Source organism: Lethenteron reissneri, unplaced genomic scaffold, assembly GCF_015708825.2.
Source record: "Lethenteron reissneri isolate LAM-NWPU_2019-01 unplaced genomic scaffold, ASM1570882v1 scaffold_1604, whole genome shotgun sequence".
Classification (NCBI taxonomy): Eukaryota; Metazoa; Chordata; class Hyperoartia; order Petromyzontiformes; family Petromyzontidae; genus Lethenteron; species Lethenteron reissneri.
The window spans coordinates 813-65,000 of NW_026891338.1; the positions used below are offsets into that span (position 1 = coordinate 813).

The 64,188-nt window shown below is 52.9% G+C and overlaps 1 protein-coding gene and 2 pseudogenes across 1 annotated transcript; 1 reads left to right on the forward strand and 2 right to left on the reverse strand.

The window, feature by feature from the left end:
• Positions 1–3,692: 3,692 nt before the first annotated feature.
• Positions 3,693–19,913, reverse strand: LOC133362751 (carboxypeptidase inhibitor SmCI-like; annotated as a pseudogene).
• Positions 19,914–28,877: 8,964 nt separating this feature from the next.
• On the reverse strand, positions 28,878–42,585 carry LOC133362750 (eukaryotic translation initiation factor 4E-like). Its single transcript, XM_061581675.1, has 5 exons — positions 41,418–42,585; positions 33,000–33,063; positions 32,365–32,478; positions 31,301–31,440; positions 28,878–30,344 (listed from the first exon to the last, which is right to left on the reverse strand). Exons 1-5 carry the CDS (start codon positions 41,591–41,593, stop codon positions 30,185–30,187), a joined length of 654 nt encoding a protein of 217 aa, XP_061437659.1. The 5' UTR covers positions 41,594–42,585; the 3' UTR covers positions 28,878–30,184.
• Positions 42,586–45,385: 2,800 nt separating this feature from the next.
• LOC133362749 (protein Wnt-5b-like) lies at positions 45,386–52,898 on the forward strand (annotated as a pseudogene).
• Positions 52,899–64,188: the final 11,290 nt, after the last annotated feature.

A 64,188-nucleotide genomic window follows, 5' to 3' on the forward strand; every position in this document is an offset into this window, starting at 1 on the left:
TACAGCATCCCACGTCAGAGAATGAGGAGGTTTACCGCAGCCTTCGCTCGGAAGTTCGGAGAGCCGTAAGGCGCTGTAAGGATGGGTGGTGGTCGCGGGTTGCTGAGGAGATGGAGTCTGCCTCAGTGGCCCGTGATCACAAATCACTATTTAACTCCATCAAAAAAGTAACCTGCAGCGCCACACCTATTACCATCATTAGAGGAAAAAACGGTGATCCAATCTCCGACCCCCAGGAACAGGTTTGCAGATTTGCTGAGCATTTCTGTGAGGTCCTGGGGGAGGGAAATTCTCTCAGCCAGGAAAACATCATGGCACAAAGTGGTGATAACCCTGCTGAGGCTGCGGTGCCTCAAATATTGGAAGAGGTCATCCCCTGTGAGTGGCTGGCTGAGGTGCCAGCTGTTGAGGATGTACTGAGGGCGATCCGGAGTCTGAGACCAGGGAAGGCACCGGCAGAGATGATCTCCCAAGCGAAATGCTGAGGGAGGGTGGCGTTTGTACACAGACTGCCCTATATGACATCATAACAACAGTCTGGACCACTGGACGGGTTCCGCAGGACTGGAAGGATGCCCTGGTGGTCCCTCTTTTAAGAAGGGGGACCGTACCGATTGTAACAACTACAGGGGCTCTCACTCCTCAGTGTGCCGGGTAAGGTCCTGGCAAGTATTATTCAACATCGCCTTGCTAGGCACGCTGAGGAGAGGATTGCGGAGCCCCAATGCGGTTTCAGGAAAGGGCGGTCCTGCACAGATGCCATATTTTCTGTCCGTCTGCTACAGCAGAGGTGTAGGTACTTCCCAAAAGACCCTACATCTCTGCTTTATTGACCTGGTCAAGGCCTATGATACCATCAGTAAGGACTGGGCTCTGGGTTGTTCTTCGTGCTTTCGGAAGTCCCTGACCTCTGCTGCTCACGATCATTAAGGACCTTCATGATGGTGAGCGGGCCCAGGTAAAACTACGTGTCGGGAGTCGGAGCCTTTCCCTGTACACCTTGGGGTGCGACAGGGATGTCCTCTGGCTCCCACATTATTTAACTCTATTTTGACCGCGTAGTTCGTGAAGCCTTCAATAGCGTACCGGGGAATTTCCATTTGGTACAGATATAATGGGAGGCTGATCGATGCCCGGGGTTGCGATCAAGGGATGGCTCCCTATTGGTCAACCACGCTATGTATGCCGATGATTTGGTAATAGCTGCTCATTCAGAAGAGGAGTTGAGACGCTGCTGCTAAGACTGGAGCGTGCCACTAAGAGGTGGGGCCTTACCATCAGCCCCACCAAAACTAAGCACCTGCCTGGGTATTTTGTACCATCGGACACTCCACCCCCACAACTCCCAATTGGTGATGGGGCAGTTGTGGAGAGAGTGGATAGTTTCCCATACCTGGGCAGTGTGCTTATGACCGGCTCCAGTTTATCAGCAGAGGTCTCACTCCGAATCAGTCGAGCGGCAATATCTTTTCATCGGTTGCGTAACGCTGTGTGGAAGCTACCTGGTCTGTCGCTCCACACGAAGCTTCAGGTCTTCTCAGCCATGGTCATTCCCTCCCTTCTCTAAGCTTGCGAAACGTGGACCCCCCTAGTGGAGCATCTTCGCCGGTTGGAAACATTTAGGCTGGCCTGCCTACGATCCATCCTGGGTTTAACCAGGCTGGATTGTGTGAGGAGCTCACAAGTCCTTGCAAGATCTGGGCAAAGTCCCATCAGTGAGCTCCTCCGGCAGGCAAGGCTTCGTTGGCTGGGTCATGTAGCCCGCATGCCCAGCCACTGCATGCCTATACAGCTTTTGTTCGGCCGGATCGAGGGGGCTAAACGGGCGCGGCACAGGCTAGAGAAGAGATGGAGTGATGTGGTACAGGAGGACGTGGAGCTGAGTGGACTTGCCGAGGACTGGTACCAGCGGTGTCAAGATCGGCCTCAGTGGAGGAGGCTCGTGAAGGACGCTACTGGGCAGTTGGAGGCAGTCGCCCTCCAACAACAACGGATGGCGGAGGAGCGACGCTCACAACAAGAGCGGAGCGCCGGGTGGCTAAAGCACAGCAAGTTGGTACAGTAGGGGGCACAGGTGGCGCATCAGCCAGTCATCTCCGGTCATTCGACCCGTGGCACCTGGGTCTGCCTCGTGACCTCCTGCCCGCGGGCGTTCGACACTTCACGTGGCCTCAAGGTGCACATGGCCTGGCACAAGCGTCGTGGTGACGTCACCGCCACTTAGTGGCGAATGGCGGTTGTTGTTGTTGTCTGTGTGTCTGTGTCTCTCTCAGTGTGTCTCTCTGTGTGTCTCTCTCTCTGTGTCTCTCTCTGTGTGTCTATGTTGTGTCTCTCTCTGTGTATTGCAGTCGCAACTGTAGACTTGGTTCAACTTCAGCAGTAAATGTTCTCCCATCCGAGTCATCGAGTGAGTGGATGGGTGAGTGGATGGGTGAGTGAGTGGGTGAGTGGGTGAGTGAGTGGGTGAGTGAATGGGTGAGTGGATGGGTGAGTGAGTGGGTGGGTGAGTGGGTGGTGGTGAGGGTGGGTGAGTGGGTGAGTGGATGGGTGAGTGGGTGAGTGGGTGAGTGGGTAGAGTGGGTGGGTGAGTGGATGGGTGAGTGAGTGGGGAGTGGGTGGGGAGTGGATGGGTGAGTGGGTGAGTGGGTGAGTGGATGGGTGAGTGGATGGGTGAGTGGATGGGCGAATGGGTGAGTGGGGGGGTGATGGGGGTGAGTGGGTGGGTGAGTGGGTGGGTGGATGAGTGATGGGTGAGTGGATGGGTGAGTGGATGGGTGAAGTGAGTGGGGTGGGTCAGTGAGTGGGTGGGTCAGTGACGTGGGTGAGTGGGTGAGATGAGTGGGTTGGTGGACTGGGTGATGTGAGTGGGTGGAGTGGATGGGTGAGCTGAGTTGGGTGAGTGAGTGGGTGGGTGAGTGGGTGAGTTAGGAGGGGTGGGTGAGTGAATGAGTGGGTGGTTGAGTGGCTGGGTGGGTGATAGTGGGTGGGTGAGTTGGTGGGTGAGTGGGTTGGTTGAGGTGGGTGGGTGAGTGGGTGGTGATGAGTGAATGGGTGAGTGTATGGGTGAGTGGGTGGGTGGGTGAGTGGATGGGTGAGTGAGTGGGTGAGTGAGTGGTGAGTGGATGGGGAGTGACGTGGGTGAGTGGGCGGGTGAGGTGGGTGGGTGAGTGGATGGGTGAGCTGGTATAGTGGGTGAGTGGAGGGGGTGGATGGGTGAGTGGGTGGGTGAGTGGGTGGGTGAGTGGGTGGTGGGGTGAGTGGAGGGGGTGAGTGAGTGGGTGGGTCAGTGAGTGGGTGGGTGGGTGGGTGAGTGGATGAGTGGATGGGTGAGTGAGTGGGTGAGTGGATGGGTGAGTGGGTGAGTGAGTGGGTGGGTGAGTGGATGGTGAGTGGGTGAGTGAGTGGGTGGAGGGTGGGTGGTGAGTAGGTTGGTTAGGGGGTGGTCACGTGACCAGTGAGATCTACACAGGACCACAGGTGGGGGCTAGCGGGTGGTCACGTGACCGGTGAGATCTTAGGGGAAGTATCTAAATTCTAGAGGCTCCAGGAGGTCTCTGGGTGGTGGTGGTGGTGGCCAAGGGCGTGGGGCCAGACACACGAGCCGGCAGGCAGCAGACCAGCCGCGCTCCCCGCCAGGGTGCGGGGCTCCACGCTGCTGTTGCTGCTGCTGCTGCTGTTGCTGCTGCCATCACCAACTCGCGGTCTGAGACCTTCGTCCCAGAGAAGACGCCCCCAGCCAGGGCCGTGTCCTGCAGCTGCCCCGGTGACCGGCGCAGTCAGAGCCCGGCGGGCCGCCAGCAGCAGCAGCTGCAGTAGCAGCTGCAGCAGCTGCAGAGGTCACCTGGCGAAGGGGCAGCAGCCCCGCTGTGCTCACGTGGTGACGGTGTCATCGTGAACGCGTGTTGCCTCCGACACGCGCGTCCGCTACTCGGTTGAACCCGCGGCAGGTCCATCAGTCGGTTCACGATGGCCGTGTCAGAGGCAGCGACAGCCTGGGCTCAAGCCCTGGGTCTGGGTGTCGTGGGCTCCATGCCGACCCCCCGATGCCGCTCCTGCTGCTGCTGCTCCTGCTGCTGCTGCATGTTTAGAGTTTGTGTCTCTGTCCCCGTGGTCGCGCGGATTTTTTTCTGGGTCCTCCGTGATTTCCCCCAAACACATTTGAGTGAGTTTATTTATGTGAGCGGGCGAGTGAGAGTATTTGGCAGCTGCTATAAATGTCCACGTGGTGGTGAGGATGATGATGAAGCTAATTGGTAGAGCTCTCATTTGTCATGGCCAGGTCTGGGCCTTCTGAAAGAGCTACACAGCATCTCAATGGGTGGGGGGGGGGGGGGGGGGGGGGCTTACCCGGTGACAAGGACACGTGGTTGAGTTTCTAGTTCAAGTCTCGTGCACAACAACATCATCAACAACATCATCATCACGCCGCCCCTGTTAAGAGGAGTTCCAGCCCAGGTAAGTGTGAGCCTGGCACCTTTATAACCACCACCAGCACCACCAGCACCACCACCGAGCAACCCAGCCCCACCACCAGCACCAGCACCACCACCAGCACCACCACCAGCACCAGCACCACCAGCAGCACCACCACCACCAGCACCACCAGCACCGCCGCCACTGCCACCACCGCCAACCACCACCCACCGCCACCACCACCAGGCCACCACCACCAGCACCACCACCCCCGCCAGCACCACCACCAGCACCACCACCACCATCACTGCCGCCACCACCAACACCACCACCACGGCGGTGAAACACCACCACGCATTCAGACGCTGTCTCCCCGACAGACCTGGTCTTCACCTGAGGACGGCTGCTTGCGTTGTGGCCGAAACGTCGTGAGAATAATTTTATTATGTTTTATTTGTATTATTTTATTATTTCCCTTCTACGTGCCTTTACAGAAAGAACCAAGAAGATGAATCCCTGCAGTCACGAAAGCTTTAAATCGAAACATAAAAATGTATAATTTTTATTATTTTATTATTTCCCTTCTACGTGACTTTACCGAAAGAAGAACCAGAAGATCACTGCAAGTGAGCTTCTTCTCTTTCGGTGAACTAAAGTTTACGAACTGAAGAAGCTCCCAGCATGTTCAGCGAAACGTCGTACATCGTGCCAAGCAACAGGCGATTACAAGCCGAATACGCATCGGAGCTAAGCGCTTGAACCTGCAATTGTAAGTGCCCAAAGGAGACCGCTGACTGAGTGACGAGATGCCAAAGCCTGCCAGTTTCCCAAGTCTTAAGAATGTTCGCAGGAATGCACTTTATTGATAGAAGCAGCAGTTTCAGCGATGGACACAGCGATGCAATCTGACCCGGGTGCTGGTAGCACAATGACAAGCGTTTCTAAAATAATAAAAATGAAACGGTAAAGGTGCAAAGCCCTGGCAATTCTCTGCTCAGATCACTGCCGGCACTTGCGGGAAAACCCCAAGGGAGCCCCTTTAGAAGGTACTTGTTCAAGCCAGACGTCTTGGCAGAGTACCCACACTTTACCCCACCACACGTGATGATCACTGCCCTCAACACATTTCGGTGAACCCATTGATACTGCTGGTTGGGTAGAAGCGGTGGGGGGGGGGGGTTAAGAGAAAGTGCCCCTCTCTTTCAAATTGCCGCACCGGGAGATCAAAGCGAACCGGCGACCTCCAGGGATCGGCGACTCCAGTGCGCGGCTTGCCGTGCTCACCGCTGCGGCAAGTGTCGTCTTCAAAAGCCAAAAATCCATTCTTTTGTTGGGATCAGTTTCTAAAATCAATTATTTTAAAAAAACACACTTGACCAAACCGACGGCAGCTTCTCGGATGCACGCGGAGGCGGCGGGCAAGACGCAAAAACAATGGCGAGAGGACCTCTCGCGAATCCAGAAGAGGCATTCCCCAACCCCTCCCATCCCACCGCTCCCCCCAAGCATGTACCCACGGGGGGGGGGGGGGGCACGTTTCCACGAGAATATCGCGCCACGGCGTTCGCCTCCGGAGGGGTGGGGACGGAAAAAAAAACCCCCGCAAACAAGAGCCTCTATCAGCCAGAGGCAGACCACCCCCCCACCCCCCTCTTAGGGGCGTTTCCCCACTTGTCTATTTGAAGGGCATCTGGATGGAGGAGCAGCTTTTGTAATGGTTGGGGAACTTAACGCGGGTTAATTATACAAGTACGTCAACGATACGGTCGGTGCCCTCTCGCTACGGCACCCAAGCGACCTCGCGACTACAGACGGCGCTGCAATTGTCGACTCTTGTCAGACCTGCCCTCGGTGCTGCGTGCGGTCAGCTCGTTGCTTCATCCTCCACATGGCCGCTCCTCTCATCCGGCTGGCGAATGGTTTGCCTCTGGGTTGGATCATCGAAGTTGAGGCTCTCATGTCTTCGGGGGTGGGAAGGAAAGAAACAGAAAACATTGAGGTTAAATCAACAAATCACGCGCACCTGTGTACGTATGCGTTTGCGTGCGTGCGTGAGGAGCGGTAGTGTAGCGGTTAGCGCGCTGCGCTACAAACCTGGCGACACGGGTTCGATTCCCGCTCACGGCGAACACCAGTGACGATTATACGAACTGGTCCTGGGCCTACCATAGGTCGACTCAGCCTCAAATGAGTACCTGCTGCGGAGTGCAAACATCGCCACTGGGGAGACAAAGGCGGCTGGGCGTGGTGCTGGCCACCCACCCCCTCGTGTGCCGTGCCGGCCTTCATAGGTGCTCGCGAATGACACTTGCTCAAAGAGTCTGTTAGAGCTACACGGGGGATCGTTGTCGTAGTGTAGTGTGCATCTGCAAGTCATCTCGACCAGTCAACCCACGGCACCTGGGTCTGTCCCGCGACCTCCTGCTTGCGAGCCTTCCAACACTTCACGTGGCCTCAAGGTGCACCGCGCACTGGCACAAGCGACGTGGGGATGTCACCGCCACTTAGTGGGAATGTAGTCAGACGGGTCACTGGTTCGGTGCGTGCAGCGGACACAACCACGGTGCCAGCATCTTGCATCCGCCCCCCGCGCGCGACGCTGTCCACTCGGCAGCATCAGCAGCAGACAAGCCACAGTCGCGTTTGGCAGGTCGCGGGCGGTGGGGTCAAGTGTGGGTGCTCCCTCCTGTCCCAAGACATCTGGCGAGCGTGCAAGAGGAGGCCACAACACCCCCCTCCAGAGTGACTGTCTCGGGCTCCTTGCAGTGGCGGCCCTTCCACCAGCAGTGGTGTCAGCGAGCAGTTGCAGGGCTGCGCCTTTATTTAATTATCGTGCGCGCAGTGACTCGGCACGCCGATGAGAGCACCGCAAGCCAGGCGACGCGCGTGTCGATTAGTTTAGTTTGCGTTTCTGACAACGGGCCCCAGAAGATGAGATGACAGAACTATTTGTGAAATCGCTCCATTGAGCGCCTTCATGCACACTGGATCGCACAGGTCGTTCATTTTCTGTGCAAAGTTCCGCGTGTCAAACTGAGAACATCCCTGATCAGGGCTGGAATAAGCCCTAAGTAGAAACAAACTAACAAACGAATTTAATGTAACGGTGTTTTATGCAGTCAATATGGACTGAGCCGAGAGCATGCATTTGTATGCAGTGCTTAAAGAAAAGTGTTAACCTCGTTTCGTGTTTAACCGTGTGACATTTCAAGAGGGCAGAATAATAATAAAATAATAAAAATACAACGTAACAAAATGAAATTCTCACGACGTTTCGACCACAACACAAGCAGCCGTCCGCAGGTGAAGAACAGACGCTGTCTCCCGACAGCCCTGTTCTTCACCTGAAGACGGCTGCTTGCGTTGTGGCCGAAACGTCGTGAAAATTGTATTTTATTATGTTTAATTTTTATTATTTTACTATTTCCCTTCTACGTGACTTTACCGAAAGAACCAAGGATATGAATCCCTGCAGTCACGAAAGCATCAAATCGAAATTTAAGCCAGAATAAGTTCCATTTGCAAGCGTGACCTGGGACATTCATTTGTTGTGTGTGTTGAGGTCCCAACCGAGTCGTTTGCCGTTGCAATTGTCGACTTTGGCAAACTTGGACCCTGACGCCAGCACACACAATGGCCTACTCTTGCGAATGACGTCAAGAGATATTGTCACGGTTATTACACTCGCAGTGATAAATCAGGAACATTCAGTCAGTGCATCTGCTCTGCTAATGAACCAACGGGTCAGCGACACGGACAAGGACAATCAATGGGTTCATTCAGGAGCGGGTGAAACCGTGAAACGGATCTAGGATGTCGGCGGCGTTGACTCGGCACTCCGATTCCCAAGGACACCTCGCCATGTGGCACGAAGCCTTCTTGCCCAAGCATCCAGTAATTTAGCTCGACCTCGAGTTGATCATATAAAATATCTTCTTGGTTCTTTGGTAAAGTCATCACGTAGAATGAAATAATAAAATAATAAAAATAAACATTATTCTCACGACGTTTCGGCCACAACGCAAACAGCCGTCCTCAGGTTTTCTGACTTTACCGAAAGAACCAAGAAGATGAATCCTTGCAGTCACGAAAGCTTTACATCGAAATATAAAATATATTCGTTTCAACTTGTCATGCACCGCACAGAGTTGCACTCACTCTCGAAGACGACGCAGGAAGGCAGCCAAGCGCTGAGCCGGTGCCTACTAACAATCGCCCAAGCTCTGTGGGTCCTCTATATATCAGGTGCATTCGGTCAATCCACTTCTGAAAAGGAAGCCAATAGGTCAGTGGGTTTTACCTGCTAAAATAAAAGTCTAGTTTTCGGTAAAGTCACGGAGACAGCTTGTGTTGCCTCCGAAACGTCGTGATTTCATTTATCCGTTCCATTTTTTCTACCTACGTGATTTTACCGAAAAAACAAAGAGTATGGATCCTTGCAGTCACGAAAACTTCCAATCTAGAATCGTCTAGTTTTATCCGTATACATATAAATGTTTTGTGATTTTCTCACCTTTCCTACACATCGGACTTGTATCGTGTATTGCGTTTGTTGTTGTAACACTCTGACCCTGTCACCCCTGCTGAACATCTGTGAAAAAGAGCTTTATAGCTCAATGGATTCCTCCTGCAGTACAAACAAGCATTCCGATTCTGATACAGGAGGCTCTCAATTATCCGCGCTAATGACGAGGAGGACGGACGGGGATTTAAAAAAAAATCGCGGAAAATCCAAAAATACAACCATTTTCCGTGGATTATCGATGCCAAACACCACGAATATAGGTATAAATCACCGATGGATGCACGTGCTCAGTGACAACACTTTCCTGCTCCGCCGCCACAGAAGAGTCCGCCCACTAAGTGGATAGCAGAGCCCACCCCAGCAACATCTATCAAACTCCTCCCCCCACCCTTGTAAAGATCTGGCAACTACTGTACTGCAGGGGTGGTCACGTGGATTTCGGATCAACCGGAGCACTTATTTGTTCGGCTTAAGCACGTGACTTGTCACGAACGTTTTCAAAATAACAATGCACAACTGTGCGAGGTCGTTAATTTGGCCTCAAAGGGAAAATCCGCAATTTATTCATTTACGTCAAAATCCCAGGCGCGCGGTCAATCCTCAAAATCGGATAAACCGCACGCGGATAATGGAGAGTCTCCTGTATTTCGGTCGCCAGCTCCCTGTGCGCACCCGGCGCCACGAGATACCCCCCCCCGTGTGTCCCTCCCCGCCCCACCTACTGCCTTGTCGCTCACCCTTGGAGCAGACACGCTTGCACGTTTCCTCGTTCGCGAAGTTGTTGTCGTTGCCATCACAGCCAGCCGCTGTAGTGAAAGATCTCGCACGCTTGCTTCTCCACGTTGTAGAAGTAGCGCGGCTTATTGTCCTCGCAGTCGCCCCGCGCGGCCGGCCACAGGCAGATCTTGGGGATCCCTGTCCGACGAGATTGCCAAGAGAATCGGATCGCGGTTCGGTCAACGGTGGGTGTGCCACGGCTGGACCAGTGTTCTTCATTGCAAGGCCCACGGGCCGCTGGTAAACCCTGGTGGCCTTTAGTGCAGCCCCTGATGTGTGGGCCCCCCCCGCCCCCCCGACAACATACAAATGTGAAAAACACCCCCTTGCAGGAGGCGTGGCAGCACTCAAGTAACTTGGGACTTTTTGACCTGAAACAGGTGAAAAATAGGAGGCACAGCCCTGCAAGGTCTGGCGCCCCTGCGCGCCCCAGTTGGCGGAAGGGCCTCCCACTCTTCTTAAGAGGGGAATCTTTGGCCAGCTCTTCCCACCCCGTCGAAAAACTCCTCGAAGGAGTTGGGAGTGGCCGCACTTTCACCCGAAAACAAAATAAGGAGTTTAAAATGGAACGCAATGGGGGAAAAAACCCTACGTGGTGGGGCGGGGGGGGGGGGCGGGAAAGACTTTGCAAATCTAGGACAGCTGTCTGTGGCAGAGGGCGCATTAACCCCAGAGGGCGCATTAACCCAAGACCATCTTGTCACATTGCATCTCTTTGCTCTGCGTAAAAACAGCCGTCACACAGTAAGCGTTCACGTCTCTCTTCACAATCTTTCTCTTGGCAGGAATATAATTTTTTTGCAGGAGCCGTGCGGGAGAGGAATTTGTGTGGCGGCTTTCACCGAAGCAATCGATGAAGCAAACACCAACGCGCGCCTTTAAGGAGGTTCAGTTTACATGCGAGGCAACAATACTGATGAACTTTAATTCAGGAATCGATTGTTACGTTTCTGTCTGCCTGGTCCGCAACGTCTCGCGCGTACTCTCTTCGTCGTAGGTTTCGTTTCGTTTTGCTCCATCCCATTCACTTCCATGAGCCTCCAGACAACGTTAGCAAATCATCAGCATATGCCTCATTTGTAGCGTGAGTATATTACGTAAAGAAAGGTAAAGGTGCAGCTCCGCAATTGCTTGCTCATGCCACTGCTGGCAGAAGGCCCTCCTAGGGAGCTCTAGAGAGTCCTCCTAGACCAGGGGTCGGCAATCAAAATTCAGTTAAAAAACCCTGCGTGGCAATAAACATCTCGCCACCACGGCACCATTCCTTGCACCGAGGATTTGATTCCGTGCACCAGGAACTTCCCAATGCCACATACGGGGCTTGATTTCTCACAAAATATTTTCATATTTTCATATTTTGTGAGGACCCACAAAACTCCCCCCCCTCCCTTGTACCACCCCCACCACTCTGAGGAACAGGTGGGGCCTTGGGGAGCAGGGAAGTATTTTCTGTAACTCAGCCCAGGACGGCTCTGGCCGAAATAAAGCCGCCCTGGGCACGTGTTCACGTTAAAACACGTGCCCAGACAAACTCGATCCGCATGCAGTTCGTACCGAACGGTAATAAATGACCAGCAGGGTTTCGGATATTTTGCTTCCCATTCGAACAGTAATAGTGCCAACCTGACCAACCGAGTGGCTTATGAGAAGAAAAAAGGGTGGGGGGGGGGGGCAGAGGGCGAGGCGGAGGTGAAAAAACATCAGAATCAGAATATGTATTTACACTGGAGAAATACAAAGAGCTATGAAGCTCTTTTTCACAGACGCCCAGTCAAAGGGCCGCTGCAGCGTTGTCCGAACGAGATAGAACACTTCGCTATGAGCAATTCATCGGTGTCTATCGATCCCACCGCTCCGCTTCAGTGCAAGAGGAGAGAGAGAACACCAAGTAGAATCATCGATTCCACACGGCCTCGTCGTCAACATCCAGAGGTCATCGTGGCCAAAGCCGTCGATGCCACCACCACAGCCGCCACCACGGCACCTCATCACCGGCAACTTCCACCCTGCGCCTGATCCCACCGCTGATGCACAGTCGACACGTGACCTCCAATATCTGCCCTGACAGTCGAAACTAAAAACTTTCGACTACTTTGTATTTTACCAGGTAAGGCCCACCGAGCTATGAAGCGATGTTGAAGAAGCGACCGCCACAAATGATAGCTCGGCGAATTGGCTTATCGCACGGAAATGTACAGCAACCAAATACTCGAAATGCGTGATGTCGATTCTCAATGTGGAGGGAAAAATCGGAGGAGCCTGAAAAATATCCACACGACCACAGGGAGAGAGACAAGCAAACGCCACATGTATACAGACAGGTGTCAGTGTCGGAATCAAACCCACGATCGCCTGCATACCAGACAAGGGAGTTAACATCTCCTAGCCACCGAGGAGCCCCCCCCCCCTCCCCGCGCCATGTGCTCTTTGGCCTTCCCCTCGATCGCCGCCCTCACGTGGTGGAGACCACCCAGCACCGCGTGGCCCTCTCCCACCCTCCACGCACGTCCCAAAGAGCACTGCTGCTTCTGCCTCACGGCCTTGCAAAGGCACCAATGTGCACGCGCAAGCTCGTAGCACACGTCACCGCCCCGCCCCCCGCCGCGTGACGGTGACAGACCTCGCACGCCCGCCGCGGTGTGCACAAGTGCGATGATTCCAACTTGGGGTCAACTCCTGCGATTTGTAGTCTCCATTTGCGTTCCCCTCAGTGCCGCGCACCTGACTAATCACGTGCGGTGCAGTTTCCCGTTGATCGAAATTGATTGCCGTGATCCTACCCCCCCCCCCCCCGACCTTATCGAGTCTCCACCGTGCACCAGCGCATGCTCAGCGGCCAGGGGCGCAGTCCCACATTGGGAGTTGGGGGGGGTGGGTGTCCTACTCGTGAACGCTTCCCCGTGGTTATCGGTTAGATTCCAGATAGGTTCCGGTGAAGTCGGCCCCACCCTCGCTTCGTCACGGACAAGAGGAGTTCCGCCGCAACTCCAACCGTATTAAACCTACGGCAACTCCTGGCCACTGACTCGGTACTAACCCCCGCTGGTCGTGGGCTCCCCCGTGTACGATAGGGATCCATCGGCAGCACAATCGACATCTATGTCGCCTTGCTGCAACGGAGGAGTTAAAAAAAAACGGACTCGAAAAAAAGAGTACCGCGATTTTCTTTTCTAAAATGCCGCAGGGCGTCTCTTGGGCCGTACGTATCTTAAAACGCGTCGAAGCTACGCGAGGCCTTGCCACCCGCACGGCGTGCCCCAGAGGGGGCCGCACGCGTCACGTGTAGGCCCAGCGTCGCACGGACCTCTGGTGTTGGGGCGCCTGCAGCTCTCCACGCACTCCTCGGCGGTGCGGAAGTTGTTGTCGTTGCCTCCGCAGCCGCCGTAGACGAAGCTCTCGCACCGGCCCGTGGTCATGTTGTAGAAGTGGCGCGCGATGGCGGCCCGGCAGCGGCCAGTCTCCGGCTCCAAGCGGCACTTCTTGGCCACCTCTGCGACGTGTGGGGGGGGATGGGGGGAGGCACGGCGGGGAGTTTAAACACCGACGTGCAAGGGCGATGACGATGGCGGTGCGTGCAGATGAATGTCGCTGCGGGACTAAATTCTCTGGCGTGTGTCGTGATGGCTACTGCAAGATCGGACGTTCAGTGCTCGCCCGAGCTGCTTTGGTTTCTGGTGGCCGAACGGATACATGAGGAGGTCGCACTCGTTACGCACAAAGTGCTCGCCACAAAAGAACCACAATACCTCGCTGATCTCGTCAAGGAGCATAAACCATCATCACGCAAACTCCGATCATCCTCGCAGCAGATTTTGGCTAACCAAGACGGTCACCGCATCACACGCTTTCAGATGCAGCCGTCTGGAATGCTCTTCTGTCCCATATTAGTAAGCTAATGGACCTATATGCACTTTCAAATCTAGTTCGAAAACTAATTTCCTTAGAACTGCTTTTTTTGTGTTTAGTTTGTTGTCCTTTCCCCGCACCTCTGATGAGCACAGTTGGCTACGTACAGTGCGAAACAAGTTCAACATACATACACAAATAGCACTGGTGGCAAGCGGGCGTTCTCACCACAACCACGTGCTCAGGGGGGGCTCATCCTTGCACTGCAGTCGGTTGGCGGTGGTGAGATGTTAAATCCCTCGCCTGGTGTGCAGGAGGTCGTGGGTTCGTTCTCGACCCTGACACCTGCTGCTGTACATTTAGAGTTTGCGCGTCTCTCTCTCTCTCATCATCATCGTGGTGGCTAGATGTTAACTACCTCGCCTGGTGTGCAGGAGGTCGTGGGTTCGTTCTCGACCCTGACACCTGCTGCTGTACATTTGGAGTTTGCGCGTCTCTCTCTTCCTGTGGTCGCCAAGAGTTTTCTCCGGGTCGTCCGGTTTTTCCCTCCACATTTTCAAAAAACATACATTTAGAGTATTTGGCTGCTATAAATGTCCACATGTTAAGCTACCTTTACACTATGGGGACCTCATTTGCCAGTAAAAATATGATAATTGGTTCTTTACCCTTCTATCTGGCAACAAAACTGACACCTTTTTGCAAGGAGTCATGTTTGCATAGACCGCAATACCTGCAGTCATAAATACAAACAAAAGACATAACTCAGATAATGTGCACTGTCCTTGAAGTCTATGCAAACATGACTCCTTGCAAAAAGGTGTCAGTTTTGTTGCCAGATAGAAGGGTAAAGAACCAATTATCATATTTTTACTGGCAAATGAGGTCCCCATAGTGTAGATGCTTGCCCCGAGCTCTCATACTCTGATGGTGCATTGTCCTTGAGTTGTGCGCCTTTTGGCGTCATCTGGTCCAACCCATATGAGACTAGGCTCGAAGGAAAGCTGTCTCGGGTGTGGACCAATCAACTTCAAGGACAGTGCACATTATCAGAGTTATGTCTTTTGTTTGTATTTATGACTGCAGGTATTGCGGTCTATGCAAACATGACTCCTTGCAAAAAGGTGTCAGTTTTGTTTCCAGATAGAAGGGTAAAGAACCAATTATTAAGCTACCTTGTTGAGCTATAACTTCTGAAAAGGAGCTGGGCCTTGCCAATTAGGGTAATCTGTCTGCCTTTCCCCCCCTCTTCATAGCCCGGTGTGAGAGAGCGTTTAGACCCTGTAGATTCCAGACCTTGGGAGTCAGGACACTGTAAATCATTATTGTTAGAACCGCACCCTCCCCGTGGCCCTTCAACCCACTCGCCACTTTTCTCACAGCTGCAATTAGTTTGGGGCATACAGCTCATTTAGGAGTTGTGCATTAATGCTGACAAAAACCAAACTGAACAAGCTTTGTGAGAAACCATGAGCAGAAACCCTAACCCAACATAGTAAACTCAACCCAAGGGGAGGTGGGAAGGAGGTGCAGGAGGTGAGGACGAGGGGGGGGCTGACAGGGGAGGGGGCTGGAAAGGTGAACATATCTCATGTATCCCAAGGTTCATATAAGATATAGTATTCTGACCCCGAGGCCCAAATTCCATGTTTTTAGAAAGAACACAATATCTCGCCATGTGGGGCTCTCCGGCACGCGAGGCCACCGGGGGTCACGTACGTACTCGACGTTGAACTTCTTTCGCGCCGTGCGCAGCTGACCCCGCTAATCGGACTGTGCGGGGGAAGGACAACAAACTGCCTGAGCGCTCGTTGCCCTCGATAGCCGCCGGCGGCGGCGATGGTGACGTGGTGGGTGCGGGCGCCTACTCTGCACCGTCCCGCAGGCGATGCGGCACTCCTTGTACGTCTCGAAGTTGTTGGCGTTGCCGTTGCAGCCGCCAAAGTCGAACTCCTGGCAGCGCTGCGTGTAGCGGTTGTAGAAGAAGCGCGGGATGAGGGCCCGGCAGGGCCCAATCTCGCTGTCCATCGTGCAGATGGCGCGCGTGGACTGCCCCTCCTCGCTCTCGTCGCCTGCAGGGAGAACGAGGAGGACCCTATAACAAACAACTACTTTGTACGCGCATGTTTACGCTGAACTTCTTTCGAACCATGCGTAACCAACCGTGATAATCGGAGTTAAGGCCCACCGAGCTGAATAGCTCTTTTTCAGACGCGACCTGCCCGCCACAAATGATAGCGTAACGAAGTGGCTTGTCGCGTGGAAGTTTATCGCAGCCGAATACTCTACAAATGCACTTTGATTCTAGACTGCAAACTTCAAAAATACAGCAGCAGGCGTCGGGGTCGGGATCAAACCCACGACCTCCTGTATACCAGGTGAGCTAGCTAACATCTCATAGCCACCACGGCACCACTCTAACCACTGTGGCACCCCGGGGCTTAACTCCTGTCGTAAAAACGACGGCTCATGCACCGTACATGTTTGTCTCATCAATGTCGGGTTCAATCACAATGCCGCAGGCCACAACAACAAGCTCCCCGCCCAGCCACTCAGTCACCCGTGCAGGTCGAGATGCTGCTTCTCTTACTGTGTCTTCCCTGGCAGCGCTCGACTGTGGAATTCCCTCCTTCCACCATCGTCTCTTTTGCCGAGCTTTTGTTTTAAACAATGATTGGCCTTGCTCAATTGAAAAAACACGCTTAACAAGTATTTATTACAATTTTGACAAGTGCTGTTGGTTGCTGGCCGTTTTGACGTTTTGGGCCAATGTTCAGCCTCTGTGTTAAAAAAAGTGCGCTATTCATGCCATTCTTTGAGCTATCGCGAAGGCTCATCCATAAATTACTTCATTGCTCAAGTTCATTGTGGAATGACGCACAAACATGTTTCAACAAAATCGGTAGCAGTGTAACAACATATTTTCTCTCCATGTGTGTCTGAGTTCAACGTACGATCATTTTACTTTTAAGATCATACCAGTGAGAGTCGCCGCATTCTCCGGATTATTGCATGTGTGTGTGTGCGTGTATGTGTGCGTGTGTGTGTGTGGTGTGTGCGTGTGTGTGTGTGCGTGCGTGTGTGTGTGTGTGCGTGTGTGTGCGTGTGTGTGCGTGTGTGTGTGTGCGTGTGTGTGCGTGTGTGTGCGTGTGCGTGTGTGTGCGTGTGTGTGTGCGTGCGTGTGTGTGCGTGTGTGTGCGTGTGTGTGTGTGCGTGTGTGTGCGTGTGTGTGTGTGTGCGTGTGTGTGCGTGTGTGTGTGCGTGTGTGTGTGTATGTGTGTGTGCAACCCGATTTAAATAACATTATTGACACGGAGCACAAGTTTGGGGTGCATCTTACTCGCTGGAGCATATGATAGTCATTTGAAGGATACAATATGTACGTGCATTATGTTTTGCAAGCCTTGACCAACATTTGGCAAATTGCAACCGCGCATTTTCAATCGAAACATGAGGTGAAACTAATTTTCTATCAGCTTCTCATCTGACAAATGTAATGAATTGTTGCCTCTCCAGACTAAGAGCTTGCGCGCCACGCTTGGAGGGGTTATGTCTACCACTGGATATATATTGTATGCACACCGACATCTTAAATATCGCTGTGCCCCATTTGAAAGCTTGAAATGTAATACTGCTGCTTCATTAACCAAAAACCTCCCGATGGCTTTCACGTAATATCTTTGCGACAACAATAAAAACACCATTACAATATAAATGGTGTAAAACTGCTACATTCATTAATGAATTAGCTGTTATTTGTTTGCACGTAACTATCGCAATATGCAACTGCATGTTGCCTAATATCCAAAAACGCACATGGCTAATGAGGATGCAAACTCACGCTTCATTGACTTCAGGCTGTCACGCGTGTATTAGTATCATTAGAGTTTAAAAAACCCCTCGACGTTCATCACGATGGACAGAGGAGCTTCCCAGTTTAACGTCGGCTTTCGCGACCAATATCATCCACAATAGAGTTTTTTTTGGGTTATATCGCGTAGAAATATTTAAATGTTGTGTCGTCAAAAACCAACTGCCACCCGACACAACCAACTAGTAAGGGTTGTCACGTAAACAGAACGTACCAATTCGTCACACTTATCAGCACACATCTATTTTACGCGATCTAACCCCAAAAAAAACTCCATCACGAGTGAGCTGCTTTCCCACCAACCGGTGCCAAATCTCAGCACCACAGAGCGTGCCTGCCCCTAGTCATCCGGCCGTTCACCGCTCTTAAGGCTGCCCCACACACCGATGTCCCATGGAGAGGGGGAGGGCGCACCGCTCGCCGTGGCCGCAACGCCAAGAGGTCCCAGCGGGACGTGGCGGGCGACGGCTCATTCCCAACACGAGCGGCCACTCGTAGCGTTTGCGTTCATGCGCAGCCTTGTCCGCGTTAATCTTTCCCTCAATCGCAGGTCTTAAGATCGGGGAATTCGCAGGTTAAACTCGTAACTTACGGCTCCTTTATCAATCCACTGCGGGACGAAGGTCTCCCCAATACACGTTTGTCGTGTGGATTCGTTTGACTATGCCGTACCACGGTGTCGTGAGAGCAGCGGGCTTGGTGAAGCTATGGAGGGGGGCCAGGAGCAGTTCACATATCACTCGCTGCCGCCTGTCTTTGCCGTGTGAGGCAATCGAACTCGGGTCACTCGGTTCGTAGTACGGTGCACCAGCCATTGCGTGAACGCTCCCTCCACTGACTTTATACCCTTGACAGAAACCAAGGACACTTCAATGATGTCGACATAACCATCCGCGTCAGCACGCTCGTATCTCATCAAGAGTTGTCATTGTCTTATAATGTACTTGTACTGCCTCTGAGGAGTGGAGGGTTTTTGTTCTTCATTTATTCTTCACGAATGTTTCAGCATTTTTCAGCGATTGAGGCTGGTGATGGAATGGGAGCCAAAGGAGGGAAGAGATGGAGAGAGGAGGAGCACGTGGATTGGGGAACAAATGAAAATGAGAAGCGTCACACGGTCAAATTTTGATTTATTAACTTTCGTGACTGCAGGGATTCATCTTCTTGGTTCTTTCGGTAAAGTCACGTAGAAGGGAAAGTAATAAAATAATAAAAATAAAACAATTAAAATAATTCTCACGACGTTTCGGCCACAACGCAAGCAGCCGTCCTCAGGTGAAGAACAGGTCTGAATGTTTCATTCATGTTTCATTCAGACCTGTCTCCCCGACAGACCTGGTCTTCACCTGAGGACGGCTGCTTGCGTTGTGGCCGAAACGTCGTGAGAATTATTTTATTATGTTTTATTTTTATTATTTTATTACTTCCCTTCTACGTGACTTTACCGAAAGAACCAAGAAGACGTCACACGGACAGTGAGAAAACGTAAGTGGGATGCTTGGGCAGGACATATCTCGAGAAGAATGCTTGCGTACGGTGCGAAAGAAGTTCTACATACGCACAATGGTGATGGAATGGCAGCAAAAGAAGGGCCCAGAGAAGTGAGCACGTGTAACACATGTATCCATCAGCGGCCAAACACAAATCAGACTCCCACGCGGACCAAGAATGACACGAGGATGGCATTAGGCAGATCAAGAACGCTGACAACGGCAGCCCAAGGGAGAGATTGTGCCCAGAGAGCGTGGGGGAGGCGTCCAGCCAGCAGTGGACAGAGACGGGATGGCAATGAGCATCCAGGACAGTTGCTCCCACTGCGTAGTTGCTGGGTCAAATTGCACGGGATTAATAGGAACTGAAGAACTCATTTATTTACGAGTTGCCTTTTGTGTTCAATTTGTGGTACTTTTCCGCGCGCCTGCGACGAGCACGGTTGGCGACGTACGGTGCGAAAGAAGTTCAACGTGCAGACGTGTAAGAGCACATCCCACTCGGATTAATGCTCCGGGTTAATTCATCGCAGCACGGAAACAAACGCAGTGCACGCACCATGCAGACGTGCACGGCGCGAACACGTGAACTATAAACTATCGAACGGTCTTCTCACAATCGAGAACACGTCCACTCTCCCACTCACCCTCTCACTCACTCACCACCACCACCAACTCCACCACCACCAACACCACAAACCCCTCCGGCAACGGCGTTGTGGTCCAAAACGTGTCGGAGAGAGACAAAGACGGCCGCGGCGGTAGCTGCAACACTCTCGGCATCATCATCACCTCCTGCTGCTGCTCTCGCTGCGATCGGGAACAACAACCCCCCAAGCGCCGCCATCATCACCATCATCTTCATCTTATCCTCCAACTCCTCCCGCAGTGCGCGCTGCAGTCGCCGCAACACGAAGATGGCGGCGGCCACGTGGAGGAGGAGGCTTCGTCTCCGCTGTGCTCGCGTCAAGGCCGCGCGCCCTTTAAACATCGTCACGTGGCTCGCTCATTGGCTGGGGGGGGGTGAGGGGGCGTGCTGAGGCTACGGCACAACGGCGGTGTCGAGGTTTTGCCGGCTCGGCGACTGGGAAACGCTCTTGCAATCTGCTCCGTCGTGCCAGCCGTGCCCACCACTGCCAATCGGGGCAACCGCCTCGGGCCCCGTGCTCTGTCTCCACTCGTTTTGTCGTTCTCGTGTTCTGCTCTCTCTGTGTGTGTGTCTCGGCTGTTGTCCCTCTCTGCTTTTGTCTGTTCTTCGTGTTTGTGTCTTGTCTCTCTTTAAAATTTCACACTTCACTTCTAACTAAGCAATCTTTGAAAAACTTAATCGAACAGGCTATGCGTTAATTGTGCGTTGACCGACTCTCTGTGTTGCATTACATTTCCAAATTTTCTAGGTTATTTAATTCAGTGTGTCTCTCTCCCTGTCTTTTGCACCGTACCACTCACCGTGCCACTCATTGACATGCTAATTTCTCTAACCCCTCCCTCTCTCGCCGCCCCCGCCCCCTCTCTCTATTTAAGGCCTCAACACAGAGGCGTGGTGTCTCTGTGTGCCTATGTTTGTCTCTCTCTATGTATCTCTGTGATATCTGTCTACTTCTATGCCTGTCTATATGTCTCTGGTTCTGTGTTTTATCTCTCTCTCAAATTTAGCATTCTCCGGAAGAACGTAATCAACCAGGTAGGGTGTTGACTGTTATGTTATCCGAAGTATACTAGATTTGTGTTTCTATTTCATTTATACCTGATGATGCTTGCTTGTGTTGCAATCGAAACGTCGTATGCTAGTATTTAATTTATTATTTTATCTTTATACGTCACTTTACCGAAAGAACCAAAGAGTAATTCCTGCAGTCACGAAAGCTCCAAATTAAGTTTGACACATATATATAGTTTGTGCATTCATTGGTGAACGAATTGGTTTGTGCATTCATTACCATCAACTCACTGCGATTGAGAACCCGGTGTCATCACAACTCAGAGCACGTGAGTTTATAGTTCTCTGTGTAAGTCTATGGGTCTCTATGCATTACTATGAGTCTCTTTTAAAATATGGGATTATATATTCATTCATGGATCTCTGTGCATGAGCCACTCGTGATGGGGCTGAGACCATCAACTTATACTAAACTCTTTGTATTTTACCAGGTAAGGCCCACTGAGCTTTATATCTCTTTTTCAGAAGCGACCTGGCTGCCATAAATGAGAGCTCAAGGTAGTGGCTTGTCACTTGGAAATGTTTAGCAGCAAAACACTTTAAACGCGTGATGTTGATTCTAAACGCGGAGGGAAAACCCTGAGAACCCGGATAAAAATCCAACCTACCACGGGTAGAGAGACGCGCAAACTCCAAATACAAAAGCATCAGGTCGTGATCGAACCCACGACCTCCTGTAGACTAGGCGAGGTAGTTAACATCTCCTAGCCACCGTGTTGCCGCCTATTGAGCAGACGTGACTGCACGATATTCGCTGGCACTCGATCACACGCAGACAGAGAGAGAGTGAGGACGACTTAGAGAGGCTCTAGGAGGTAGGAACCACAGACGAGGAGCGGGAAGGCAGCAGCATCAGCAGCAGCATCAGCAGCAGCCGCCCCGCTATGGCTGGGAGCCGGCGATACCAACGATTTCGCAAGCGGTGCCTAACAGGCGACACCACCAATAATCAAGCAGCAGCCACCTGCGCCGCTATATCACTGTGGGAGAAAGCGAGCTGCTCAATTCAGTTCCCGAAGAAGCGAAATTCCCGTCGGAGCGAAACGTCGGACATCGTGTGGAACAACACGCGGTGGTCAACCCGGAAGTGCATAGGAGAGATGGAACTCACGAGAACGCACGTTAAGCTTGCTTCTTTTTCCAATGAATTCGTTCATGAATCAATTCAGTTATTTATTATCTATGAATGTATTCATTCAAGGTGTCATTTGGAAGAACCAAAAATCGGGACAATCTGCCCGGACCAATTCTGCGCGAAAGCGCGATACCTCTCATCACGACACCCGAACTCGTTCGCTTCTCAGCAAACAAACTCTGAAAGTAATCATCGTAAAACATATTATAATAAAGCAGCCGGAAACATTATGTTTGATTTGACATCTGCTTTATGTCGTACGAAGTCAATTGCACATTGTGTGCCGGTATCGCCGTGCGTGTGTCCGCCTGCATCTGTTGGGCCATCCCACTTGGCGAACGTCAGTATCTGTTGGCTCACACATTGCCGAGAAATGTCAGTTGCAATAAATAAATCATTTTAGAACGGTCAGAGAAAAAAAAATTATATATAATACAACGGCCGCGCTACATTGTGTACGAACAAACGTGAAATCCTGTTGATCATATCCCCCCCCCCCCCCCCCCGTGGATAATAAATCACCGTGCTGCCAAGGATCCGGCTTGCAAATTGGCTTTGCCTTAAGCAACAATTCGAGGCATAAGCAGTGGAAGGATGTAGGAGGGGGTGGTGCTGGTCCATGTGAAGTCCCCCCCCCCCCCCGCATTCAATGTATAAAATATGACCGATATAGATGTTGCGAGATGTTGTCGCACGCGCAGACGCACCTGGGCCATAGCCACGTGGGAATTTCCACCACTGGATTTTACAACTGCTGCTTCGTTTTTTTTGGAGGGGGGTCGATGAAGTCCGCTGAGCTATACGAGTTCTTTTTCAGAAGCAACCTGGCCACACGTGATAATAGCTCGTCGAATTGGCTTACATCATCATCATCACGTGTGGGAATATATAGGAGCAGCCAAATAATCTAAACGCGTGTTTTTTATTGTGGAAAGAGGTGAGGGGGGGGGACCTCGAAGAAACCCACAGAAAAATCTACTCGACCAACGCTGGGAGAGAGAGATCACGCGAACTCTAAATATACAACAAAAGGCATCGTCAGGGGTGGGGATTGAACCCACGGATTGCTGCATACCGGGCGAGGGAGATCACATCTCCGCGCCAAGGCGGCGCCCCCATTCCGTAACCAGGAGGTGACCACCGCCTGTCTCCGCGACTTTGGAGTGAGAAGCCTCTCTTACGGCGACTGACAAACAGTGGGGCCACCACGAGGCGCGGCCCGTGGTGCCATTCGTTATTTATTGGTTAGCACCTCGTAGGGACCCACACCTCGGCGGGGTCAAGACTCGTAGGTCACGCTGTCACGCCGTTGGTTTGGTGGCACGTGTCACTACACACCAGCACTTACGGTGGCCACGGCTGAAGAAAGTAAATAAATAAAATGTGTTATCAATTGTATATCACCCGTCGTGCAAGCGGCGTCGTGTCGCCACGTAACGACGAATCCGTTTCGGAACTCGGGCAGGAGCAGTGCTGCCCTTCGTTGGCAGAGAACGACCCACCGAGGTGGATGTCACAGAGCTACCTCTGACATCTCTTCAAGTGACCTCTTGTGCACCCTTTAGGGGACAGCACTTTAATAAGCATGCATATCGTATTTAAGTAATGTTCAATGCATGACGGTTCAACTGATTTTTAACGTTCTCGGCGTTAGGATTTACAGAACAAAATGTCACGTGACATTTGTGTGCGTGCGGTCAAGGGTTACCGAGGGTAGGTGAGGGAGTAGGTGAGTGAGTGGGTGGGTGAGTGGGTGGGTGAGTGGGTCGGTGAGTGAGTAGGTGAGTGGGTGGGTGAGTGGGTGGGTGGGTGAGTGGGTGGGTGGGTAGGTGAGTGAGTAGGTGAGTGAGTGGGTGGGTGGATGAGTGGGTGAGTAGGTGGGTAGGTGAGTGAGTGGGTCGGTGAGTGAGTAGGTGAGTGAGTGGGTGGGTGATTGAGTGGGTGGGTGAGTGAGTGAGTGGGTTAGTGAGTGAGTGGGTGGGTGAGTGAGTGAGTAGGTGGTTAAGTGAGTGGGTGAGTGAGTTGGTAAGTGATCAAGCGGGTGGGTGAGTGAGGGAGCATCTCACAGTTTGCTTTCAACTCTGTAGGTGACGTCCAGAAAAGTTGAGTTGGCCGTGGTGGTGGTGGTGGGTGGGTGGATGATGGTGGTGGTGGGTGGGTGGGTGGTGGTGGTGGTGGTGGAGTCAATGATTGAAGGGTCAACAATTGGGGGTCGATCCCCTTTGGGGTCAACTTCACCGGGGTCCCAGCAGAGGTCTGCCAGGAGGTCTCGAGACTCCAAACGAACATTCAGTGGGGAAGGCGCTATCCACTGCACCACCACTCCCCACACACACACACACACAGTGCGCTAACCACTGCACCACCACTCACACACACACAGTGCCCTAACCACTGCACCACCACTCCCCACTCACACAGTGCGCTAACCACTGCACCACCACTCCCCACTCACACACACAGTGCGCTAACCACTGCACCACCACTCCCCACTCACACACACACAGTGCGCTATCCACTGCACCACCACTCCCCACACACACACACACAGTGCGCTAACCACTGCACCACCACTCCCCACTCACACACAGTGCCCTAACCACTGCACCACCACTCCCCACTCACACACAGTGCGCTAACCACTGCACCACCACTCCCCACTCACACACACAGTGCGCTAACCACTGCACCACCACTCCCCACTCACACACACACAGTGCGCTATCCACTGCACCACCACTCCCCACACACACACACACAGTGCGCTAACCACTGCACCACCACTCCCCACTCACACACAGTGCCCTAACCACTGCACCACCACTCCCCACTCACACACAGTGCGCTAACCACTGCACCACCACTCCCCACTCACACACACAGTGCGCTAACCACTGCACCACCACTCCCCACTCACACACACACAGTGCGCTAATCCACTGCACCACCACTCCCCACACACACACACACAGTGCGCTAACCACTGCACCACCACTCCCCACTCACACACCAGTGCGCTAACCACTGCACCACCACTCCCCACTCACACACAGTGCGCTAACCACTGCACCACCACTCCCCACTCACACACACAGTGCGCTAACCACTGCACCACCACTCCCCACTCACACACACAGTGCGCTAACCACTGCACCACCACTCCCCACTCACACAGTGCGCTAACCACTGCACCACCACTCCCCACTCACACAGTGCGCTAACCACTGCACCACCACTCCCCACTCACACACACACAGTGCGCTAACCACTGCACCACCACTCCCCACTCACACACACAGTGCGCCAACCACTGCACCACCACTCCCCACTCACACACAGTGCGCTAACCACTGCACCACCACTCCCCACTCACACACAGTGCGCTAACCACTGCACCACCACTCCCCACTCACACAGTGCGCTAACCACTGCACCACCACTCCCCACTCACACACAGTGCGCTAACCACTGCACCACCACTCCCCACTCACACAGTGCGCTAACCACTGCACCACCACTCCCCACTCACAACAGTGCGCTAACCACTGCACCACCACTCCCCACTCACACACAGTGCGCTAACCACTGCACCACCACTCCCCACTCACACACAGTGCGCTAACCACTGCACCACCACTCCCCACTCACACAGTTGCGCTAACCACTGCACCACCACTCCCCACTCACACAGTGCGCTAACCACTGCACCACCACTCCCCACTCACACACAGTGCCCTAACCACTGCACCACCACTCCCCACTCACACACAGTGCGCTAACCACTGCACCACCACTCCCCACTCACACACAGTGCCCTAACCACTGCACCACCACTCCCCACTCACACACAGTGCGCTAACCACTGCACCACCACTCCCCACTCACACACAGTGCGCTAACCACTGCACACCACTCCCCACTCACACAGTGCGCTAACCACTGCACCACCACTCCCCACTCACACACAGTGCGCTAACCACTGCACCACCACCTCCCCACTCACACAGTGCGCTAACCACTGCACCACCACTCCCCACATCACACAGTGCGCTAACCACTGCACCACCACTCCCCACTCACACACAGTGCGCTAAACCACTGCACCACCACTCCCCACTCACACACACACAGTGCGCTACCACTGCACCACCACTCCCCACTCACACACACACGTGCGCTATCCACTGCACCACCACTCCCCACACACACACACACAGTGCGCTAACCACTGCACCACCACTCCCCACTCACACACAGTGCCCTAACCACTTGCACCAACCACTCCCCACTCACACACAGTGCGCTAAACCCTGCACCACCACTCCCCACTCACACACCAGTGCGCTAACCACTGCACCACCACTCCCCACTCACACACACACAGTGCGCTAATCCACTGCACCACCACTCCCACACACACACACACAGTGCGCTAACCACTGCACCACCACTCCCCACTCACACACAGTGCCCTAACCACTGCACCACCACTCCCCACTCACACACAGTGCGCTAACCACTGCACCACCACTCCCCACTCACACACACAGTGCGCTAACCACTGCACCACCACTCCCCACTCACACACACACAGTGCGCTAACCACTGCACCACCACTCCCCACTCACACAGTGCGCTAACCACTGCACCACCACTCCCCACTCACACACACACAGTGCGCTAACCACTGCACCACCACTCCCCACTCACACACAGTGCGCTAACCACTGCACCACCACTCCCCACTCACACAGTGCGCTAACCACTGCACCACCACTCCCCACTCACACAGTGCGCTAACCACTGCACCACCACTCCCCACTCACACAGTGCGCTAACCACTGCACCACCACTCCCCACTCACACAGTGCGCTAACCACTGCACCACCACTCCCCACTCACACACAGTGCGCTAACCACTGCACCACCACTCCCCACTCACACAGTGCGCTAACCACTGCACCACCACTCCCCACTCACACACAGTGCGCTAACCACTGCACCACCACTCCCCACTCACACACAGTGCCCTAACCACTGCACCACCACTCCCCACTCACACACAGTGCCCTAACCACTGCACCACCACTCCCCACTCACACACAGTGCGCTAACCACTGCACCACCACTCCCCACTCACACACACACAGTGCGCTAACCACTGCACCACCACTCCCCACTCACTCACACACAGTGCGCTAACCACTGCACCACCACTCCCCACTCACACAGTGCGCTAACCACTGCACCACCACTCCCCACTCACACAGTGCGCTAACCACTGCACCACCACTCCCCACTCACACAGTGCGCTAACCACTGCACCACCACTCCCCACTCACACACAGTGCGCTAACCACTGCACCACCACTCCCCACTCACACAGTGCGCTAACCACTGCACCACCACTCCCCACTCACACAGTGCGCTAACCACTGCACCACCACTCCCCACTCACACAGTGCGCTAACCACTGTTGTGTGGAACTCCTCTGAGTAACAAACAAACAAACATAGGGGGAGATGGAACCCAACGGGGTGACCACTTAGCTGGCATCGCGTGCACTCAAACAGACCGAGTCGGTGTTTAATGGGCGAATCGACGCGGCGTCGATTCTCTAAATCGCGACGTGATGTCTCCCCGCAGTTGTGATCGTGAGAAGTTGCCGCGATGCTAATTTCGTGAAGTTGTCGTCGTCCATCGCGACTCCGCTCACCCAGACCGTCGGTGCCGTGCGAGGGTGGAGTACTCTTGCCACGGGTCGGAGATTTGAGTCGCGAGCCATCACACAGAACGCTTGGTCACCGTATTCTCCCGCATGGACCCCGCGACAATTGCGTTTTGTGTAAACAAAACAATCAGAGAGCCCGCACCTCCACGCACCTCCACGCACCTCCACGCACCTCCACGCACCTCCACACCCCCACACACCCCCACACACCCCCACACACACCCACACACCTCCACACACCCCCACACACCTCCAGAAACCTCCACACACCCCCACACACCCCCACACACCCCCACACACCCCCACACACCCCCACACACCCCCACACACCCCCACACACCTCCACACACCCCCACGCACCCCCCCGCACCCCCACGCGCCCCCACGCGCCCCCACGCGCCCCCACGCGCCCCCACGCGCCTCCACGCGCCCCCACGCGCCCCCACGCGCCCCCACGCGCCCCCACGCGCCCCCACGCGCCCCCACGCGCCCCCACGCGCCCCCACGCGCCCCCACGCGCCCCCACGCGCCCCCACGCGCCCCCACGCGCCCCCACGCGCCCCCACGCGCCTCCACGCGCCCCCACGCACCTTCACGCACCCCCACGCACCCCCACGCACCCCCACGCACCCCCACGCACCCCCACGCACCTCCACGCACCCCCACGCACCTCCACGCACCCCCACGCACCTCCACGCACCCCCACGCACCCCCACGCACCCCCACGCACGTCCACGCACCTCCACGCACGTCCACGCACCTCCACGCACGTCCACGCACGTCCACGCACGTCCACACACCCCCACACACCCCCACACACCTCCACACACCTGTGATATGAGGACATATCCGGCTCACTGACGTATCACAACTCGTCACGGTGATTGGCTCTGCCGGTCCCTGGTCTACAGCCAATGGAGGGAAGCCTGGGGACGTGGCCCTGACGTGATGGCAAGGTGACAGCTGTAAGGAGATGATTGGTTCTGCTGGTTTTGGCCACAGCCAATGGGGAGACGAGTCAGGGGCGTGGTCCCGGGGGCTGACGAGGGAGCCTGGAAGATTCCATGGAGGCTAACCAGGATTGGTGGAAACGTACCATGTGACCCGGGTATTAAATAGGGGTGGAGACTAACGACACGTGGTCAGAACGGGAACGAACGGAGGAAGGGGCCACGCGGGAGCGGGGCTCCGGGTTGCCACGTGGCGGTGAGTCTCTCTCTCTCTGTCCCTCTCAAGCTGCTGCCTGTCAGCAGCGTGAAGGGAACTGTGACGCAAGTTGAATAAAAGACGGATTCCAGAAGTCGCCTCAACGAGCTTTATTACAGATGCAACACTGTCCATAGACTAACACTGCCCCATAGACTCAACACTGTACATAGACTCAACACTGTACATAGACTCAACACTGTACATAGACTCAACACTGTACATAGACTCAACACTGTACATAGACTCAACACTGTAATAGACTCAACACTGTACATAGACTCAACACTGTACATAGACTCAACACTGCACCATAGACTCAACACTGTACATAGACTCAACACTGTACATAGACTCAACACTGCACCATAGACTCAACACTGTACATAGACTCAACACTGTACATAGACTCAACACTGTACATAGACTCAACACTGTACATAGACTCAACACTGCACCATAGACTCAACACTGTACATAGACTCAACACTGCACCATAGACTCAACACTGTACATAGACTCAACACTGTACATAGACTCAACACTGTACATAGACTCAACACTGCACCATAGACTCAACACTGCACCATAGACTCAACACTGTACATAGACTCAACACTGTACATAGACTCAACACTGTACATAGACTCAACACTGCACCATAGACTCAACACTGTACATAGACTCAACACTGCACCATAGACTCAACACTGCACCATAGACTCAACACTGCACCATATACTCAACACTGCACCATAGACTCAACACTGCACCATAGACTCAACACTGCACCATAGACTCAACACTGTACATAGACTCAACACTGTCCATAGACTCAACACTGTACATAGACTCAACACTGTACATAGACTAACACTGCCCATAGACTCAACACTGTACATAGACTCAACACTGCACCATAGACTCAGCACTGCCCATCTCTCTCTCCCCGTGTCTCTCTCCCCGTGTCTCTCTCCATGTCTCTCTCTCCCCGTGTCTCTCTCCCCGTGTCCCTCTCTCTCTGTGTCTCTCTCTGTGTCTCTCTCTCTGTGTCTCTCTCTCCCCGTGTCTCTCTCCCCGTGTCCCTCTCTCCTCGTGTCTCTCTCTCTGTGTCTCTCTCCCCGTGTGTCTCTCTCCCCGTGTGTCTCTCTCCCCGTGTGTCTCTCTGTGTCTCACTCCCAGTGTCTCTCTCCCCCTGTCCCTCTCTCCCCGTGTCTCTCTCTCTCTCTGTGTGTCTCTCACTATGTCTCTCTCTGTCTCTCTCTCCCCGTGTCCCTCTCTCTCTGTGTCTCTCTCTGTCTCTCTCTGTGTCTCTCTCTGCGTGTGTCTCTCTCTGCGTGTGTCTCTCTCTCTGTGTCTCTCTGTGTCTCTCTGTGTCTCTCTCTGTGTCTCTCTCCGTGTCTCTCTCTCTGTGTCTCTCTCTGTGTCTCTCTCTGTGTCTCTCTCTGTGTCTCTCTCCCTCCCCGTGTCTCACCACCCCGTGTCTCCTCCAGCTGGTGCCGCTGTCTCTCCGCCCCCTGCTCTCTCCCTGTCCGCCCAGGGCTGTCCGCTCTTCGCCATGCTGCCTCCGTGCGCCTGGTAAGCGATGAGCGTGTGGGCAGGCAAGCCCAGCCTGCGCTTGTACATACCCCTAGATAGACAGAGACACACAGTGAGACACAGACAGAGACACAGACACAGACAGAGACAGATAGAGAGACGCAGACAGATAGAGAGAGACACAGAGACACAGACAGAGACACACAGTGAGTGAGACACAGACAGAGACACAGACAGAGATACAGACACAGACAGAGACAGAGATGCAGACAGATAGAGAGAGACACAGACAGAGACACAGACACAGACAGATAGAGAGACGCAGACAGATAGACAGACAGACAGACACCGTCAAAGAGACACAAAGACACGGTCAGAGAGACACGGCCAGAGAGATGAGACAAAGACACAAGCAGCATCGTCATTAGCATGGGTGGGTGGGTGGGTGAGAAGGTGGGTGAGTAGGTCGATGAGTGGCTGAGTGAGTGGCTGAGTGAGTGGCTGAGTGAGTGAGTGGCTGAGTGAGTGGATGAGTGAGTGGGTGTGTGGCTGAATGAGTGTATGGGCGAGTGAGTGACTGAGTAAGTGGGTGAGTGAGTGAGTGGCTGAGTGAGAAAGTGAGTGGCTGAGTGAGTGGCTGAGTGAGTGAGTGGCTGAGTGAGTGGATGAGTGAGTGGGTGAGTGGCTGAATGAGTGGCTGGGCGAGTGAGTGACTGAGTAAGTGGGTGAGTGAGTGGCTGAGTAAGTGAATAGATGAGTGAGTGGCTGAGTGATTGAGTGAGTGGCTGAGTGAGTGGGTGAGTGAGTGAGTGGCTGAGTGAGTGGGTAAGTGAGTAGATGAGTGAGTGGCTGAGTGAGTGGCTGAGTGAGTGGGTGAGTAAGTAGGTGAGTTGGCGAGTGAGTGGGTTAGTAGGTGGCTGAGTAGGTGGGTGAGTAAGTGGGTGAGTAGGTGGGTGAGTAGGTGGGTTAGTTGGTGAGTGAGTGGGTGAGTGAGTAGGTGGCTGAGGTGGGCGAGTAGGTGGGTGAGTAGGTGAGCGTCTCGCTCACCCAATGGTGATGACGGCCTGGCTGCTGTCAGCGTTGGAGGTCCACAGGGCGATGCGGTCTTCCTTGCCTCTCACGCTCACCACGGCACCACACACCTCCTCGCCGTACGGGGTGAACGCCTCACCAACCAGCATCAGCAGCTGTGGTGGGTGGGTGAGTGAGTGGGTGAGTGGGTGTGTGAATGGGTGGGTGAGTGGGTGGGCGAGTGAGTGGGTGGGTGAGTGGGTGTGTGAATGGGTGGGTGAGTGGGTGGGCGAGTGAGTGGGTGGGTGAGTGGGTGTGTGAATGGGTGGGTGAGTGGGTGGGCGAGTAAGTGGGTGGGTGAGTGGGTGTGTGAATGGGTGGGTGAGTGGGTCTGCGAGTGAGTGGGTGAGTGGGTGTGTGAATGGGTGGGTGAGTGGGTGGGCGAGTGAGTGGGTGGGTGAGCGAGTGGGTGGTTGAGTTAACGGGTGACTGAGTTAGCGGGTGGCTAAGTGAGCGAGTGGCTGAGTGGCTGAGTAAGCGAGTGGAAGAGTGGGTTAGCGAATGGCTGAGTGGGTGAGTGGCGGGCTGAGTAAGCGAGTGGCTTGGTGAGTGGCTGAGTGGGTGAGTGACCGGATGAGAGTGTGAGTGAGCGAGTGGCCGGGTGAGCGAGTGGCTGAGTGCCTGGGTGGCTGAGTGAGTGGGTGGCTGAGTGAGTGGGTGGCTATGTGTGCGAGTGAGTGGCTGAGTGACTGGGTGGCTGAGTGAGTGGGTGGCTGAGTGGGTGAGTGGCTGAGTGAATGAGTAGCTGAGTGGCTAAGTGGGTGAGTGAGTGGGTGGCTGAGTAAGTGGGTGGCTGAGTGAGTGAGTGGGTGGCTGAGTGAGTGGGTGGCGGAGTGAGTGGGTGGCTGAGTGGGCGAGTGAGTGGCTGAGTGACTAGGTGGCTGAGTGAGTGGGTGGCTGAGTGGGTGAGTGAGTGGTTGAGTGAATGAGTGGCTGAGTGGGTGAGTGGGCGAGTGAGTGGCTGAGTGGGTGAGTGAGTGAGTGGCTGGCTGAGTGAGTGGCCGGGTGAGCGTCTGCTCACCACCACCACTACTCCTCACCGTCTCCAGGCACAGGACATCCAGGTCCAGGTCGCGCTGCTGCTTTGTGAGAAAAATCAACCATCGTCCACCAACTAGGTTCGCAGGGTCTTCCCACATTGGAGTCACCCCCTCCTAGACGACACAGCGGGTGAGTGGGTGGGTGAGTGAGTGGGTGGGTGAGTGGATGGGTGAGTGGGTGGGTGAGTGGGTGGGTGAGTGAGTAGGTTAGTGAGTTAGTGGGTGGGTGAGTGGGTGAGTGAGTGGGTGAGTGAGTGGGTGAGTGAGTGGGTGAGTGGGTGAGTGGGTGGGTGAGTGAGTGAGTTAGTGGGTGAGTGAGTGGGTGAGTGGGTGGGTGATTGAGTGGGTGGGCGAGTAGGTTAGTGAGTTAGTGAGTGGGTGAGTGAGTGGGTGGGTGGACGAGTGGGTGGGTGGGTGAGTGAGTAGGTTAGTGAGTGAGTTAGTGGGTGGGTGAGTGAGTGAATGGGTGGTTGAGTGCTTGGGTGGTTGAGTGGTTGATTGGGTGGGTGGGTGAGTGGGAAAGTGACTGACTGGGGGGGTGAGTGAGTAGATAGGTTGGTGGGTGGATGAGTGAGTGGGTGAATGAGTGGGTGGTTGAGTCGAGCGGTGACTGAATGAGTGATTGACTGAGTCACCTTGAACACTGCGTAGTCAGGGCCATCTATGAGTCGGCTGGCTGGCTGGATGTGGTCGTAGAGACTACGGGGGGAGAGAGAGACTCACTCAGCCAGCCACTCAATCACGCACCCACTCACTCACTCAGCCAGCCACTCAATCACGCACCCACTCACTCACTCAGCCAGCCACTCACTCACCCAGCCACTCACCCACCCAGACACTCACTCAGCCATTCACACACTCACTCAGCCAGCCACTCACTCACTCAGCCACTCATTCACCCAGCCACTTAATCACTCAGCCACTCACCCACTCACCCACCCAGCCACTCACTCAGCCATTCACACACTCACTCACCCAGCCACTCATACACTTAGCCAGCCACTCACTCACCCACTCACTCACTCAGCCAGCCACTCACTCACTCAGCCACTCACTCACCCAGCCACTTAATCACTCAGCCACTCAGCCACTCACTCACCCAGCCACTCACCCACCCAGCCACTCACTCAGCCATTCACACACACACTCACTCACCCAGCCACTCACTCACTTAGCCAGCCACTCACTCACTCACTCACCCAGCCACTCACTCACTTAGCCAGCCACTCACTCACTCAGCCAGCCACTCACTCACTCAGCCACTCACTCACCCAGCCACTCACTCACCCAGCCACTCACTCACTCACTCACCCAGCCACTCACTCACTCGACCAGCCAGCCACTCACTCGACCAGCCAGCTACTCACTCACCCAGCCACTCACTCACTCAACCAGACACTCACTCCATCCCCCCATCACCACCCCATATCACCTCCAGAACATCTCCACGGAGTTGAAGCTGATGACGGGTCTCAGGTTGAGGTGCCATGGGCAATAATTTCCATTCTTCATGAACCACAGAGTCCATCTTAGTGGTGGTGAGGGAGAGAAAGATGTGGTGAGGTGGTGAGGGAGGGTGAGGTGGTGAGGGTGAGGTGGTGAGGGAGGGTGAGGTGGTGAGGGTGAGGTGGTGAGGGAGGGTGAGGTGGTGAGGTGGTGAGGGAGGGTGAGGTGGTGAGGTGGTGAGGGAGGGTGAGGTGGTGAGGGAGGGTGAGGTGGTGAGGGAGGGTGAGGTGGTGAGGGTGAGGTGGTGAGGGAAGGTGAGGTGGTGAGGGTGAGGTGGTGAGGGAGGGTGAGGTGGTGAGGTGGTGAGGGAGGGTGAGGTGGTGAGGGAGGGTGAGGTGGTGAGGGAGGGTGAGGTGGTGAGGGAGGGTGAGGTGGTGAGGGAGGGTGAGGTGGTGAGGGAGATGGTGAGGTGGTGAGGTGGTGAGGTGGTGAGGTGGTGAGGGAGATGGTGAGGTGGTGAGGGAGGGTGAGGTGGTGAGGGAGGGTGAGGTGGTGAGGGAGGGTGAGGTGGTGAGGGAGGGTGAGGTGGTGAGGTGGTGAGGGAGGGTGAGGTGGTGAGGGAGGGTGAGGTGGTGAGGGAGGGTGAGGTGGTGAGGGAGGGTGAGGTGGTGAGGGAGGGTGAGGTGGTGAGGGAGGGTGAGGTGGTGAGGGAGGGTGAGGTGGTGAGGGAGGGTGAGGTGGTGAGGGAGGGTGAGGTGGTGAGGGAGGGTGAGGTGGTGAGGGAGGGTGAGGTGGTGAGGGAGGGTGAGGTGGTGAGGGAGGGTGAGGTGGTGAGGGAGGGTGAGGTGGTGAGGGAGGGTGAGGTGGTGAGGGAGGGTGAGGTGGTGAGGGAGGGTGAGGTGGTGAGGGAGGGTGAGGTGGTGAGGTGGTGAGGTGGTGAGGGAGATGGTGAGGTGGTGAGGGAGGGTGAGGTGGTGAGGGAGGGTGAGGTGGTGAGGTGGTGAGGGAGGGTGAGGTGGTGAGGGAGGGTGAGGTGGTGAGGGAGGGTGAGGTGGTGAGGGAGGGTGAGGTGGTGAGGGAGGGTGAGGTGGTGAGGGAGGGTGAGGTGGTGAGGAGGGTGAGGTGGTGGGTGGTGAGGGAGAGATTCCCCTTTTAACAATTCACGACACACGAATCGATTATTTCGCCAGCCCCTCCCCCTCAGCCCCTCTCCTTATTCCACCCCAGCCCCTCCCCTCACCCCCAGCCCCGCCCCTCACCCCCAGCCCCTCCCCTCACCCCCAGCCCCGCCCCTCACCCCCAGCCCCTTCCCTCACCCCCAGCCCCTCCCCTCACCCTCCTCCCTCACCCCCTCCCCTCACGCCAAGCCCCTCCCCTCACCCCAGCCCCTCCCCTCACCCCCAGCCCCTCCCCTCACCCCCAGCCCCTCCCCTCCCCCCCAGCCCCTCCCCTCACCCCAGCCCCTCACCCCAAGCCCCTCCCTCACCCCCAGCCCCTCCCCTCACGCCAAGCCCCTCCCCTCACCCCAAGCCCCTCCCCTCACCCCCAGCCCCTCCCCTCACCCCCAGCCCCTCACCCCAAGCCCCTCCCTCACCCCCAGCCCCTCCCCTCACCCCAAGCCCCTCCCCTCACCCCCAGCCCCTCCCCTCACCCTCCTCCCTCACCCCCTCCCCTCACGCCAAGCCCCTCCCCTCACCCCCAGCCCCTCCCCTCACCCCCAGCCCCTCCCCTCACCCCAAGCCCCTCCCCTCACCCCCAGCCCCTCCCCTCACCCCCAGCCCCTCACCCCAAGCCCCTCCCCTCACCCCCAGCCCCTCCCCTCACCCCAAGCCCCTCCCCTCACCCCCAGCCCCTCCCCTCACCCCCAGCCCCTCACCCCAAGCCCCTCCCCTCACCCCCAGCCCCTCCCCTCAGCCCCTCCCCTCACCCCCCAGCCCCTCCCCTCCCCCCCCAGCCCCGCCCCTCGTACCGGTTCTGCAGCACGTGATCACGCTGCCTCACCTCCTGAGGGGAGTGGCGGTGGGGTGGGAGGTCACGTGGTGGTCGTGTTGATTCAACTGTGAGTGGGTGGGTAGGTGGGTGGGTAGATGGGTAGGTGGGTGAGTGGGTAGGTGGGTGGGTGGGTAGATGGGTAGGTGGGTGGGTAGGTGGGTGGGTGGGTAGGTGGGTAGATGGGTAGATGGGTAGGTGGGTGGGTAGATGGGTGAGTGGGTGGGTAGATGGGTGAGTGGGTGGGTGAGTGGGTGGGTAGGTAGGTGAGTGGATAGGTGGGTGGGTAGGTGGGTAGGTGAGTGGGTGGGTAGGTGGGTGAGTGGATAGGTGGGTGGATGGGTGGGTGGGTAGGTGGGTGAGTGGGTGAGTGAGTGGGTAGGTGGGTGCGTGGATTGGGTGGGTAGGTGGGTGGGTAGATGGGTGAGTGGGTGGCTAGGTGGGTGAGTGGGTGGGTAGGTGAGTGCGTGGGTGGGTAGGTGAGCGAGTGGGTGAGTGAGTGGGTGAGTGGGTAGGTGGGTGAGTGGGTGGCTAGGTGCGTGAGTGGGTGAGTAGGTGAGTGCGTGGGTGAGTGCGTGGGTGAGTGGGTGGGTAGATGGGTGAGTGGATAGGTGAGTGGATAGGTGAGTGGGTGGGTGAGTGGGTGGGTGAGTGGGTAGGTGAGTGAGTGGGTGAGTAAGTGGGTGGGTGAGTGGGTGGGTAGGTGGATGGGTGGATAGATTGGGTGGGTAGGTGGGTGGGTAGATGGGTGAGTGGGTGGGTGAGTGGGTGGGTAGGTGAGTGGATAGGTGGGTGGGTAGGTGGGTGGGTAGGTGGGTGGGTAGGTGGGTGAGTGGGTAGGTGAGTGGGTGGGTAGGTGAGTGGGTGGGTAGGTGGGTGAGTGGATAGGTGGGCGGGCGAGTGGGTGGGTGAGTGAGTGGGTGAGTAGGTGGGTGGGTGAGTGGGTGGGTAGGTGGGTGTGTGGATAGATTGGGTGGGTGGTTGGGTGGGTGGATAGGTGAGTGGGTGGCTAGGTGCGTGAGTGGGTGGGTAGGTGAGTGCGTGGGTGAGTGGGTGGGTAGGTGAGTGGGTGAGTGAGTGGGTAGGTGGGTGGGTGAGTGGGTGGGAAGGTGGGTGAGTGGGTGGGTAGGTGAGTGAGTGGGTGAGTGGCTGGGAAGGTGGGTGAGTGGATAGGTGGGTGGGTGGGTGGGTGGGTGTGTTAGTGGGTGGGTAGGTGGGTGTGTTAGTGGGTGGGTAGGTGGGTGTGTTAGTGGGTGGGTAGGTGGGTGGGTAGATGGGTGAGTGGGTGGCTAGGTGCGTGAGTGGGTGGGTAGGTGAGTGCGTGGGTGAGTGGGTGAGTGGGTGGGTAGGTGAGTGAGTGGGTGAGTGAGTGGGTAGGTGGGTGAGTGGGTGGGAAGGTGGGTGAGTGGGTGGGTAGGTGAGTGAGTGGGTGAGTGGGTGAGTAGCTGGGAAGGTGGGTGAGTGGATAGGTGGGTGGGTGAGTGGGTGGGTGAGTGAGTGGGTGAGTAGGTGGGTGGGTGAGTGGGTGGGTAGGTGGGTGTGTGGATAGTGGGTGGGTAGGTGGGTGGGTAGATGGGTGAGTGGGTGGCTAGGTGGGTGAGTGGGTGGGTAGGTGAGTGCGTGGGTGAGTGGGTGGGTAGGTGAGTGAGTGGGTGAGTGGGTGAGTGAGTGGGTAGGTGGGTGAGTGGGTGGGAAGGTGGGTGAGTGGGTGGGTAGGTGAGTGAGTGGGTGAGTGGGTGAGTGGCTGGGAAGGTGGGTGAGTGGATAGGTGGGTAGGTGGGTGAGTGGGTGGCTAGGTGGGTGAATGGGTAGGTGGGTGGGTGTGTGAGTGGGTAGGTGGGTGAGTGGATAGGTGAGTGGGTGGGTGAGTAGGTGGATGGGTAGATAGGAGATTGGGTGGGTGAGTGGGTGGATAGGTGGGTGAGTGGGTGGGTAGGTGAGTGAGTGGGTGGGTGAGTGGGTGAGTGGGTAGGTGGGTGAGTGGGTGGGGTGGGTGGGTGTGTGGCTTAGCAGTTTAAACGCCATTGAATAAACACGCAAATAAGTACGTTTTTTTACTTTATAAATTAAATGTTGTTTTGACTTTCGCAACTGCAGGAATTCAAATTCTTTGGGTCTTTCGGTAAAGCCACGTGTATATATAAAAAATAATAAAAATATCACGTTTCGATCGCAACACAAGCAATCGTCATGTTACTTTTCTATCTCCGTGGCTTTAACATAAATAGTTCAACGTTAATATGTTGTTTGCCTTACCATTGCTGTCGCGACGGAGTCGATCCGATTATCTCTCCCACCAAAATAAGCACAACGCAATCGCTCCCGTCGTCGTCGTTATTATTGTTGCTTAAACTTTTATATCTTTTATTTTGTGAGGAAAAGTAAAACAAGTAAACCCGTAAAAACAACGTTTTTCACTCTAAATCCTTTATATGCGTGGCGGCTGGAGTCCTCTCGTCCTCTGGCTTGAGATGGCTGCCACCTATGGGTCAGATGATTGTCTGCCAGTATTAAGCAATTGGTAATTAAATATTTAATTTGGTTTCCCTAAACAGTGTAAAATTTTGGATTTTTTTTTTTCACAAAAATTAATTGTCACACACAACGAGTCTGTGGAAAATGTCAGCTCGATTGGATCACGGGAAGTGGGTTAAAAAACGAGCGAAAGATTTGCACGGTCCTAAGCAAGCAAGCGAACTTAATATAAAGGATTTAAAAATATATTCGCCTGTGGAGGACGCGGGGATCGATCCCGCGACCTTTGGCATGCGAAGCGAGGGCGCTACCAACTGCGCTACTCCGCCACGGCCTGTGGAGGGGTTACGCTCTGGGCTCTTATACTGTGACGTTCAGCCAAAGCGATGAATGAGTTATATTTGAATAAATGTAAAATAATTTTTTTTGCCTAAAAAGTGTAAAATTTTGGGAATTTTTTTTCACGAACATTAATTGTCTGGCACAACGAGTCTGTGTGGAAAATGTCAGCTCGATTGGATCACGGGAAGTGGGTTAAAAAACGACCGAAAGATTTGCACGGTCATAAGCAAGCAAGTGCACTTAATATAAAGGATTTAAAAACAGCAAAATTCTCCTCACCGCGTGCCGCAAGCCACGCGCGGGGTTTCCTGCCCCCACTCACAGGGGCGGGGCTTGGGGGGTGACGTCACTCATCTCGGTAGCACAGCCAATGGGAGTGAGGCTACCGGGGTGGAGGGGGCGGGGCTTGGGGGGTGACGTCACTCATCTCGGTAGCACAGCCAATGGGAGTGAGGCTACCGGGGTGGAGGGGGCGGGGCTTGGGGGTGACGTCACTCATCTCGGTAGCACAGCCAATGGGAGTGAGGCTACCGGGGTGGAGGGGGCGGGGCTTGGGGGGTGACGTCACTCATCTCGGTAGCACAGCCAATGGGAGTGAGGCTACCGGGGTGGAGGGGGCGGGGCTTGGGAGGTGACGTCACTCATCTCGGTAGCACAGCCAATGGGAGTGATGGTGGTGGTGGGTGTGGTGATGGGGGTGGTGGTGGTTGGGGGGGCTCATACCCCCACCTCTCCCCCCCCTCCCGATGCCATTTGGTTCGTTCCATGTGCAGCAGGTTTAGAACTCGGCCTGTTGGCTCAGCAGCGAGAACTCGACAACATCAACAACATCGCCACCATCACCTCCTCCACCATCACCACATCCACCATCACCACCTCCACCATCACCACCTTCACCATCATCACCTCCACCATCACCACCACCATCACCTCCACCATCACCACCTCCATCACCACCACCATCACCTCCACCATCACCTCCACCATCATCACCTCCACCATCACCACCATCATCACCTCCACCATCATCACCTCCACCATCACCACCACCACCATCCCCACCATCACCTCCTCCACCATCACCACATCCACCATCTCCACCATCACACCTTCACCATCATCACCTCCACCATCACCACCACCATCACCTCCACCATCACCACCTCCATCACCTCCACCACCACCATCATCACCACCACCATCACCTCCACCATCACCACCACCATCACCTCCACCATCACCACCACCATCACCTCCACCATCACCACCTCCACCATCATCACCACCACCATCATCATCACCACCACCATCACCACCTCCACCATCACCTCCACCATCACCACCACCATCATCAACATCATCAACGACATCACCGACATCATCGCAATCATCAACATCGCCACCATCACCTTCACCATCATCACCACCATCATCAACTTCGCCACCATCACCACCATCATCACCACCATCACCTTCACCATCATCACCACCATCATCGCCGTCATCACCATCATCATCACCTCCACCATTATCATCATCATCACCGACATTATCACCACCATCACCACCCACCATCAACACCCCCCCACCACCACAACCACCGTGCCCCCCCCCACCACCACAACCACCGTGCCCCCCCCCACCACCACAACCACCGTGCCCCCCCCCACCACAATCACCGTGCACCCCCCCACCACCACAACCACCGTGCCCCCCCCCACCACCACAACCACCGTGCCCCCCCCCCACCACAACCACCGTGCCCCCCCCCACAACAACAACCGTGCCCCCCCCACAACAACAACCACCGTGCCCCCCACCACCACGTGCCCCCCCCACCACCACAACCACCGTGCCCCCCACCACCACAACCACCGTGCCCCCCCCACAACAACAACCGTGCCCCCCCACCACAACAACCACCGTGCCCCCCCCCACCACAACCACGTGCCCCCCCCCACCACAACCACCGTGCCCCCCCCCACCACAACCACCGTGCCCCCCACCACCACAACCACCGTGCCCCCCCCCACCACAACCACCGTGCACCCCCCCCCACCACAATCACCGTGCACCCCCCACCACCACAACCACCGTGCCCCCCCCACCACCACAACCACCGTGCCCCCCCCCCCACCACAACCACCGTGCCCCCCCCACCACAACCACCGTGCCCCCCCCCACCACAACCACCGTGCACCCCCCCCCCCACCACAATCACCGTGCCCCCCCCACCACAACAACCACGTGCCCCCCCCCACCACAATCACCGTGCCCCCCCCCACCACAACCACCGTGCCCCCCCCACCACAACCACCGTGCCCCCCCCACCACCACAACCACCGTGCCCCCCCCCCACCACAACCACCGTGCCCCCCCCACCACAACCACCGTGCCCCGCCCACAACAACAACCACCGTGCCCCCCCACAACAACAACCGTGCCCCCCCCCACAACAACAACCACCGTGCCCCCCACCACCACAACCACCGTGCCCCCCCCACCACAACCACCGTGCCCCCCCCACCACAACAACCACCGTGCCCCCCCCCCCCACCACAACCACGTGCCCCCCCCACCACGACCACCGTGCCCCCCACCACCACAACCACCGTGCCCCCCCCCCCCACCACAACCACCGTGCCCCCCCCCCCACCACAACCACCGTGCCCCCCACCACCACAACCACGTGCCCCCCCCCACTACAACCACCGTGCCCCCCACCACCACAACCACCATGCCCCCCCCCACCACAACCACCGTGCCCCCCACCACCACAACCACGTGCCCCCCCAACTCACCTGGCATTAGCCGAGTGCCAGTCGAGGCGCATAGCAGAGCCAGAAGAAGCGGTGCTGCTGATGATGCTTCTGCTGCTGCTGATGCTTCTGCTGCTTCTGCTGCTGATGATGCTGATGGTGCTGCTGATGCTGCTGCTGATTATTTTGCTGCTGCTGATATTGCTCCAGCTGATCATATTGTACCAGCTGATGATATTGTACCAGCTGATGATGTTGCTGCTGATGATATTGCACCAGCTGATGATGATGATACTGCACCAGCTGATGATGTTGCTGATGATATTGCACCAGCTGATGATGATGATACTGCACCAGCTGATGATGATACTGCACCAGCTGATGATGATGATACTGCACCAGCTAATGATGTTGCTGCTGATGATTTTGCTGCTGATGATGATGTTGCTGCTACTGATTACGATGTTGTTGCTGCTGATTAATGGTTATGCATGCCAATGATGATGGTGCTTCTGCTGATGGTGCTTCTGATGATGATGATGATGCTGATGATGTTCCTGCTAATAATGGTGATTCTAATTATGATGATGCTGATGATTATTTTGCTGCTGATGATGATTATGCTGCTGATGATTATTTTGCTGCTGCTGATGATTTTGCTGCTGATGATTATTTTGCTGCTGATGATTATTTTGCTCCTGATGATGATGGTGCTGCTGCTGATTAACTTGCTGCATCTGCTGCTGATGAAATTGCACCAGCTGATGATGTTGCTGCTGATTAAATTGCTGCATCTGCTGCTGATGAAATTGCACCAGCTGATGATGTTGCTGCTGCTGCTGATTTTGCTGCTGATGATTATTATGTTGCTGATTATTATGATGGTTCTGCATGCTGCTGATGCTGCTGCTGATGAAGAATTCCTCACTCAAGAGCGCGCCACGTGATTGGTCCACGTGGCACCCAGCAACCTCCAACCATCGCCTCCTCTGATTGGACGGTGCCCCCGAGCATCGTGCGCTCCTATTGGCTCAGCCGCGCAGGAAACGTCATAGCCGATTCGATTCCTAATTATAGCTCGATACGATTCAGCCGCTGTTCAACAGAGGGCGGTGGGAATCGATGATCGATTCTATGAATCGTTTGTTGTTGGCTTCTCAGAATGGAGAGAATCGATTGAATCGAATCGAAACTGCGGAATCGCGTTTGGATCGCCCCTCGCGAGCTACAAACTGAGGTAACGATTCTCGTCTCTAAGGCGTCTGTGACATCCTTTGGCAGCATTTTAACTCCCGTCTCCATGGTTTCTCACCCCCCACAGTTATAATACTTTGGTTCTAATGGGTTTATCTTCTTGGTTCTTTCGGTAAAGTCACGTAGAAGGGAAGTAATAAAATAATAAATATTTTTATTATTTTATTAAAATAATAATTATTTTTATTATTTTATTACTTCCCTTCTACGTGACTTTACCAAAAGAACCAAGAAGATGAATCCCTGCTGCAGTCACGAAAGCTTTAAATCGAAATATAATGGGTTTGTTGTGCCCCGTATTGTAATAGGGTAACGAAGTGATGACGTCACCTCTTGTAAACGTCTCTCATAATTAACATAATTTATGGGCGCGTGACGTCAGGCTGCAACCGTCACCGCTAATTAACATAATTTATGCAGCGGAGGCAATGGCCTCAGCCAATGGGAAGCCGCCGTGGCGGTGACGTCACCACTATTGACGTCGCCGGAAGAGACTGGCGCTTTAAATGTCCGCGTTAAACTTCGAAACGCACCAAATTATTATTATTTAAGTTTCTTTTTTGCCTTCTTCTTCTTCCTCCTCCTTCTCCTTTCGGTATTTTCAGTTTTTATCCTTCTTGTGAAAACCGTCGTGCTTTTTTGCGAAGAGAGGTGCGTTGTTTTTAGTTGTTGTTGTTGTGAACGCGTTCTGCCTCTCCCGGGGTTCAAGTCGCGACGACGCCTCGCGCCCTCGTGGTTTAGCATCGTCCATTGTTATTATTTTATTTGTATTAAAATAATGAAAATAAAATAAGAATAAATGAAAAATTGATTTAGTTTAATGCATTATTATTTTATTTGTATTAAAATAATGAAAATAAAATAAGAATAAATGAAAATTTGATTTAGTTTAATGCATTATTATTTTATTTTTATTAAAATAATGAAAATAAAATAAGATTAAATGAAAATTTGATTTAGTTTAATGCATTATTATTTTATTTGTATTAAAATAATGAAAATAAAATAAGAATAAATGAAAATTTGATTTAGTTTAATGCATTATTATTTTATTTTTATTAAAATAATGAAAATAAAATAAGATTAAATGAAAATTTGATTTAGTTTAATGCATTATTATTTAATTTTTATTAAAATAATGAAAATTAAATAAGAATAAAGGAAAATTTGATTTAGTTTAATGCATTATTATTTTATTTTTATTAAAATAATGAAAATAAAATAAGATTAAATGAAAATTTGATTTAGTTTAATGCATTATTATTTAATTTTTATTAAAATAATGAAAATTAAATAAGAATAAATGAAAATTTTATTTAGTTTAATGCATTATTATTTTATTTTTTATTAAAATAATGAAAATAAAATAAGATTAAATGAAAATTTGATTTAGTTTAATGCATTATTATTTAATTTTTATTAAAATAATGAAAATTAAATAAGAATAAATGAAAATGTTATTTAGTTTAATGCTTTATTATTTTATTTGTATTCAAATAATGAAAATAAAATAAGAATAAATGAAAATTTGATTTAGTTTAATGCATTATTATTTTATTTTTTATTAAAATAATGAAAATAAAATAAGAATAAATGAAATTTGATTTAGTTTAATGCATTATTATTTTATTTGTATTAAATAATGAAAATAAAATAAGAATAAATGAAAATTTGATTTAGTTTAATGCATTCTTATTTTATTCTTATTAAAATAATGAAAATAAAATAAGATTAAATGAAAATTTGATTTAGTTTAATGCATTATTATTTAATTTTTATTAAAATAATGAAAATTAAATAAGAAATGAAAATTTGATTTAGTTTAATGCATTATTATTTTATTTTTATTAAAATAATGAAAATAAAATAAGATTAAATGAAAATTTGATTTAGTTTAATGCATTATTATTTAATTTTTATTAAAATAATGAAAATTAAATAAGAATAAATGAAAATTTTATTTAGTTTAATGCTTTATTATTTTATTTGTATTAAAATAATGAAAATAAAATAAGAATAAATGAAAATTTTATTTAGTTTAATGCATTATTATTTTATTTTTTATTAAAATAATGAAAATTAAATAAGAATAAATGAAAATTTTATTTAGTTTAATGCATTATTATTTTATTTTTATTAAAATAATGAAAATTAAATAAGAATAAATAAAAATTTTATTTAGTTTAATGCTTTATTATTTTATTAGTATTAAAATAATGAAAATAAAATAAGAATAAATGAAAATTTGATTTAGTTTAATGCATTATTATTTTATTTGTATTAAAATAATGAAAATAAAATAAGAATAAATGAAAATTTGATTTAGTTTAATGCATTATTATTTTATTTTTATTAAAATAATGAAAATAAAATAATAAATGAAAATTGTATTTAGTTTAATGCTTTATTATTTTATTTTTATTAAAATAATGAAAATAAAATAAGAATAAATGAAAATTTTATTTAGTTTAATGCATTATTTTTTTTATTAAAATAATGAAAATAAAATAGAATAAATGAAAATTTTATTTATTTTAATGCATCATTATTTTATTTGTATTAAAATAATGAAAAAAATAAGAATAAATGAAAATTTGATTTATTTTCATGCATCATTATTTTATTTATTTTAAAATAATAAAAAATAAAATAAGAATAAATGAAAATTAGATTCATGTTCATTTATTATTGTATTTTTATAATTTTTGTGATTAATTTATTTTCATTAATTATTATTTTATTTCCATAATTTTTGACCTACGTGACTTTACCGAAAAAACCTCAGAGTTTGCATTGATTTTGTTACCTGGGTTGTGATCTTAATATGGGATCAGTTATAGGAGTGACGATAACAATCGGCTTGTTAACGCAAGAAGACTTCTCACGTGTTGATTGCTCGACTTGATTCGTGGCGACTTGCGCTTGGCTCTGCCGCACTATTGTGGGATATCGACTCTGAGGCCCTGGCTCTGAGTTACCACCACAGATGGGATTATGCCCTAAATAGTTTTAACAGGGAGATTTTTAATTCTTGCTTCTTTCGGTAAAGTCATCACGTAGAAGGGAAATAATAGAATAATACAAATATAAAACAATACAATTCTCACCACGTTTCGACTGCAACACAAGCAATCGTCATCAGGTGTGACATCCACAGCAAGAACATTTTTAACAAGCGACTTGAATTGTTGCTGCTGTTCCCGGCCAAATATACAGCAGCAGCAGAAGACATCGTCAGGGTCGGGATCGAACCCACGACCAGGCGAGGGAGTTGACATCGTCACCATCATATTCTTGTTTCTTTCGGTAAAGTCACGTAGAAGGGAAATAATAAAAGTATAAAACAATAAAATTCTCACGAAAGCTTTAAATCAAAATTTGAGTCCATCTATGCTCGTAAAAGAATCACTGTCCGTGGTGCTGACGTTAAGAAAAAATTGCCACTTTTTTAAAATGTTCTTGCTGTGGTTTCACAACCTGATGATGATTGCTTGTGTTGCAATCGAAACGTCGTGAGAATTGTATTGTTTGATATTTTTATTATTTTATTATTTCCCTTCTACGTGATGACTTTACCGAAAGAGCCAAGAATATGAATCCCTGCAGTCACCAAAGCTTTAAATCGACACCGTCACCACGGGTTTGCTTCTCCTCTGCGCAGCGCCGACGCCGGCCACGAGGGTTGCGATGGATCTCCTGCGAGGCAGCACCAGGAGCCGCTGCTGCTGCCATCTGCTGCTGCTGCTGCTGCTGGGACACTGCACCTTGGCACAGCTGTGGGCAGTCGCCAGCCCCTCGTGGTGGTAACCGCGTTGAGCCTCACGAGTTTCTAAGTTCATTTATTTCCCTGAGCGACCTTCTTGCCTTCTCTATCTAGATTTTGCACGCCCCATGCGCTTGTTTGTGTTTTTGGTTCAACGCCTCGTAGCAGCATGGCTTCAAATACACAGCAGCAGGTGTCGGCATCGAACCCACGACCTCCCGCGCACCAGGCGAGGTAGTCAACATCCCCTGGCCACCGTGACCCCTGACCCCCCCCCCCACGTCCCTCGCAGGTCGCTGGCGCTGTGGGCCCCAAACTTCGACCCCTCCGAGCACCGGCTGCTGTGCGTCGTGGCGCCGGGGCTGTCCCCCCGGCAGCGCAACATTTGCCTGCAGCGCCCGAACCACGTGGCGCACGTGGCCGAGGGCGCCCGGCTGGCGCTGGCCGAGTGTCGGCACCAGTTCCGGGCCAAGCGCTGGAACTGCTCCACGCCGGACCCGCGTCTCCTCAGCAGGGTAAGGGGCCCGTCGCCTCTCGACTGACCTCTAGCCCAGACACGCCTCCTTCTAGAACCTTCTACCTCTAGCCCAGACACGCCTCCTTCTAGAACCTTCTACCTCTAGCCCAGACACGCCTCCTTCTAGAACCTTCTACCTCTAGCCCAGACACGCCTCCTTCTAGAACCTTCTACCTCTAGCCCAGACACGCCTCCTTCTAGAACCTTCTACCTCTAGCCCAGACACGCCTCCTTCTAGAACCTTCTACCTCTAGCCCAGACACGCCTCCTTCTAGAACCTTCTACCTCTAGCCCAGACACGCCTCCTTCTAGAACCTTCTACCTCTAGCCCAGACACGCCTCCTTCTAGAACCTTCTACCTCTAGCCCAGACACGCCTCCTTCTAGAACCTTCTACCTCTAGCCCCAGACACGCCTCCTTCTAGAACCTTCTACCTCTAGCCCAGACACGCCTCCTTCTAGAACCTTCTACCTCTAGCCCAGACACGCCTCCTTCTAGAACCTTCTACCTCTAGCCCAGACACGCCTCCTTCTAGAACCTTCTACCTCTAGCCCAGACCACGCCTCCTTCTAGAACCTTCTACCTCTAGCCCAGACACGCCTCCTTCTAGAACCTTCTACCTCTAGCCCAGACACGCCTCCTTCTAGAACCTTCTACCTCTAGCCCAGACACGCCTCCTTCTAGTTGGTGATGGTGTGACGCGCCCACACTCGTGATGTACCCCTCCTGGCCGACAGGGGGCACCCTGTCACTGCACTAGTCAAGGATTCGCCGCGTCCTGTCTGCGTGCCGAAGCCGTATTGACGCAATATGACCCCAACAACAACCCTGTTGTAGATCTGAGCGGGTCTCTGTGGGAACAACAATCACATTGTCTCACCAACGCACGGTTAGTTCCAAATCCTTGCCGATTGTGATGCGGTGGTGGTTTTAAGGACGTGAAGTTTCTATTCGGCGATCTACGCCGAGGAGAGGGAGGGGACAAAACCCCCCTCCACTATAGACAATTGCTGAGCTAGTTGTGTCGGGGATAATCGTGGCGGTCTCTGGGGTGGTAGGTGGGGGTGGGGGGCCCAGGCACGCGCGAGGCGGCCTTCGTCTGGGCCGTGACGGCCGCGGGGCTGGTGCACGCGGTGGCGCGCGCCTGCCGCCACGGGGCGCTGCCGGGCAGCTGCTCCTGGGTGGTGCCCGGCTCCACGCAGCAGCAGCAGCAGCAGCTGCCGCGACACGGAGCCCGGCGGGGCGGCGCCGCCGACGACGTCGAGTACGGATACCGCTTCGCCAAGTGGTTCGTGGACACGCGGAGACAACCACGGGGAGGGGGGGGGAGGGGGGGAGTCTGTGGCGAAGCTCGGACAGATGAACCAGCACAACACGGAGGCCGGCCGGCTGGTGAGTGGGCGGCTGGTGACTGGGCGGGTGGTGGGTGGTGAGGTGGGCGGCTGGTGAGCGGGCGGTGAGTGGGTGGCTGGTGAGTGGGCGGTGAGTGGGCGGGTGGTGAGTGGGCGGTGAGTGGGTGGTGAGTGGGCGGGTGGTGAGTGGGTGGTGAGTGGGCGGGTGGTGAGTGGGCGGTGAGTGGGTGGTGAGTGGGCGGGTGGTGAGTGGGCGGCTGGGCAGGTGGTGAGTGGGCGGCTGGTGAGTGGGCGGTGAGTGGGCGGTGAGTGGGTGGTGGTTGGGTTCAGCTCGTAGTTAACACACCACCTTGATGGCAACCCTTTTCGAAACACAACAAAAAATAGCCAGAATCACTCTTAATATTCATGTTTATAAAAGGCAGACACCAGGGTGAACGGGTGGACTATTATACGCCGAGGAGAGGCTCGCGGAGCCCCAGTGTGGTTTCAGGAAAGGGCGGTCCTGCACAGACGCCATATTTGCTGTCCGTCTGCTACATCAGAGGTGTAGGGAATTCCAACAAGACCTACATCTCTGCTTTATTGACCTGGTCAAGGCCTATGATACCATGAGTAGGCCTGGGCTCTGGGGTGTTCTTCGTGCTTTCGGAGTCCCGGACCCTCTGCTCACGGGCCTTCACGATGCTGAGCACGCCGGGTAAAGCTGCGTGGCCGGGAGTCGGAGCCACTCCCTGTTCGTCTTGGGGTGCGGCAGCGATGTCCTCTGGCTCCCACATTAAGTAAAAACGTTTTCGACCACGTAGGTCGTGAAGCCATCCATGACTGTGCCGACATCAGGTACAGATACAATGGGAGGCTGATCGATGCCCGGGTGCATTCAAGGGATGACTCCCTAATTGGTCGACCACGTTATGTATGCCGATGATCTGGTGATTGCTGCACAGAGGAGTTGGAAGCGCTGCTGCGGAACCTGGAGCTTGACACTAAGAGGTGAGGCCTTGCCATCAGCCCCACCAAAACTAAGCACCCGCCTGGGTATTTGTGCCATCAGACATTCCCATACCTGGGCAGTGTGCTATGACCAGCTCTGATGTGACAGCAGAGGTCTCAATCAATCGATTGGCAATATCTTGGCATTGACTGCACCATGCTGTGTGGAAGATACCTGGTCTGTTGCTCCACACAAAGCTTCGGGTCTTCTCAGCCATGGTCATGCCCTCCCTTCTCTACACTTGCAAAACGTGGACCCCCCCCCCCCCCCCAATGTAACATCTTTGCCGCTTAGAAACATTCAGGCTGGCCTGCCTGCAATCCATCCATAATTCGATTATTTAATTTATTTTCTTTCTGCGTGCTCACACATTCCCGGAAGACCTGGACAAAGTTCCACCGTGAGCTCCTCCGGCAGGCAAGGCTGCGTTGGCTGGGTCATGTAGCCCGCATGCCCAGCCACCGCATGCCTACACAGCTTTTGTTCGGCCGGATAGAGGGTGCTTACATGCTGGAGAAGGGATGCAGTGACGTGGTACAGGAGGACACGGAGCTGAGTGGACTTGGCAATGACCGGTACCAGCGGTGTCAAGATCAGCCTCTGTGAAGGAGGCTCGTGAAGGCTGCTACTGGGCAGTTGGAGGCAGAGGGGCGACGCTCACAACAACGAGCGGAGCGCCGGGCGGCTACTATGCAGCCAGCTGGCACAGCAGGGGCCACACACAGGTGGTGCACTGGCCAATCATCTCAGTCAGTCGACCCGTGGCACCTGCTGGGTCTGTCCCGCGACGTCCTGCCAGTCGGGCATTCGACACTTCACGTGGCCTCAAGGTGCACACGGCCTGGCACGAGCGTCGTGGTGACGTCACCGCCACTTGCGGGCAAGTGGCTGTCGGCAGTGACGGTGGTGGTGTTGGTGGTGACAGTGATTGTGGTGTTGGTGGTGACAGTGATTGTGGTGTTGGTGGTGACAGTGATTGTGGTGTTGGTGGTGCTCCAGGCGGTGTACAATCTGGCGCACGTGGCCTGCAGGTGCCATGGTCTACACGGCACCTGCACGCTCAAGACCTGCTGGCAGCAGCTCGCAGACTTCCGCCAAGTCGGCGACCTGCTGAAGGTGAGTTCACGGTGCAGGTGATGAGACCGCACCCCAGAGGTCGCAATCGGGTACCCGATACCCGTACCCTACCCGATACCCGGCTACCCGTACCCGGCCGGGTACGGGTAGCCGTTTGCGACCCTGGTGCTGCCGGGTGCGGGTAGGTCGTGAGTCACTGGTGAGTCACCGTTTGTCACTCATTTCCCAACGTCTTGTCTCTTCTCACAATTCAAGTTCCTAGAATCAACCCACCCGCGCCTGCAACATGGCTTCATCCCAGAGGTCGCAATCGGGTACCCGATACCCGTACCCTACCCGTACCCGGCCAGGTACGGGTAGGGTACGGGTAGGGTACGGGTAGGGTACGGGTAGCCGTTTGCGACCCCGGTGCGGCCGGGTACGGAGTGGGTGGGTGGGTGGCAGTGACGAGGATGAAATCCACCGCAGGGTTACAGATGGGGGGGGGGGGGGGGGGGTGTCTAACAGTTAAGTGGGCTCCGCGCATTCACTCAGCACGTGGCAGATCATCATCATCATCCTCCTCATCCCGTGACAATGACGATGACGACGACGACGACGATGGCGGCTGCAGGAAAAGTACGAGAGAAGTTCCGCCATGCGGCTGGTCAGCCACGACAGCAGCAGCGATGGTCCCGGTGGCGGCGGTCGCGGTGAAGCCGGCGGCAGCGGCGGCGACGCCCGCCGGTCCCGCCGGCGGCTGGAGCCGGTGAACGAGTGGCTGGTGGCGCCGACGCCGAGCGACCTGGTGCACGTGAGCGCCAGCCCCGACTACTGCGAGGGGGGCGGCACGGCGGGGGGGGGTCCGTGCAACGTCACCTCGCGGGGGGGGCGGGGGGGGGGCTGCTCCCTCACGTGCTGCGACAGAGGATACGACACCTCGCAAGGTGTGCCCCCCCCCCCCTGCCAGCCCCCCAAATAAACTAGAACATCTTCTTGGTTCTTTCGGTAAAGTCATCACGTAGAATGGAAATAATAAAATAATAAAAATAAAACATTCAATTATTCTCACGACGCTTCGGCCACAACGCAAGCAGCCGTCCTCAGGTGAAGAACAGGTCTGTCGGAAAGACAGAGTCTGAATGAACACCACTAAGCTTGGCAGCGTATATTTAAGCTTAAATATTTAAGCTTAAATATACGCTGCCAAGCTTGGTGGTGTTCATTCAGACGCTGTCTTTTCGACAGCCCTATTCTTCACCTGAGGACGGCTGCTTGCGTTGTGGCCGAAACGTCGTGAGAATAATTTTATTATGTTTTATTTTTATTATTTTATTATTTCCCTTTTATGTGACTTTACCGAAAGAACCAAGAAGATGAATCCCTGCAGTCACGAAAGCTTTACATCGAAATTAAACTAGAACAATCACAAAGTGACGACCGCTTTTTACGAGTTGTTGGGGGCGTCCGTGGCGGTGCCCCTCGCAAAAGCGTTTGCGGCCTTCGGCCAGGAAAGTCTCAACTTGCGCGCATTCACGCGAGCGCCCGACGCTGCGTTTAGAAGTTTAGTCTTGAATTATTCAACGTAGAAAGAGAGATAAAGTTGTGCGCTTACCAATGTAACGGAGCGTGTTGGTCCCTGCGACTTGTTGATTGTGATGGCGTATGCAGGGAGAATGGCAAATTGTCATCGTCGTCGTTGCAAAACAAAAGTCGTGTCGGTGGGTGCCAAGTCGATTCTGGGAATCGACACGAATTGCCTCGTTCTGCAGATCGATTTCAACGTAGTCGAACGTCTGTCCCTGCGCCTCCGTCGTTCAAACGACGGGAGGTGCAGCGTTCATGACGGGTAAAGTTACGCGTTTATATGATGAATTTGTCATGGCCCACCGAGCTACGTAGATCTTGATCAGAGGCGGCCCAGCCGCAGACGATCGGTCGAAGCGGCTCGTCACGTACAAATGTACAGCAGCCAAACGCTCTGAGAAGCGCGACGTTTAAATTGAAGAACCGGAGGACCTGGAGAATAATCCACGCGTCCACGGAGAGACACGCAAACTCCAAATATACAGCAACAGCAGCAGCAGGTGTCGCCAGTTGGGATCGAACCCACGACCCCTGACCCCTGCACGTCAGGGCAGCCCCGAGCTCTCTCAGACTTCGCCTTTTATTCCCCCCTCGGCCGCCCCTCCCAGTCACGGTGGAGACGCAGTGCGGCTGCAAGGAGCAGCTCCAGCGGAACGTCCAGTGCAAGCTGTGCCCGTGGACGGTCGACCAGTTCTACTGCAAGTAGCCTGCAGCAAGTAGCCTGCAGCAAGTAGCCTGCAGCAAGTAGCCTGCAGCAAGTAGCCTGCAGCAAGTAGCCTGTGGCCTCGGCTGGAATCGGACTCCGTCTGGTTTCGGCCGGTACCCGTGGGCCCCACCGGCACCACGGCACCCACCGCACGTCGTCACCGCGAGCCGCTCTGCACCGTGCCGATGTACACCGGAGTACCGCACACTTTACACTACAGCACCCTTGTGTGTACACTGCAGTGTACACACTTTACACTACAGCACCCTTGTGTGTACACTGCAGTGTACACACTTTACACTACAGCACCCTTGTGTGTACACTGCAGTGTACACACTTTACACTACACCACCCTTGTGTGTACACTGCAGTGTACACACTTTACACTACAGCACCCTTGTGAGTACACTGCAGTGTACACACTTTACACTACACCACCCTCGTGTGTACACTGCAGTGTACACACTTTACACTACAGCACCCTTGTGTGTACACTGCAGTGTACACACTTTACACTACAGCACCCTTGTGAGTACACTGCAGTGTACACACTTTACACTACACCACCCTTGTGTGTACACTGCAGTGTACACACTTTACACTACACCACCCTCGTGTGTACACTGCAGTGTACACACTTTACACTACAGCACCCTTGTGTGTACACTGCAGTGTACACACTTTACACTACAGCACCCTTGTGTGTACACTGCAGTGTACACACTTTACACTACAGCACCCTTGTGTGTACACTGCAGTGTACACACTTTACACTACAGCACCCTTGTGTGTACACTGCAGTGTACACACTTTACACTACAGCACCCTTGTGAGTACACTGCAGTGTACACACTTTACACTACAGCACCCTTGTGTGTGCACTGCAGTGTACACACTTTACACTACAGCACCCTTGTGTGTACACTGCAGTGTACACACTTTACACTACAGCACCCTTGTGTGTACACTGCAGTGTACACACTTTACACTACACCACCCTCGTGTGTACACTGCAGTGTACACACTTTACACTACAGCACCCTTGTGTGTACACTGCAGTGTACACACTTTACACTACAGCACCCTTGTGTGTACACTGCAGTGTACACACTTTACACTACACCACCCTCGTGTGTACACTGCAGTGTACACACTTTACACTACACCACCCTCGTGTGTACACTGCAGTGTACACACTTTACACTACAGCACCCTTGTGTGTACACTGCAGTGTACACACTTTACACTACAGCACCCTTGTGAGTACACTGCAGTGTACACACTTTACACTGCACCACCCTTGTGAGTACACTGCAGTGTACACTGCAGTGTACACACTTTACACTACAGCACCCTCGTGTGTACACTGCAGTGTACACACTTTACACTACACCACCCTCGTGTGTACACTGCAGTGTACTCACTTTACACTACAGCACCCTTGTGAGTACACTGCAGTGTACACACTTTACACTACAGCACCCTTGTGAGTACACTGCAGTGTACACACTTTACACTACAGCACCCTTGTGAGTACACTGCAGTGTACACACTTTACACTACAGCACCCTTGTGTGTACACTGCAGTGTACTCACTTTACACTACAGCACCCTTGTGTGTACACTGCAGTGTACACACTTTACACTACAGCACCCTTGTGAGTACACTGCAGTGTACACACTTTACACTACAGCACCCTTGTGTGTACACTGCAGTGTACACACTTTACACTACAGCACCCTTGTGAGTACACTGCAGTGTACACACTTTACACTACAGCACCCTTGTGAGTACACTGCAGTGTACACACTTTACACTACAGCACCCTTGTGAGTACACTGCAGTGTACACACTTTACACTACAGCACCCTCGTGTGTACACTGGAGTACCACACACTTTACACTACAGCACCCTCGTGTGTACACTGCAGTGTACACACTTTACACTACAGCACCCTCGTGTGTACACTGCAGTGTACACACTTTACACTACACCACCCTCGTGTGTACACTGGAGTACCACACAATTTACACTACAGCACCCTCGTGTGTACACTGCAGTGTACACACTTTACACTACACCACCCTCGTGCGTGCACCATGAGCCACGTGGCACTACAGCCCCTTCACACCACGACATTTGTATCCAATCTTCTTTACCTATTAAAGTCGTTGTTGCCTCTCTCTGTGTGTGTGTCTGTGTGTGTCTGTGTGTGTGTGTGTCTGTGTGTGTGTGTCTGTGTGTGTGTCTGTGTGTGTTGTGTCTGTGTGTGTCTGTGTGGATGGCCACGTGGAATGTTCGAACGCTCACTGCGGAGGAGAGGCTGCCACTCCTCTGTCGGGAGCTGGACCGGTACCGCCTGGATCTCTGTGGCATTCAGGAGGTCCGGTGGACCGGTTCTGGCTCCTGCCACCATGAGGGGTGGACAGTCCTCTACTCGGGGCAGGAGACTGCCAAACAACAGGGTGTGGCTCTTCTTCTGAACAAAAGAATGAAGGGGGCGTGGGAGCGTGGCGGTGAGGTGTGGGAAGCTGTAAGCCCCAGGATACTTTGGGCTCGCCTTCCCATCAACCAGAGGCGAGGAGTGGTGGTCGTGGTTACTTATGCCCCCACCGAAGACGAACATCCGTGGAGGGATGCAAGCAAAGCCGATGAGTCAGACGCTTTCTATGACCTCCTGTCACAGGTGCTGGCTAAAGTGGCCACTCGGGACAGAGTCATCTTGTTGGGTGACTTCAATGCCCGAGTCGGTCATGATGCTGACACCTGGTCTGGAGTGATTGGAAGGCATGGGCCAGATCAGCTCAATAATAACGGTAGGAGGCTGCTAGATTTTTGTGCAGCCCATGGGCTTGTAATTACCAACACGCTCTTCCGGCATCGGCGCATCCACACAACATCATGGATACATGCCGGGTCCAAGCAAGAACATCTGCTGGACTACATAGTGACGGACCAGCGGATGCGAACCCATGTCCTTGACACCAGGACCTACCGTGGAGCTGATCTGTCCTCTGACCATCGACTAGTCATCTGTAAGATGCGCCTGCCTTTCTTCCACTCCGGTGGTGGGTGTACACCCAGGATCCCATTCCAACCAAAAGTGGCCTGGTCTCAGTTAGCTGATGAAAGTTGCAAGCGAGAATTTCATCATCGCTTGCAGCTGGGGTTGGCATCGTCCCCCACTCCACCTGATGTCGAGGGTAAATGGGCGAGGTTTAGGACTGTGACTCATGCAGCTGCAATGGCTGCTTTGGGTACGCGGTCCAGACCTCCCCAGAAACCCTGGCTGACAGAGGAGGTGTTCAGGTTAATTGAGAAAAAGCGACAGGCCCACTCTCATCGCCTACAGCATCCCACGTCAGAGAATGAGGAGGTTTACCGCAGCCTTCGCTCGGAAGTTCGGAGAGCCGTAAGGCGTTGTAAGGATGGGTGGTGGTCGCGGGTTGCTGAGGAGATGGAGTCTGCCTCAGTGGCCCGTGATCACAAATCACTATTTAACTCCATCAAAAAAGTAACCTGCAGCGCCACACCTATTACCATCATTAGAGGAAAAAACGGTGATCCAATCTCCGACCCCCAGGAACAGGTTTGCAGATTTGCTGAGCATTTCTGTGAGGTCCTGGGGGAGGGAAATTCTCTCAGCCAGGAAAACATCATGGCACAAAGTGGGGATAACCCTGCTGAGGCTGCGGTGCCTCAAATATTGGAAGAGGTCACCCCCTGTGAGTGGCTGGCTGAGGTTCCAGCTGTTGAGGAAGTACTGAGGGCGATCCGGAGTCTGAGACCAGGGAAGGCACCGGGCAGAGATGATCTCCCAAGCGAAATGCTGAGGGAGGGTGGCGTTTGTGCACAGACTGCCCTATATGACATCATAACAACAGTCTGGACCACTGGACGGGTTCCGCAGGACTGGAAGGATGCCCTGGTGGTCCCCCTCTTTAAGAAGGGGGACCGCACAGACTGTAACAACTACAGGGGCATCTCACTCCTCAGTGTGCCGGGTAAGGTCCTGGCAAGGATTATTCAACATCGCCTTGCTAGGCACGCTGAGGAGGGGCTTGCGGAGCCCCAATGCGGTTTCAGGAAAGGGCGGTCCTGCACAGATGCCATATTTTCTGTCCGTCTGCTACAGCAGAGGTGTAGGGAATTCCAAAAAGACCTACATCTCTGCTTTATTGACCTGGTCAAGGCCTATGATACCATCAGTAGGACTGGACTCTGGGTTGTTCTTCGTGCTTTCGGAGTCCCTGACCCTCTGCTCACGATCATTAAGGACCTTCATGATGGTGAGCGGGCCCGGGTAAAACTACGTGGCCGGGAGTCGGAGCCTTTCCCTGTACACCTTGGGGTGCGACAGGGATGTCCTCTGGCTCCCACATTATTTAACATCTATTTTGACCGCGTAGTTCGTGAAGCCTTCAATAGCTGTACCGGGGGAATTTCCGTTTGGTACAGATATAATGGGAGGCTGATCGACGCCCGGGTGCGATCAAGGGATGGCTCCCTATTGGTCAACCACGTTATGTATGCCGATGATTTGGTAATAGCTGCTCATTCAGAAGAGGAGTTGGAGGCGCTGCTGCTGAGACTGGAGCGTGCCACTAAGAGGTGGGGCCTTACCATCAGCCCCACCAAAACCAAGCACCTGCCTGGGTATTTTGTACCATCGGACACTCCACCCCCACAACTCCCAATTGGTGATGGGGCAGTTGTGGAGAGAGTGGAGAGTTTCCCATACCTGGGCAGTGTGCTTATGACCGGCTCCAGTCTATCAGCAGAGGTCTCACTCCGAATCAGTCGAGCGGCAATATCTTTTCATCGGTTGCGTAACGCTGTGTGGAAGCTACCTGGTCTGTCGCTCCGCACGAAGCTTCAGGTCTTCTCGGCCACGGTCATTCCCTCCCTTCTCTACGCTTGCGAGACGTGGACCCCCCTGGTGGAGCATCTTCGCCGGTTGGAAACATTTAGGCTGGCCTGCCTACGATCCATCCTGGGTTTAACCAGGCTGGATTGTGTGAGGAGCTCACAAATCCTTGAAAGATCTGGGCAAAGTCCCATCAGTGAGCTCCTCCGGCAGGCAAGGCTGCGTTGGCTGGGTCATGTAGCCCGCATGCCCAGCCACCGCATGCCTAAACAGCTTTTGTTCGGCCGGATCGAGGGGGCTAGACGGGCGCGGCACGGGCTGGAGAAGAGATGGAGTGATGTGGTACAGGAGGACGTGGAGCTGAGTGGACTTGCCGATGACTGGTACCAGCGGTGTCAAGATCGGCCTCAGTGGAGGAGGCTCGTGAAGGACGCTACTGGGCAGTTGGAGGCAGTCGCCCTCCAACAACAACGGAGGGCGGAGGAGCGACGCTCACAACAACGAGCGGAGCGCCGGGTGGCTAAAGCACAGCAAGTTGGCACAGTAGGGGGCACAGGTGGTGCATCAGCCAGTCATCTCGGTCATCTCGGTCAGTCGACCAGTGGCACCTGGGTCTGCCCCGTGACCTCCTGCCAGCGGGCTTTCGACACTTCACGTGGCCTCAAGGTGCACTTGGCCTGGCACAAGCATCGTGGTGACGTCACCGCCACTTAGTGGCGAATGGCGGTTGTTGTTGTTGTGTCTGTGTGTGTGTCTGTGTGTGTGTGTCTGTCTGTGTCTGTGTGTGTGTGTCTGTGTGTGTGTGTCTGTGTGTGTGTCTGTGTGTGTCTGTGTCTGTGTGTGTCTGTGTGTGTGTGTCTGTGTGTGTGTCTGTGTGTGTCTGTGTGTGTGTGGTCTGTGTGTGTGTCTGTGTGTGTCTGTCTCTCTGTGTGTGTCTGTGTGTGTGTGTCTGTGTGTGTATCTGTGTCTGTGTGTGTCTGTGTGTGTGTGTCTGTGTGTGTGTCTGTGTGTGTGTCTGTCTCTCTGTGTGTGTCTGTGTGTGTGTCTGTGTGTGTGTCTGTGTGTGTGTGTCTGTGTGTGTCTGTCTCTCTGTGTGTGTCTGTGTGTGTGTGTCTGTCTGTGTCTGTGTGTGTGTGTCTGTGTGTGTGTGTCTGTGTGTGTGTCTGTGTGTGTATCTGTGTCTGTGTGTGTCTGTGTGTGTGCGCGTGGACGAAACTTGCGAAGGATTTGACGTGTGAGGTCTCCAGGCGCCACGCGGCAAGCCCCGTGGTGAGCAGCCCGCGACCTTCGCTTGTCGCATCCGTCAACTTTAAAGCAGTTAGAGTAACAATGTTGTGCGATTCATGATTAACAGCTACGACGTTTCCCAAGGCAACCCGTTTGCCTTTAGCAGCTAAGCCCCTCGTCCTGATGGTGAGCGCTTGTTGCGATCGAAACGCCGTTTTTTTTGTTATTTTTCTTTGAGCCTGTGACTTTACAGTCGTATCTATGACCTATAGTCGTAGCACCTAACGGCCCTATAGTAGTAGTATCTACCGACCCTATAGTAGTATCTATGGCCTATAGTAGTAGCATCTAACGACCCTATAGTAGTAGTATCTATGGCCTATAGTAGTAGCATCTACCGACCCTATAGTAGTAGCATCTATGGCCTATAGTAGCAGCATCTACCGACCCTATAGTAGTAGTATCTATGGCCTATAGTAGCAGCATCTACCGACCCTATAGTAGTAGTATCTATGGCCTATAGTAGTAGCATCTACCGACCCTATAGTAGTAGTATCTATGGCCTATAGTAGTAGCATCTACCGACCCTATAGTAGTAGTATCTACCGACCCTATAGTAGTAGTATCTATGGCCTATAGTAGTAGCATCTACCGACCCTATAGTAGTAGTATCTATGGCCTATAGTAGCAGCATCTACCGACCCTATAGTAGTAGTATCTATGGCCTATAGTAGCAGCATCTACCGACCCTATAGTAGTAGTATCTATGGCCTATAGTAGCAGCATCTACCGACCCTATAGTAGTAGTATCTATGGCCTATAGTAGTAGTATCTACCGACCCTATAGTAGCAGCATCTACCGACCCTATAGTAGTAGTATCTATGGCCTATAGTAGCAGCATCTACCGACCCTATAGTAGTAGTATCTATGGCCTATAGTAGCAGCATCTACCGACCCTATAGTAGTAGTATCTATGGCCTATAGTAGTAGCATCTACCGACCCTATAGTAGTAGTATCTATGGCCTATAGTAGTAGCATCTACCGAGCCTATAGTAGTAGTATCTACCGACCCTATAGTAGTAGTATCTATGGCCTATAGTAGTAGCATCTACCGACCCTATAGTAGTAGTATCTATGGCCTATAGTAGCAGCATCTACCGACCCTATAGTAGTAGTATCTATGGCCTATAGTAGCAGCATCTACCGACCCTATAGTAGTAGTATCTATGGCCTATAGTAGCAGCATCTACCGACCCTATAGTAGTAGTATCTATGGCCTATAGTAGCAGCATCTACCCACCCTATAGTAGTAGTATCTATGGCCTATAGTAGTAGCATCTACCGACCCTATAGTAGTAGTATCTATGGCCTATAGTAGCAGCATCTACCGACCCTATAGTAGTAGTATCTATGGCCTATAGTAGCAGCATCTACCGACCCTATAGTAGTAGTATCTATGGCCTATAGTAGCAGCATCTACCGACCCTATAGTAGTAGTATCTATGGCCTATAGTAGCAGCATCTACCGACCCTATAGTAGTAGTATCTATGGCCTATAGAAGTAGCATCTACCGACCCTATAGTAGTAGTATCTATGGCCTATAGTAGCAGCATCTACCGACCCTATAGTAGTAGTATCTATGGCCTATAGTAGTAGCATCTACCGACCCTATAGTAGTAGCTGCCCACATGGGGGTGGTGGTGGGGGGGGGGGGAGAGGACATCACACACTGAAGGATCCACTTCAGTCTTTGATGTATTTTTCATGTTTAACACGAATTAGAATTTCGGTTTAAAGCTTCTTTCGTGACTGCAGGGATTCATCTTCTTGGTTCTTTCGGTAAAGTTGCAGTTGCTGCAGTAACTGCAGCAGCAGCAGCAGCAACTTCAGCTCCCTTTCATGCTGTTAATCCTGCATAATGCATATGTAGTACTAATCACATTCCTGCATTTCCCATAAATATGCTAAATTCCTCTTGATATGCAAATTCCTTTGTCAAGGCGCCCAGCTTATATATGCTCCAAGCTCGTGTGCTGTTTCATTCAGACGCTGTCGCCTCGACGGACCTGGTTTTCACCTGAGGACGGCTGCTTGCGTTGTGGCCGAAACGTCGTGAGAATTATTTTATTATGTTTTATTTTTATTATTTTATTATTTTCCTTCTACGTGACTTTACCGAAAGAACCAAGAAGACGAATTAGAATCCCCCCCACCCTCTCCACGGAACGCGTTGCCAGCGGCAACCCCCGTCAGCTGTTTCTCGCGTGCGCAGATGCGTGCTTTGGTGCGCGCTCAGCGTGTTCACTTAATAATACATCATCTTGATATCCTTGCTTGGTTCTCTCGGTAAAGTCACGTAGAAGGGAAAGAATAAAATAACAAAAATATAAAACTATAAAATTCTCACGACGTGTCGATTGCAACACAAGCAATCGACATCATCAGGTGTGAAAACCACGGCAAGAACATTTGAAAAAAGTGGTGATTTTGTTCTTCACGTCATCAGCACCACGGAGAGAGACTTGGCACTTGTTCAGATGGACGAGGCCATCGATGATATTCTTGGTGCTGTCGGGTAATAATAATAAAATAAAAAACTATTAAATTGCTTCATATTTTATTGTTTTATATTTTTTATTTTTTTATTTCCCTTCTACGTGACTTTACCGAAAGAACCAAGAATATGAATCCCTGCAGTCACAAAAGCTTTAAATCGAAATAATTTTGACTCAAAGCTTTCGTGACTTTGGTTCTGTCGGTAAAGTCACGTAGATAGAAAAAAGAATGCAAATAAAGTGAATACAAAATTATTAAATTAAAATATAAAAACATGAATGTAGACTGTAGCTTGGTTATTAAGCTGGGTGAGTGTACTGGCAGTCTATAATGTATACTGTAGCCTGGTCCTTAACCTCGGTGAGTGTACTGGCAGTCTATAATGTAGACTGTAGCCTGGTTATTAAGCTGGGTGAGTGTACTGGCAGTCTATAATGTAGACTGTAGCCTGGTTCTTAAGCTGGGTGAGTGTACTGGCAGTCTATAATGTAGACTGTAGCCTGGTTATTAAGCTGGGTGAGTGTACTGGCAGTCTATAATGTAGACTGTAGCCTGGTTATTAAGCTGGGTGAGTGTACTGGCAGTCTATAATGTAGACTGTAGCCTGGTTATTAAGCTGGGTGAGTGTAGTGGCAGTCTATAATGTAGACTGTAGCCTGGTTATTAAGCTGGGTGAGTGTACTGGCAGTCTATAATGTAGACTGTAGACTGGTTATTAAGCTGGGTGAGTGTACTGGCAGTCTATAATGTAGACTGTAGCCTGGTTATTAACCTCGGTGAGTGTACTGGCAGTCTATAATGTAGACTGTAGCCTGGTTATTAAGCTGGGTGAGTGTACTGGCAGTCTATAATGTAGACTGTAGCCTGGTTATTAAGCTGGGTGAGTGTACTGGCAGTCTATAATGTAGACTGTAGCCTGGTTCTTAAGCTGGGTGAGTGTACTGGCAGTCTATAATGTAGACTGTAGCCTGGTTATTAAGCTGGGTGAGTGTACTGGCAGTCTATAATGTAGACTGTATCCTGGTTATTAACCTGACTCATTGGCCTTGCCTGCATCCCTCCACGGATGTTCATCTTCTGTGGGGGCATAAGTAACCACGACCACCACTCCTCGCCTCTGGTTGATGGGAAGGCGTGCCCAAAGTAGCCTGGGCTTACAGCTTCCCACACCTCACCGCCACACCCTGTTGTTTGGCAGTCTCCAGCCCCGAGTAGAGGACTGTCCACCCCTCATGGTGGCAGGAGCCAGAGCCGGTCCACCGGACCTCCTGAATGCCACAGAGATCCAGGCGGTACCGGTCCAGCTCCCGACAGAGGAGTGGCAGCTTCTCCTCCGCAGTGAGCGTTCGAACATTCCACGTGGCCATCCGTAGTGGCTTTTCATTGTTTCTGGAGGAGCCCCGAGGGTGAAGATTCAATCTCCTGGCTCCGCCAAATGGGGTTTGGCCAGGAGACGTCATAGAAGCCTGTCCCCCCGGGGCCTCCGGCACAAGCTTATTAGTTAGATATTTAAGTCGTGGTTTAGTGGTAATTTATTAAAGGTGGAGGGGTTACCAGCCCCTCGCACCCGTCCAGAGCCCCCATTTAGCCACTGTGGTGGTCACAGACGCCATGAGGGGAAAGGCCAATCGGAATTGGCCCTCCCCCCCCACACACACAGACACACACACAGACACACACACAGACACACACAGACAAACACACACAGACAAACACAGACACACACAGACACACACACAGACACACACAGACACACATCACAGAGACCCATAGACTCATCACACAGCTACAATGACAACAGTTTAGAGCGATTTGAAGCACGTTTTATTTTAAATGGAAATATGGTTTTGGGGGGGGTGGGGCAGAGCTTTGTGACGTCAAATTTTAGGGTGCGGGGGGGTCTGACTACATGTGCCTGTCTAATAATGATTTGCTTGCTGAGTTTATAAACACACTACTCCCCTACTCTTTGGTTCTTTCGGTAGAGTCACGTGGGTATCAAATGACAAGTGAAATCACGACGTTTCGACTGCAACACGAGCAGTCAGCATCAGGTGGGAACCCAGAACAAGAAACGTTTCATGCTGAAGTGGGAGAGAGAGTTGCCCTGGTAAGAGGTCCTGCGGGCCTCATGGCCCAGCCAACGCAGCCTCGCCTGCCGGAGGAGCTCACCGATGGGACTTTGCCCAGTAGCGTTCTTCACGAGCCTCCTCCACAGAGGCATTTCTTGACACCGCTGGTACCAGTCATCGGCAAGTCCACTCAGCTCCACATCCTCCTGTACCACGTCACTCCATCTTTTCTCTAGCCTGTGCCGCACCCATTTAGCCCCCTCGATCCGGCAGAACAAAAGCTGTTTAGGCATGCGGTGGCTAGGCATGCGATGGCTAGGCATGCGATGGCTAGGCATGCGGTGGCTAGGCATGCGATGGCTAGGCATGCGATGGCTAGGCATGCGATGGCTAGGCATGCGGTGGCTAGGCATGCGATGGCTAGGCATGCGGTGGCTGGGCATGCGGTGGCTAGGCATGCGGTGGCTGGGCATGCGGTGGCTAGGCATGCGATGGCTAGGCATGCGGTGGCTAGGCATGCGGTGGCTAGGCATGCGGTGGCTAGGCATGCGGTGGCTAGGCATGCGGTGGCTAGGCATGCGATGGCTAGGCATGCGGTGGCTAGGCATGCGATGGCTAGGCATGCGATGGCTAGGCATGCGATGGCTAGGCATGCGGTGGCTAGGCATGCGATGGCTAGGCATGCGGTGGCTGGGCATGCGGTGGCTAGGCATGCGGTGGCTGGGCATGCGGTGGCTAGGCATGCGATGGCTAGGCATGCGGTGGCTAGGCATGCGGTGGCTAGGCATGCGGTGGCTAGGCATGCGGTGGCTAGGCATGCGGTGGCTAGGCATGTGATGGCTAGGCATGCGGTGGCT

Coding starts and splice junctions, on each gene's coding strand:
- LOC133362750 (XM_061581675.1), bottom strand. CDS start 41,593: ATGATCAGCTGGAGCAATATCAGCAGCAGCAAAATAATCAGCAGCAGC. Junction 33,064..41,417: donor TGGCACTCGGCTAATGCCAG/GTGAGTTGGGGG, acceptor CTCCCCCCGTAG/TCTCTACGACCACATCCAGC. Junction 30,345..31,300: donor CAGGCCGTCATCACCATTGG/GTGAGCGAGACG, acceptor CTGTCTATCTAG/GGGTATGTACAAGCGCAGGC.